This window comes from Pelodiscus sinensis, chromosome 13 (genome assembly GCF_052426305.1).
Source record: "Pelodiscus sinensis isolate ZL-2025 chromosome 13, ASM5242630v1, whole genome shotgun sequence".
NCBI classification, from domain to species: domain Eukaryota; kingdom Metazoa; phylum Chordata; order Testudines; family Trionychidae; genus Pelodiscus; species Pelodiscus sinensis.
In genome coordinates this window covers 48183318-48251454 of record NC_143064.1, presented here as the reverse complement: position 1 = coordinate 48251454, position 68137 = coordinate 48183318, and the positions used below count along the sequence as shown (strand labels likewise).

At 68.2% G+C, this 68137-nt stretch overlaps 1 protein-coding gene and 1 long non-coding RNA gene across 3 annotated transcripts; one reads left to right on the top strand and one right to left on the bottom strand.

Annotated features, from left to right (window-relative positions):
• Positions 1-36166: 36166 nt before the first annotated feature.
• On the bottom strand, positions 36167-59860 carry TSC22D3 (TSC22 domain family member 3). 2 transcript variants are annotated; one of them, XM_075896583.2, is made up of 3 exons: positions 59389-59860; positions 37792-37843; positions 36167-37285 (listed from the first exon to the last, which is right to left on the bottom strand). In XM_075896583.2, exons 1-3 carry the CDS (start codon positions 59700-59702, stop codon positions 37040-37042), a joined length of 612 nt encoding a protein of 203 aa, XP_075752698.2. In that variant the 5' UTR covers positions 59703-59860; the 3' UTR covers positions 36167-37039. The 2 variants fall into 2 exon arrangements, with proteins under 2 accessions (XP_075752698.2, XP_075752699.1); XM_075896584.2 differs by lacking the exon at positions 59389-59860 and adding an exon at positions 38011-38572.
• Positions 59861-60043: 183 nt separating this feature from the next.
• On the top strand, positions 60044-61926 carry LOC142818247 (uncharacterized). The gene is made up of 2 exons (XR_012895623.2): positions 60044-60364; positions 60900-61926. It is a non-coding gene; the product is annotated as an uncharacterized LOC142818247 (long non-coding RNA).
• Positions 61927-68137: the final 6211 nt, after the last annotated feature.

Here is a 68137-nt window from a genome sequence, read left to right as displayed (position 1 = left end):
GCCGCCGACAGACCCCCCCCGGCCGACAGACCCCCCCCGGCCGACAGACACCCCCCCAGGCTGCCCGCTACCCCAGCTGCTGCACGGTGCCCCCCGCATCCCAGAGGGAAGAGCCTCCGCTCCCACACCCAGCGGCTGCCGCCCCAGCACCTGCCTCCCGTTTGCTTTCCCTGTAGCCAGCAGGAGCCTGGCCCGAAGAACAAACTCCCGCCTGGCCCAGCACTTCTAAGCCCGATGCCGTCAGCCGGCGTGGGGCCGTGGCCAGGCCTCTGAATGGCCTCCCGGGGGAAGCGGGCGCATCATGGCCTGCTCAGGGGGCTGGGCTAAGCACTCCTGGCATCTGTTTTCAGCTGGGGCGGGGCAGAGGCTGGGGAGGTGCACCAGGCCCCGTGGGGCACTCGCCCGTGAACTGTGGATAGGCCCTGGGGTCCCCATTCACCACTTGTACCACTGGCGAGAGTGCTGGGTGCACCAGGCCCCGTGGGGCTCTCGCCCGTGCACTGTGGATAGGCCCTGGGGTCCCCGTTCACCACTTGTACCACTGGTGAGAGTGCTGGGTGCACTAGGCCCCGTGGGGCTCTCGCCCGTGCACTGTGGATAGGCCCTGGGGTCCCCGTTCACCACTTGTACCACTGGCGAGAGTGCCGGGTGCACCAGGCCCTGTGGGGCACTCGCCCGTGCACTGTGGATAGGCCCTGGGGTCCCCGTTCACCACTTGTACCACTGGCGAGAGTGCCGGGTGCACCAGGCCCTGTGGGGCACTCGCCCGTGCACTGTGGATAGGCCCTGGGGTCCCCGTTCACCACTTGTACCACTGGCGAGAGTGCCGGGTGCACCAGGCCCCGTGGGGCACTCGCTCGTGCACTGTGGATAGGCCCTGGGGTCCCCGTTCACCACTTGTAAGGCCAGCGGTCTCTGCACCTGGCTGCTGGTGCTGTTAGACGGGGTGCTCCTGTGCGGGGCTGTCTGGGCCCATGAGCCTCGGCTGGGACCTTGGCGTCGGAGAGGCCCAGAGGACACCAGGGGCTGGGCCATCGATGGGGGACTTGGGATGCGCCAGGTGGGATGGGCCCGTTGCCATGGTGCCTCCTCCCATGGGCTGCGCTGAGCTCAGTGCCCGGCTGTAGGTGTCTCTGCTCATGGGCTGTGCCCGGTGGTTGCTCGTGGGGCCGATCCAGCTGTTTGAGCTGGGCAAGGAGGCGGCTAGTGGCATCCACGCAGCCCCCCTCGATCCCCCCTCCCTTCCGCTGCTGCGTGGATGCCACTAGCCGCCTCCTTACCCCAACCCTCCCTGCCCCCTGTCCCGGCGTCTCCTCCCGAAAGGACACTCAGGGGCCCTGGCAGGGCCCCGGCTCCACTGGAGAGAGCCCGGCGCATGCACAATCCCCAGGAAGGGCCTGCGGCCAGGACAGGCAAAGAGCCGTGGCCCCGGCCCGCCTCTCAGCTGTGGCGGATTCGGGGAGCTCCCAGTTGCTGCAGGCGCTGGCCTCGGGCGGGGGAGGGTGGTCGGGTGCTGCTGCTCTGCTGGGCCCCCAGGAGACTTGCTCCGCAGGGTGCTGAGCCAGCTGGGTTCTCTCCACCCGCAGGCGGGAACGGTTTGCAGTCGCAGGCCCCGGGAGGCCCAGGCCATGGCCCCAGGCTGCCAACAGCCCGCTCCCCCCATGGCCGAGCGGCTGCAGCGAGGCCGGGCCGAATGGCGCGCTCTGCACAGCCGGGGGCGAGGGGGGCTCCGAAAGCGCCAGGCCGGGGATCCAGGGCCAGAGGAGATGGGGGGGAGAGAGGGCTGATGCTCAGACCCAGCTGGGGCTGCAAGCAGCGATGGCCCTGCTGGGCTGGCCCCATGCTCAGGGTGTTAGCTTAGGCCTGGCTTCGGGTCTAGAGCAGCCCTTAAGCCGGCAGGAGCAGCCTCCCTGGTGCGTGGGCTCTCTCACGTCAGCCCGTGAGCTTTGCTGGGGGCACTGCTCCCTGCTGTGCCCACGTGGCGCGTGGCTCTGCTCTCTCCTGGGGCGACGGAGCTGGGGCACAGCCCTGCCTCGGGGAGCTACCGAGGCTGCAGTCTCCTGGGCATGGCCCACGGAAGCCAGCCTGGTGGGAGCAGCATGCTGGCTGGCAGGGCCGTGGCATGCCCACCGGACTCACGTGTGACGGCGCGTCGGGGAGCCCCTGGCCTTGCACCCCACCCGCAGCCAGAGGGGACTCTCCGCCGGCTAGTAGAGTAGGAGGTTTCATTGGTCCTCAGGGACACGGCGCAGCGCGGGAGGGATGTCAGAGGCAGGACGGGGGGAAGGGCTGAACCCCCTTCCCTGCTCGAAAATATCCTTCCTCCTCCCTGCCCAGCCATTCCCGCAACTGGTCACTGTGGCCCCAGGCAGCCCCGCCCCCTGCCTTGTCCTGCTCCCAGACCCAAGGGGCATCTCTTGTCCCCTGGTCCCCAAGAGACGAGACACTGACATGCTTCCACAGTGGGTCATGCCGGGCCTCTCCCCCATCTTGCAGAGAGAGCTGGGGGGGGGGGGGGGACGGAGGCACACACACGCACCCCAGCAGTGACTGTCACACACACACACACACACACACACACACACACACACACACACACACACCAGCAGTGACTATCGCACACCCACACACCCACACACCCACACCCCAGCAGTGACTGTCACACACACACACACTGCAGCAGTGACTGTCACACACACGCACACACACACACACACACCCCAGCAGTGACTATCGCACACACACACACACACACACACACACACACACACCCCAGCAGTGACTGTCACACATACACACACCCCAGCAGTGACTATCACACACACACACACACACACACCAGCAGTGACTGTCACACACACACACACGCGCACACACACACCCCAGCAGTGACTGTCACACACACACACACTGCAGCAGTGACTGTCACACCCCCCCAGCAGTGACTGTCACACACACACACACACACACACACACACACACACACACCCCAGCAGTGACTATCACGCACACGCACACACACACACACACTGCAGCAGTGACTGTCACACACACACACACACACACACACTGGAGCAGTGACTGTCACACACACGCACACGCACACCCTAGCAGTGACTGTCACACACACACACACACACACACACCCCAGCAGTGACCATCGCGCACACACACACACTGCAGCAGTGATTGTCACACACACACACCTGCAGTGACTATCACGCACACGCACACTGCAGCAGTGACTGTCACGCACACGCACACACACACGCACACACACACACACCTGCAGTGACTATCACACACACACACACACACACCTGCAGTGACTATCACGCATACGCACACACACACTGCAGCAGTGACTGTCTCACACACACACACACACCAGCAGTAACTGTCACACACGCACACACACACACACACCAGCAGTGACTGTCACACACACACACACACACCCCCCAGCAGTGACTGTCACACACACACACACACCCCAGCAGTGACTGTCACACACACGCACACGCACCCCAGCAGTGACTGTCACACACACACACACACCCCAGCAGTGACTGTCACACACACGCACACGCACCCCAGCAGTGACTGTCACACACGCACACACACACACACCCCAGCAGTGACTGTACCAGTCACCTCTCTCTGTCACACCATGCTCTGGGTGGGTGGCACTGCAGGGGATGACAGCGAACGACAGCACCCCCCAGGCCGCAGCAAGGGGGCTGTGCCCAGAGCTCTGGGAGCAGCTGGGGCCAGAGAAGGCTGAGGCCAGGGAGCAGTGCACAGGGGCTGAATGGAGGGAGGGGGCGAGCCTGCGTTCGTAGGAGGGGCGGGCGGGACCAATAGCGCCCCCGCGCCGCCTCTCCAGGGCCCGAGAGCTGCCTGGGAAGGCTCCCGGGGCGCAGAGCGGGGCTGAGCCCCACGGCAGCGAGGCGTCCTCCGTCTGTTCCACGTACCCCCTCCATTCCCGGCCACTGTGATCACGGCTCTATGTTAACCTGCCCCTCGGGGGAGGCGCATTCTTGGCAGGCCGGCTGCTGTGGCGGGTGCGTCCGCTGCCAGCTAAGGCTCTGGACTTGCAGCACGTCGGCGGGGAGCGGACAGGCCGAGGGCCCCAGAGCACCCCCTGCTGTCCCCCGTTGGCCCTCGCAGCGCCAGTGCCCGCGGCAGAGGTGGGAGCGGGGCCCAGGAGTGTGCGTGGGTACGAGTGGCTGGCTCAGCAAGCTGGTGTGGGGCTGGGGCCGCGGGGAGGAGGACGTGCAGCAGCGGAAATGGGCCCAGCAGGGACGCTCAGGAGGGGACAGGCCCAGACCACACCAGCCCCTAGCCCAGCCCGGGCTAGCTGGGCACCGGGGCCCCTTGCCGACTTATTACGGCTCCACCTACTCCCGGTCGCTGGCTTTCCCCAGCCCCTCTTCTCCCGCCCGCCGTATCCAGCCCTTCCCTGTGGGTCCTCAGCTGCTCTCCTGCCCCACAGGGTGGCTGCCCGGGGGGTCTGCTGGCACAAGGGGGGGCCTCCCCCATCGCTGTTCCACGGCTGCAGAGATGGCCCCTGCCTCCCCTGTGCAGGGCAGGAGCGCCCGGCTGTCCCCAGCCACGCCTGAGAGCTGCAGGCCTGTCCTGTCTCCAGGCCCAGCCACGCCGTCTCCCGGCGCGCTCCACGGGCCCTGGGCTGCAGCTGGGGGAGGCCACGTGGGGCAGCCGCATCATGCACGACACGAGCCGCGTCCCAGCGCGGCGTGATTGGGGTGCCAGGTGTCCGGTTTTGAACCAGACCGTCCAGTATTGGAGATTTTTTTCGGGAAACACTTTGAGACAAAAGAAAGGAGACAATAGAGCGGCCGGGTGTTTTCTAGCTCCGCTGGAATGCGGATTGTGATGTCATGAAGCGTGTCCGGTGTTTTTGTTGAAACCAGCTGGCAGCCCTAGGCACGGTGGTGGAACGCTCCGCCCCGGGGCGCAGCTCTTCTCCCCGCAGGGCACGGCGAGGCGTCACCTCCGGAGGGCAAGGGGTGCCCTGGGGGCTGAGGGACGACATGGGACCTGCCTTCCCGGGAGACACTGTAAGCAGTGAGCCCCTCGCCGTGCTCACAGGGCACGTACAGGCGCAGGGCGGGGGTAGTCCCATTATAACAGCCCATTCCTCCGGCCGGGGCCCAGACTTGGCTGGCCCGTGACGCCTGTGTTCTGCCCGGCTAGGGAGAGGTCAGGCAGTGCTGGGAGCAGGGTGGAGGCAGTTCTCCCCAGCCCTGCCCCCGCCCGGTGCAGAGGCGTGATGTGCTCGCCACGAGAGCCGCTGCCCGGGGGATGTTCTGTGCTGCCCGAGGAGCCGGTGTCTGGCTGCATTAGCATCCACAGCCAGGCTATTCTGAGCCATCTCCAATGTCCTGCTGCCTAATCGAGTCTGGCTTCTGCCCAGGAGCGCCACGTGGCCTGCGATGCCCGCTCTGCACCCAGTGCCAGTGCGGGCCGGGCACGTTCCCCGCAGCTTGGCGACGGGCGCGGAGCTGGGCTGGAACTGGCTTCTTGCGACGGCAGCTCCAGCACAGAAGCCGGGGCTGGTGGGATGGGGCATTTGGAGTCAGTGTTGGCCTGTTTAAAAGGTGGCTTTAAACGTTAACGCCAGGGCAGCGCCGGGCAGGTCGGCGTCAGGCATTTCCAGGGCAAAGTCCAGGAGCCGTGTTGAATTGACACGATTCGGTGAATTCAGCAAGAACGTTTCGGTCCTATAATCCCTCCCGCTCCCCTCCCCCAGGTCCCTCGCGCCCCCGCCCAGCCAGCCAGTGTGTGCAGACGGCTGGAACAGAGCTGGGGCCGCAGAATCGGACAAGGGCCGGTCTGGGAGGAGCGGCGCCGGCCTCTGCCCCAGGGTGCCGGGGAGCAGGGGGCGTGCGCACTGTGCCGGGGAGCAGGGGGCGTGCGCACTGTGCCGCGGAGCAGGGGGCGTACGCACTGTGCCGGGGAGCAGGGGGCTTGCGCACTGTGCCGGGGAGCTGGGGGCGTGCGCACTGTGCCGAGGAGCAGGGGGCTTGCGCACTGTGCCGGGGAGCAGGGGGCTTGCGCATTGTGCCGGGGAGCTGGGGGCGTGCGCACTGTGCCGGGGAGCAGGGGGCGTGCGCACTGTGCCGGGGAGCTGGGGGCGTGCGCATTGTGCCGGGGAGCAGGGGGCTTGCGCACTGTGCCGGGGAGCAGGGGGCGTGCGCACTGTGCCGGGGAGCTGGGGGCTTGCGCACTGTGCCGGGGAGCAGGGGGCGTGCGCACTGTGCCGGGGAGCTGGGGGCGTGCGCATTGTGCCGGGGAGCAGGGGGCTTGCGCACTGTGCCGGGGAGCAGGGGGCGTGCGCACTGTGCTGGGGAGCTGGGGGCTTGCGCACTGTGCCGGGGAGCTGGGGGCTTGCGCACTGTGCCGGGGAGCAGGGGGCTTGCGCACTGTGCCGGGGAGCTGGGGGCGTGCGCACTGTGCCGGGGAGCAGGGGGCGTGCGCACTGTGCCGGGGAGCTGGGGGCGTGCGCATTGTGCCGGGGAGCAGGGGGCTTGCGCACTGTGCCGGGGAGCAGGGGGCGTGCGCACTGTGCCGGGGAGCTGGGGGCTTGCGCACTGTGCCGGGGAGCAGGGGGCGTGCGCACTGTGCCGGGGAGCTGGGGGCGTGCGCATTGTGCCGGGGAGCAGGGGGCTTGCGCACTGTGCCGGGGAGCAGGGGGCGTGCGCACTGTGCCGGGGAGCTGGGGGCGTGCGCATTGTGCCGGGGAGCAGGGGGCGTGCGCACTGTGCCGGGGAGCAGGGGGCGTGCGCATTGTGCCGGGGAGCAGGGGGCTTGCGCACTGTGCCGGGGAGCTGGGGGCGTGCGCACTGTGCTGGGGAGCTGGGGGCGTACGCACTGTGCCGGGGAGCTGGGGGCTTGCGCACTGTGCCGGGGGCGGGCGGGAAGCGTCTAGGCCGGTGGAGAAAGCGGTCAGGGCAGTGGGGGAGCAGGAAGAACTTGTGGGGTTTGCCCGGAGCTGTGCCCCAGGGGCCGTTCGAGCGAAGCGGCGATTAGCTGCAGCCGGGTGCTGCCCTCGCTCCCGGGGGCTGGTCGTAACCTCCGGGCTGCTCCTGCTGGCTCTTGAGAGCCGAGTCTCGCTGCAGGTGGGCGGTTAGTGGTGGGTGATTGGCACTGAGATGTGCCCCCCCCCCCCCCCCCGGCCTCTCCTCCGGCTCCGGGAGAGCCCAGGAATCCTGTCAGGCCCGTCCCTGCACTTCCCTGAGCCACGGCGCTGGAGGCCAAAGCAGGCGAGGGGGTCACGCGGGGGCCAGGCACAAGCAGGTCAGACCAGGAGTGGCCCCACACCCCAGGCCTGGCCTGCACTGCGAGCTGTGCCCCCCAGGCTCCCAGCGTGCCCGGCCCTCACTCCCCAGGGCTAGGCCGGCTCCAGCAGCTCCAGAACCCTGGATCCCGGGCAGGGTGGGGCCACTGGCCCTGCTGCTCAGAACCCCACGCCTGACCGGGCCGGGCTGAGAACCCCACGCCTGACCGGGCCGGGCTGAGAACCCCACGCCTGACCGGGCCGGGCTGAGAACCCCACGCCTGACCGGGCCGGGCTGAGAACCCCACGCCTGACCGGGCCGAGCTGCCAGAGCTATGGGAAATACCCCTCCCCCTGCATGGGGGAGCCACAACGGGCGCCGCACGCCTTGCACGCGCACATCCACCTGCCAGCCAGCCACAACGGGCACCGCACACCTTGCACGTGCCCGTCCACCTGCCAGCCAGCCACAACGGGCACCACACGCCTCGCACGTGCCCGTCCACCTGCCAGCCAGCCACAACGGGCACCGCACACCTTGCACGTGCCCGTCCACCTGCCAGCCAGCCACAACGGGCACCGCACACCTTGCACGTGCCCGTCCACCTGCCAGCCAGCCACAACGGGCACCGCACACCTTGCACGTGCCCGTCCACCTGCCAGCCAGCCACAACGGGCACCGCACGCCTCGCACGCGCACATCCACCTGCCAGCCAGCCACAACTGGCACCGCACACCTTGCACGTGCCCGTCCACCTGCCAGCCAGCCACAACGGGCACCGCACACCTTGCACGTGCCCGTCCACCTGCCAGCCAGCCACAACGGGCACCACACGCCTCGCACGCGCACGTCCACCTGCCAGCCAGCCACAACTGGCACCGCACGCCTTGCACGCGCACATCCACCTGCCAGCCAGCCACAACCGACATTCCACCCTGGCGGGCCCAATGGCCCACAGGTGGCTGAGGGCAGCGCGTTCCCTAGGGCTGGCAGGAAGGGCAAGTCAGCAGACCCCCTGAGAGGCTCGACCCGTTCCCGTGTGGAGTGCGCACGCCCGGTCCCTGGGGGCCTGGGGCAGGTCGGGGCTAGTGCCGGGGGCCCAGGGACGCCGACAGAGGCAAGCTGACCTGGGAGGAAAGGTCACAGACCCGGGCACGTGCAGCCTGGAGACGAGCCTGGGGCAGCAGCACGGTGTGACGGCGCGTTGGGGGTTCCCCGTCTCCTGCACCCCGAAATGGCACAAACAGACTGCACCAGCCAGTGGAATTGAGGGTGGTTTATTGCTCCTCCAGCACAGCGCAGCACAGATGTAATCTGGTTACAGGAACTGGGCTAGGATGCCTCAGGCCCCCTTGAGATGGAGGAGACTGGGCCCCTAAACTCCAGCCCCTTCCCCTAGGCTCTCCTCCATGCCCTCCGACAGCCAGCAACCAACTCACTAACTTCCAGCCCTGCCCCCCAGCCAAGGCAGCATTCCACCTTCCTTTGTTCCTCTCCATGGGGGGTGTCTGGCCACTGGTTTGCATAGTGACTCATCCTGTTTTGCTGGGTCGTGGTCCCCACGACAGCCAGTGGGGGTTACCCCAGAGCCAGCAGCATAGAAACCAGCCAGGTACCCCCACTACGTCACAGTTCTCCCCCCTCCGAGAGCGAACTGAGCAGGGTCACTCCGCTCGTGACCTAGGGAAGTTCGGGTCCTCTGCGTGGGAACCCGCCCTGGGGACATGGGTGCTCCCCTTGACTCGGGCCGGCTGTGGCGAGGCCCCACATGAATTGGCTTCCCTCTGTCCACTCGCCGCCCCGCTCCAGGGCGACTGGCACAGGCCTGTCCTCGGGGGTCACACCCACCCTTCCGCTGGCCTTGATCTCTGGCCAGGGTCTCTCGGGCCGGGGCCATGAGCCCAGCGAGCCTTCTCTGGACAGCCAGGGCGGCTTCCACCCCCGATGCTCCATTCAGGGAGGACTTCCCCTCCCATAACTCTCTCAGCAAGCCCAGAGGCTCCTCTATATGGGGTAGGGGCCCCCAAGCCGCTTTCCTCCTGTCTTGGGCCTTCCCGCCCCTCTGGCAGGAGTCACAGGACCGGCAGTACCGCTGCACGGCTGTAAAGATTCCCGGCCAATAGAAGTGCTGGAGCAGCCTCAGCCGGGTGCTCCGGATCCCCCGGTGGCCCCCAACGGGGACATCGTGGGCCAAATACAGCAGCTTGAGGCGATACTTTCGGGGGACGACCAGCTGCCGCTCTACCCTCCATGCCCTCACCTTCCTGGGGGGGAGCCACTCACGGAACAGGAGCCCACGCTCCCGCAGGAATCTCTCCTGGCCACCTCTCCCCCGGGGCTGAGCTGCACGGAGGCCAGCCTGGTCCCTCAGCCTCTGCAAGGAGGGGTCTGCCTGCACCTCAGCCTGGAATTCAGCTGCTGAGGCAGGGATCGGGACCTGTCCCCCACCTCTGCCTAGGTCCGGAGTCCCAGCCTGGCTGGACCCCGTGTCCACTGGGATGGGACCCTGAGGATGCTGCCAGGAGTCCTTCCCTGGACCCACGTTGTCAGCCCCCCGCTGGCTCTGGCTCCGGGTAGTGACTAGAGCCCGCTGGGATTCATGGGGCCACTCCTCTAGGTCATTCCCCATCAGCACCTCGGTGGGCAAGTGCGGGTGCACCCCCACTTCCTTGAGGCCTTCCTTCGCCCCCCATTTCAGATGCACCCGGGCTACAGGCACCTTAAACGGGGACCCATCTATGCCCTTCAGGGTCAGCTGTGCGTGGGGTAGTATCCGCTCCTGGGCCACTATGTCGGATCGGGCCAGAGTCACCTCCGCCCCCGTGTCCCAGAAGCCCGTCACCTTCCTACCATCCACCTCCAGGGGTATGAGGCACTCGCTCCGCAGGGGCCGTCCTGCCCCCACCCGGTACACGGAGAAATCCGTCTCCTGAGAATCAGACCTCTCAGGGGAGGTGCACTGAGCATCCTTCCCCTCTCTCTGAGCTGAGGTTTGCCTGCCAGCCCCTGCCTCTGGGGCAGCCTGCCCTTCCTCCCGCCCCAGCCAGTTAACCCTGGAAAGTCCCCGGTCCTGGGACCTGGTGCACTGAGCCCTCTTGTGGCCTTTTTGCCCACAGCGATGGCAAGTTAGGCTTTGGGCTGTCTCTGTCCCGGCCCTGGCTGGTTCTCTGGGGCACAGATGACCTGTTCCTTGGTCTCGCCCCGTAGTTGACTCCCTCCGTCGCTCAGCCAAGATCCGGTCTCTGCGCGGTTCCCTCTCTCTCCGGGACTCCCGTTCACACCCGGACCGGCTCTCCGTGAACTCATCCGCCAGTCTCCCGGCCTCCTGGGGGTTCTCTGGTCTCCGGTCCTTGAGCCACAGCCTCAGTTTGGGTGGGCACGCTTCATAGAACTGCTCCATCATGACCAGCTTGAGCAGCTCCTCTGCGGTCTGGGCTCCGACTCCAGACACCCACTTGCGGCAGTATTGCGCCAGGCGGGAGGCCAGGTCCACATAGGTCTCCCGTGGCCCTTTCTGTACCCCCCGGAACTTCTTCCTGTACATCTCGGGGGTCAGCCCGAACTTGTGCAGCAGGGCCTCCTTGACTCGGTTGTAATCCCCTGGCTGTAGGTCCTCCAGCTGACTGAGCACTCCGGCCGCCTCCTGGTTCAGTGCGGGGATGAGCTCCTGCAGCCAGTCAGCTGGGGGGACCCGTTGCAGTCCACAGGCCCTCTCAAAGGCACTGAGGAACCCGTCTATGTCACCCATGTCCTTCAATTGGGCCACCACGGGCCTCTCCAAGCATCTGGCAGTCCTGGGACCCTGGGGCCCCTCCGCACTTGGCGCAGCCGGTGCCCCGCCGGTTCTCCGCTCTGCCATGGCCAGCTCATGCTGCCGCTGCCTCTCTCGATCTTGGCGCTCCTTCTCTCGATCTTGGCGCTCCCTCTCTCGGTCCTGGCGGTCCCTCTCTCGGTCCTCTACTTCCAATTCCCTGATCCGCAGCTGGATCTCCAGGCGCCGCAGCTCCGCTGGGCTGGCCCCTGCCCTAGATGGGCTACGGCTTGCAGGCCTCCTGGGAGACGCTGTCTCATCTCTCCGGTGGGTTCCAGCGCTCCTCCCCCTCTCTGAGCCTGACACACTCTCAGGGGGGGTCTGGCTGCTTCCCATGGGGACAAGATCCTGGCCCTGTGGCTGGTCATTCTCTTCCAGCTGGGCAATCAGCTGGGCCTTGGTTGCTTTCTGCACAGGCAAGCCCCTCTCTCTGCACAGCCCCACCAGCTCTGCCTTCAAGAGTCGGGCGTAGGCCATCTGCCCGCTGGGCCCCTCGGTGCAGACTCACCAGTCTAGTGCTGCAGCGCCCCACGATTCCCAGGAACCGCTTCGCTCTGTCTCCAGCACGCCTGGCTCCAGGGCTCTTGCTTCTACAGCGCCTTGTTGCTCACCGCTGGAAGCTCCATCCACGGGGTGCAGTGCATCCCACCCCTGACACCAGTGTGACGGCGCGTTGGGGGTTCCCCGTCTCCTGCACCCCGAAATGGCACAAACAGACTGCACCAGCCAGTGGAATTGAGGGTGGTTTATTGCTCCTCCAGCACAGCGCAGCACAGATGTAATCTGGTTACAGGAACTGGGCTAGGATGCCTCAGGCCCCCTTGAGATGGAGGAGACTGGGCCCCTAAACTCCAGCCCCTTCCCCTAGGCTCTCCTCCATGCCCTCCGACAGCCAGCAACCAACTCACTAACTTCCAGCCCTGCCCCCCAGCCAAGGCAGCATTCCACCTTCCTTTGTTCCTCTCCATGGGGGGTGTCTGGCCACTGGTTTGCATAGTGACTCATCCTGTTTTGCTGGGTCGTGGTCCCCACGACAGCCAGTGGGGGTTACCCCAGAGCCAGCAGCATAGAAACCAGCCAGGTACCCCCACTACGTCACACACGGTCTGGTGTGGGCTGTCCTGGGGAGGCTGGGCGCAGCGGCACGGTCTGGTGTGGGCTGTCCTGGGGAGGCGGGGCGCAGCGGCACGGTCTGGTGTGGGCTGTCCTGGGGAGGCTGGGCGCAGCGGCCCAGCCTGAGGGGGTGCGGCGAACCGGCAGCAATGGGCTGGCTCTGCAGCCGGGGCAGCGGGGTTGGCTGATGGGAAAGGTGCCCTCTGCCCGGGTAGACAGGCTCGGGAGGAGGCTTCCCGGGGGCTGAGGGACCCCCCCTCACTCCATGTTCTGCCCTGCCAGGCACGGCCTAGCTTCCCGGCCCTGCAGTGAGCTGGCCCCGATCTATCGCAGGCCACTGGTACCCCAGCACCCGCCCACTGCAGCCCGCAGGAGAGACAGCTGTTCCCAGGCCAGGGAACCGCGGCAAAGACCCCTCCGCCCCGTGGCAGCACGCTCCCCAGGCGTAGCCGGGCCAATGCGGGAGCGGATCTCTCCGGCTTGGCCCCAGCGGGCCTCTCTGCACCTCCCCAGCTCCAGCCCCTCGGTCTGGCTGGCAGGGGGTGGCGGGATGCTGCTGTCAGAGGCCTTTGATATGCCACTTGGTGCTGCTGCCGCAGCCCTGGGCACAGCAGTCTGGCACCGGCCGGCCGCCTGCCTAGTGCCTTCAAAGGCGCCTCCGGCTCCGCTCCCAGCTGGGCGCCAGCTTGTTGTGGTCTCACGGGGCGGGGGAGTCCGCGGCACTCCGGCCCCTGCTGGCATCTGTCCGGAGCAGGCTGCCCCGGGTCGGCAGGGCTGCCGTGTGCGGGGGGGTCCCGACGCGCCCTGCTCCTTCCGGCACAGAGCACAGCAAGGCGGCATGAGCTGAGCTGTCCCGCATGGCTGGAGCCGTCCAAGAAATTGGTTTAATTGGAGCTGCCGAGGGAGGCAGCCGGGTCCGGCCGGAGCTGTCGGCTGCTGGGCGTTCCTCCTGGGGCAGAAGGGAGGCCCGGGCACAGCGACTCCCCCGGGGGGGGCTCTGCTCACCGCTCCCGTCCCAGGTGGACCAGATGCAGGGATCCCGGCCCAGTGCCAGCCGGGGGTAGGCGCAGGCCTTTGCTCCCTCTGTGGCCCCGGGCGCAGGCTCCGAGGCCACCCCCGCAGGGAGCCTGGCACTGAGCCCCTTGGCACGGCTCGGGGTGCGGCACCCGCGGGAGTCACCCGCAGCGCGTCTGGGCCGGCTCTGGGCAGGACAGCAGCACCTGGGTCAATGGGGACACAGCGGCCAGCACGGGGCGGGGGGGTCTGGCTCTGTGCATGGGCGGGGGGGGGGTCTGGCTCTGTGCACGGGGGGAGGTGTCCCTGGTCAGCACGGGGGGGGGGGAGGTATGGCTCTGTGCACGGGAAGGGTGGTGTCCCTGGTCAGCACGGGGGGGGAGGTCTGGCTCTGTGCACGGGGGGGGGGTGTCCCTGGTCAGCATGGGGGGGAGATCTGGCTCTGTGCACGGGAAGGGTGGTGTCCCTGGTCAGCACGGGGGGGGGAGGTCTGGCTCTGTGCACGGGGGGGGGTGTCCCTGGTCAGCACGGGGGGGGAGGTCTGGCTCTGTGCACGGGGGGGGGTGTCCCTGGTCAGCATGGGGGGGGAGGTCTGGCTCTGTGCACGGGGGGTGTGTCCCTGGTCAGCACGGGGGGGGAGGTCTGGCTCTGTGCACGGGGGGGGGTGTCCCTGGTCAGCACGGGGGGGGAGGTCTGGCTCTGTGCACGGGGGGGGGTGTCCCTGGTCAGCACGGGGGGGGGGAGGTATGGCTCTGTGCACGGGGGGGGTGTCCCTGGTCAGCACGGGGGGGGAGGTCTGGCTCTGTGCACGGGGGGGGGGGGTGTCCCTGGTCAGCACGGGGGGGGGAGGTCTGGCTCTGTGCACGGGGGGGGGTGTCCCTGGTCAGCACGGGGGGGGGGGTCTGGCTCTGTGCACGGGGGGGGTGTCCCTGGTCAGCACGGGGGGGGAGGTCTGGCTCTGTGCACGGGGGGGGGGGTGTCCCTGGTCAGCACGGGGGGGGAGGTCTGGCTCTGTGCACGGGGGGGGGTGTCCCTGGTCAGCACGGGGGGGGGGTCTGGCTCTGTGCATGGGGGGGTGTCCCTGGTCAGCACGGGGGGGGGGGAGGTATGGCTCTGTGCACGGGGGGGGGGGTGTTCCTGGTCAGCACGGGGGGGGGGGGGGAGGTCTGGCTCTGTGCATGGGGGGGAGGGTGACCTTTCACCTGTAGAGATGCAGGACAGGGATCCACCCTGGCAATGGAGGAGGCGACAGGAGAGCCCCAATCACTTCCCCCGCGCCAGCTCCTGGCACTGCTGGTGCCCCTGGCACATCCCCGCTGGTCAGGGCCAGGGCTGGGCCATGCCGGGAGCTCGGCCACCTCTGGGAGTCGTCACTGCATGACCCCGGGGTGCAGGGGCTGGTCTGACGATCCGGCCCCGGCTCCAGGCAGGGCACTGCCCAGCTCTGTGCCAAGCGAGCCTCAGCGCCACGCGTGCCCAGTGCCCGGCGGTGTCCAGCCCCGGGCGGAAAGGCCACTGGAGAGCAAACAAACGGGCTGGCCAAGGGCCACAAACTCCCCCTCTGCTGTCCTGATTGATGGATCCCGCCCCACCCGCCACGCCGCCCCCCGGCTGGCAGGGACCTTCCCAGCACTGGCGGGGAAACAGCTGCGTCACGCCCGAGATAACCCCTGCTGCGGAACATTCCTCGGGGACCTGCTGATGGCCGGGGCCGGGGTAGGCCCCCAGCATGAGGCGGCGCTCTCCTCAGCCCGTCCCGCTCGCCCCCCGGGGCTGCTGGACGGGTGTGTTCAGCCCGCCCCACGCCGGGATCCCGCCCGGCTTTGCACAAGCAGGGGCCAGGGGCCAGCGACACGCGAGCCAGGGGTCCGCAGCCCCGGCGGCTGGGCCAGGCTGCCCTTCCTAAGGAGCAGCCCCCCGCCCCCAGGGCCGTCAGGACCCCCAGCCACAGAGCCCGGGGCCCACACAGGCCAGCGGAGGCGGCCGCCTCGGGTGCCGGACTGTGGGGGGCGCCACGAGGCCCCAGAGTGCAGGACATGGCGCCTGTGCAGGGAGCGGAGCAGAACAGGGCGGAGGCAGAACTGAACCTTCCGCGGTTCTGGCCCAAGCAGGGGGCAGGGCCGTCATTCGAGCTCCCCGCCTCAGCGGCCAAAATGCTGTGGGCTGGCCCTGGGCCCACCGGACCACGGCTCTGCTCTGCACCGGCCTGGCTCCTGCAGCTGCCTCCTTCCACAGCGGGGCCCTGGGACATGAGGCCGAACAAGCAAGGGGAGCGGTGCGACCGCAGGAGACGGACCTTCCCCAGCGGCTGGGCCTGCGCCTGGCATGGCCCCCGCTAAGGGCAGAACCCTTCGCTGGCTCCCCACTGCCCCAAACACACCGGCAAGGCCCCCCGCACTCCTCTCTCTGGCACGGCTCCCCCACTGCCCCAAACACACCGGCAAGGCCCCCCGCACCCCTCTCTCTGGCACGGCTCCCCCACTGCCCAAAACACACCGGCAAGGCCCCCCGCACCCCTCTCTCTGGCGCGGCTCCCCCACTGCCCCAAACACACCGGCAATGGCCCCCTCGCACCCCTCTCTCTGGCACGGCTCCCCCACTGCCCCAAACACACCGGCAATGGCCCCCTCGCACCCCTCTCTCTGGCACGGCTCCCCCACTGCCCCAAACACACCGGCAATGGCCCCCTCGCACCCCTCTCTCTGGCACGGCTCCCCCATTGCCCCAAACACACCGGCAAGGCCCCCCCGCACCCCTCTCTCTGGCACGGCTCCCCCACTGCCCCAAACACACCGGCAACGCCCCCCCGCACTCCTCTCTCTGGCGCGGCTCCCCCACTGCCCCAAACACACCGGCAATGGCCCCCTCGCACCCCTCTCTCTGGCACGGCTCCCCCATTGCCCCAAACACACCGGCAATGCCCCCCCGCACTCCTCTCTCTGGCGCGGCTCCCCCACTGCCCCAAACACACCGGCAAGGCCCCCCCCGCACCCCTCTCTCTGGCACGGCTCCCCCACTGCCCCAAACACACCGGCAAGGCCCCCCGCACCCCTCTCTCTGGCACGGCTCCCCCACTGCCCCAAACACACCGGCAAGGCCCCCCCCACCCTCTCTCTGGCGCGGCTCCCCCACTGCCCCAAACACACCGGCAATGGCCCCCTCGCACCCCTCTCTCTGGCACGGCTCCCCCATTGCCCCAAACACACCGGCAAGGCCCCCCCGCACTCCTCTCTCTGGCGCGGCTCCCCCACTGCCCCAAACACACCGGCAACGCCCCCCCCCCCCGCACCCCTCTCTCTGGCACGGCTCCCCCACTTCCCCAAACACACCGGCAATGGCCCCCTCGCACCCCTCTCTCTGGCACAGCTTCCCCAGTGCCCCAAACACACCGGCAAGGCCCCCCCGCACTCCTCTCTCTGGCACGGCTCCCCCACTGCCCCAAACACACCGGCAACGCCCCCCCCGCACCCCTCTCTCTGGCACGGCTCCCCCACTGCCCCAAACACACCGGCAATGGCCCCCCCCGCACCCCTCTCTCTGGCACAGCTCCCCCAGTGCCCCAAACACACCGGCAAGGCCCCCCCGCACTCCTCTCTCTGGCACGGCTCCCCCACTGCCCCAAACACACCGGCAAGGCCCCCCGCACCCCTCTCTCTGGCACGGCTCCCCCACTGCCCCAAACACACCGGCAACGCCCCCCCCGCACCCCTCTCTCTGGCACGGCTCCCCCACTGCCCCAAACACACCGGCAAGGCCCCCCGCACCCCTCTCTCTGGCACGGCTCCCCCACTGCCCCAAACACACCGGCAAGGCCCCCCGCACCCCTCTCTCTGGCGCGGCTCCCCCACTGCCCCAAACACACCGGCAAGCCCCCCGCACCCCTCTCTCTGGCACGGCTCCCCCACTGCCCCAAACACACCGGCAACACCCCCCCGCACCCCTCTCTCTGGCGCGGCTCCCCCACTGCCCCAAACACACCGGCAAGGCCCCCCGCACCCCTCTCTCTGGCACGGCTCCCCCACTGCCCCAAACACACTGGCAAGGCCCCCTCGCACCCCTCTCTCTGGCACGGCTCCCCCACTGCCCCAAACACACCGGCAACGCCCCCCGCACCCCTCTCTCTGGCACGGCTCCCCCACTGCCCCAAACACACCGGCAAGGCCCCCCCGCACCCCTCTCTCTGGCACGGCTCCCCCACTGCCCCAAACACACCGGCAAGGCCCCCCCGCACCCCTCTCTCTGGCGTGGCTCCCCCACTGCCCCAAACACACCGGCAAGGCCCCCCGCACCCTTCTCTCTGGCGCGGCTCCCCCACTGCCCCAAACACACCGGCAATGGCCCCCCCCGCACCCCTCTCTCTGGCACAGCTCCCCCAGTGCCCCAAACACACCGGCAAGGCCCCCCCGCACTCCTCTCTCTGGCGCGGCTCCCCCACTGCCCCAAACACACCGGCAGTGGCCCCCCCCCGCACCTCTCTCTCTGGCACGGCTCCCCCAGTGCCCCAAACACACCGGCAAGGCCCCCCCGCACCCCTCTCTCTGGCACGGCTCCCCCACTGCCCCAAACACACCGGCAATGGCCCCCCCCGCACTCCTCTCTCTGGCACGGCTCCCCCACTGCCCCAAACACACCGGCAATGGCCCCCCCCCGCACCCCTCTCTCTGGCACGGCTCCCCCACTGCCCCAAACACACCGGCAACGCCCCCCCGCACCCCTCTCTCTGGCACGGCTCCCCCACTGCCCCAAACACACCGGCAAGGCCCCCTCGCACCCCTCTCTCTGGCACGGCTCCCCCATTGCCCCAAACACACCGGCAATGGCCCCCTCGCACCCCTCTCTCTGGCACAGCTCCCCCAGTGCCCCAAACACACCGGCAAGGCCCCCTCGCACCCCTCTCTCTGGCACGGCTCCCCCATTGCCCCAAACACACCGGCAATGGCCCCCTCGCACCCCTCTCTCTGGCACAGCTCCCCCAGTGCCCCAAACACACCGGCAAGGCCCCCCCGCACTCCTCTCTCTGGCGTGGCTCCCCCACTGCCCCAAACACACCGGCAACGCCCCCCCCCGCACCCCTCTCTCTGGCACGGCTCCCCCACTGCCCCAAACACACCGGCAATGGCCCCCTCGCACCCCTCTCTCTGGCACAGCTTCCCCAGTGCCCCAAACACACCGGCAAGGCCCCCCCGCACTCCTCTCTCTGGCGCGGCTCCCCCACTGCCCCAAACACACCGGCAACGCCCCCCCCCCCCGCACCCCTCTCTCTGGCACGGCTCCCCCACTGCCCCAAACACACCGGCAATGGCCCCCCCCGCTCCCCTCTCTCTGGCACAGCTCCCCCAGTGCCCCAAAAACACCGGCAAGGCCCCCCCGCACCCCTCTCTCTGGCGCGGCTCCCCCACTGCCCCAAACACACCGGCAAGGCCCCCCCGCACTCCTCTCTCTGGCACGGCTCCCCCACTGCCCCAAACACACCGGCAAGGCCCCCCGCACCCCTCTCTCTGGCACGGCTCCCCCACTGCCCCAAACACACCGGCAAGGCCCCGCCCCCGCACCCCTCTCTCTGGCACGGCTCCCCCACTGCCCCAAACACACCGGCAAGGCCCCCCCGCACCCCTCTCTCTGGCACGGCTCCCCCACTGCCCCAAACACACCGGCAAGGCCCCCCGCACCCCTCTCTCTGGCACGGCTCCCCCACTGCCCCAAACACACCGGCAACGCCCCCCCCCGCACCCCTCTCTCTGGCACGGCTCCCCCACTGCCCCAAACACACCGGCAAGGCCCCCCGCACCCTTCTCTCTGGCGCGGCTCCCCCACTGCCCCAAACACACCGGCAATGGCCCCCCCGCACCCCTCTCTCTGGCACGGCTCCCCCACTGCCCCAAACACACCGGCAAGGCCCCCCGCACCCCTCTCTCTGGCACGGCTCCCCCACTGCCCCAAACACACCGGCAACGCCCCCCCCCGCACCCCTCTCTCTGGCACGGCTCCCCCACTGCCCCAAACACACCGGCAAGGCCCCCCGCACCCTTCTCTCTGGCGCGGCTCCCCCACTGCCCCAAACACACCGGCAATGGCCCCCCCCGCACCCCTCTCTCTGGCACAGCTCCCCCAGTGCCCCAAACACACCGGCAAGGCCCCCCCGCACTCCTCTCTCTGGCGCGGCTCCCCCACTGCCCCAAACGCACCGGCAATGGCCCCCCCCGCACCCCTCTCTCTGGCACGGCTCCCCCACTGCCCCAAACACACCGGCAAGGCCCCCCCGCACCCCTCTCTCTGGCACGGCTCCCCCACTGCCCCAAACACACCGGCAAGGCCCCCCCGCACCCCTCTCTCTGGCACGGCTCCCCCACTGCCTCAAACACACCGGCAATGGCCCCCCCCGCACCCCTCTCTCTGGCACGGCTCCCCCACTGCCCCAAACACACCGGCAATGGCCCCCCCCGCACTCCTCTCTCTGGCACGGCTCCCCCACTGCCCCAAACACACCGGCAAGGCCCCCTCGCACCCGTCTCTCTGGCACAGCTCCCCCATTGCCCCAAACACACCGGCAAGGCCCCCTCGCACCCCTCTCTCTGGCACGGCTCCCCCATTGCCCCAAACACACCGGCAATGGCCCCCTCGCACCCCTCTCTCTGGCACAGCTCCCCCAGTGCCCCAAACACACCGGCAAGGCCCCCCGCACCCCTCTCTCTGGCACGGCTCCCCCACTGCCCCAAACACACCGGCAACACCCCCCCGCACCCCTCTCTCTGGCGCCGCTCCCCCACTGCCCCAAACACACCGGCAAGGCCCCCCCGCACCCCTCTCTCTGGCACGGCTCCCCCACTGCCCCAAACACACTGGCAAGGCCCCCCGCACCCCTCTCTCTGGCACGGCTCCCCCACTGCCCCAAACACACCGGCAATGCCCCCCCCCCCCCGCACCCCTCTCTCTGGCACGGCTCCCCCACTGCCCCAAACACACCGGCAAGGCCCCCCCGCACCCCTCTCTCTGGCACGGCTCCCCCACTGCCCCAAACACACCGGCAAGGCCCCCCCGCACCCCTCTCTCTGGCGCGGCTCCCCCACTGCCCCAAACACACCGGCAAGGCCCCCCGCACCCTTCTCTCTGGCGCGGCTCCCCCACTGCCCCAAACACACCGGCAATGGCCCCCCCCGCACTCCTCTCTCTGGCACGGCTCCCCCACTGCCCCAAACACACCGGCAATGGCCCCCCCCGCACCCCTCTCTCTGGCACGGCTCCCCCACTGCCCCAAACACACCGGCAACGCCCTCCCGCACCCCTCTCTCTGGCACGGCTCCCCCACTGCCCCAAACACACCGGCAAGGCCCCCTCGCACTCCTCTCTCTGGCACGGCTCCCCCATTGCCCCAAACACACCGGCAATGGCCCCCTCGCACCCCTCTCTCTGGCACAGCTCCCCCAGTGCCCCAAACACACCGGCAAGGCCCCCTCGCACCCCTCTCTCTGGCACGGCTCCCCCATTGCCCCAAACACACCGGCAATGGCCCCCTCGCACGCCTCTCTCTGGCACAGCTCCCCCAGTGCCCCAAACACACCGGCAAGGCCCCCCCGCACTCCTCTCTCTGGCGCGGCTCCCCCACTGCCCCAAACACACCGGCAACGCTCCCCCCCGCATCCCTCTCTCTGGCACGGCTCCCCCACTGCCCCAAACACACCGGCAATGGCCCCCCCCGCACCCCTCTCTCTGGCACGGCTCCCCCACTGCCCCAAACACACCGGCAAGGCCCCCCCGCACTCCTCTCTCTGGCACGGCTCCCCCACTGCCCCAAACACACCGGCAAGGCCCCCTCGCACCCCTCTCTCTGGCACGGCTCCCCCACTGCCCCAAACACACCGGCAAGGCCCCCCCCGCACCCCTCTCTCTGGCACGGCTCCCCCACTGCCCCAAACACACCGGCAACGCCCCCCCCGCACCCCTCTCTCTGGCACAGCTCCCCCAGTGCCCCAAACACACCGGCAAGGCCCCCCCGCACCCCTCTCTCTGGCACGGCTCCCCCACTGCCCCAAACACACCGGCAATGCCCCCCCGCACCCCTCTCTCTGGCACAGCTCCCCCACTGCCCCAAACACACCGGCAAGGCCCCCCCCGCATCCCTCTCTCTGGCACGGCTCCCCCACTGCCCCAAACACACCGGCAACGCCCCCCCCCGCACCCCTCTCTCTGGCGCTGCTCCCCCACTGCCCCAAACACACCGGCAAGGCCCCCCCGCACCCCTCTCTCTGGCACGGCTCCCCCACTGCCCCAAACACACCGGCAATGCCCCCCCGCACCCCTCTCTCTGGCACAGCTCCCCCACTGCCCCAAACACACCGGCAAGGCCCCCCCCGCACCCCTCTCTCTGGCACGGCTCCCCCACTGCCCCAAACACACCGGCAACGCTCCCCCCCGCATCCCTCTCTCTGGCACGGCTCCCCCACTGCCCCAAACACACCGGCAAGGCCCCCCCACACTCCTCTCTCTGGCACGGCTCCCCCACTGCCCCAAACACACCGGCAAGGCCCCCCCACACTCCTCTCTCTGGCACGGCTCCCCCACTGCCCCAAACACACCGGCAAGGCCCCCCCCGCACCCCTCTCTCTGGCACGGCTCCCCCACTGCCCCAAACACACCGGCAAGGCCCCCCCACACTCCTCTCTCTGGCACGGCTCCCCCACTGCCCCAAACACACCGGCAAGGCCCCCCCCGCACCCCTCTCTCTGGCACGGCTCCCCCACTGCCCCAAACACACCGGCAAGGCCCCCCCGCACTCCTCTCTCTGGCACGGCTCCCCCAGTGCCCCAAACACACCAGCAAGGCCCCCCCCGCATCCCTCTCTCTGGCACGGCTCCCCCACTGCCCCAAACACACCGGCAACGCCCCCCCCCCCCGCACCCCTCTCTCTGGCACGGCTCCCCCACTGCCCCAAACACACCGGCAAGGCCCCCCCGCACTCCTCTCTCTGGCACGGCTCCCCCAGTGCCCCAAACACACCAGCAAGGCCCCCCCCGCATCCCTCTCTCTGGCACGGCTCCCCCACTGCCCCAAACACACCGGCAAGGCCCCCCCCGCACCCCTCTCTCTGGCACGGCTCCCCCAGTGCCCCAAACACACCGGCAAGGCCCCCCCGCACTCCTCTCTCTGGCACGGCTCCCCCAGTGCCCCAAACACACCGGCAAGGCCCCCCCGCACTCCTCTCTCTGGCACGGCTCCCCCACTGCCCCAAACACACCGGCAACGCCCCCCGCACCCCTCTCTCTGGCACAGCTCCCCCAGTGCCCCAAACACACCGGCAAGGCCCCCCCGCACCCCTCTCTCTGGCACGGCTCCCCCACTGCCCCAAACACACCGGCAATGCCCCCCCGCACCCCTCTCTCTGGCACAGCTCCCCCACTGCCCCAAACACACCGGCAAGGCCCCCCCCGCATCCCTCTCTCTGGCACGGCTCCCCCACTGCCCCAAACACACCGGCAACGCCCCCCCCCGCACCCCTCTCTCTGGCGCTGCTCCCCCACTGCCCCAAACACACCGGCAAGGCCCCCCCGCACCCCTCTCTCTGGCACGGCTCCCCCACTGCCCCAAACACACCGGCAATGCCCCCCCGCACCCCTCTCTCTGGCACAGCTCCCCCACTGCCCCAAACACACCGGCAAGGCCCCCCCCGCACCCCTCTCTCTGGCACGGCTCCCCCACTGCCCCAAACACACCGGCAACGCTCCCCCCCGCATCCCTCTCTCTGGCACGGCTCCCCCACTGCCCCAAACACACCGGCAAGGCCCCCCCACACTCCTCTCTCTGGCACGGCTCCCCCACTGCCCCAAACACACCGGCAAGGCCCCCCCACACTCCTCTCTCTGGCACGGCTCCCCCACTGCCCCAAACACACCGGCAAGGCCCCCCCCGCACCCCTCTCTCTGGCACGGCTCCCCCACTGCCCCAAACACACCGGCAAGGCCCCCCACACTCCTCTCTCTGGCACGGCTCCCCCACTGCCCCAAACACACCGGCAAGGCCCCCCCCGCACCCCTCTCTCTGGCACGGCTCCCCCACTGCCCCAAACACACCGGCAAGGCCCCCCCGCACTCCTCTCTCTGGCACGGCTCCCCCAGTGCCCCAAACACACCAGCAAGGCCCCCCCCGCATCCCTCTCTCTGGCACGGCTCCCCCACTGCCCCAAACACACCGGCAACGCCCCCCCCCCCCGCACCCCTCTCTCTGGCACGGCTCCCCCACTGCCCCAAACACACCGGCAAGGCCCCCCCGCACTCCTCTCTCTGGCACGGCTCCCCCAGTGCCCCAAACACACCAGCAAGGCCCCCCCCGCATCCCTCTCTCTGGCACGGCTCCCCCACTGCCCCAAACACACCGGCAAGGCCCCCCCCGCACCCCTCTCTCTGGCACGGCTCCCCCAGTGCCCCAAACACACCGGCAAGGCCCCCCCGCACTCCTCTCTCTGGCACGGCTCCCCCAGTGCCCCAAACACACCGGCAAGGCCCCCCCGCACTCCTCTCTCTGGCACGGCTCCCCCACTGCCCCAAACACACCGGCAAGGCCCCCCCCGCACCCCTCTCTCTGGCACGGCTCCCCCAGTGCCCCAAACACACCAGCAAGGCCCCCCCCGCATCCCTCTCTCTGGCACGGCTCCCCCACTGCCCCAAACACACCGGCAGTGCCCCGCCCTCTGCTCAGCCCAGGTGTGCAGGGCGGGGGGGGGGGGGGGGGGGCAGGGTGCGTGTTTTCCATGGAAGCCACTCTGACCCCGTGGGCAGAGCAGGCCGGGCGTGTCCCCGTGGTGCCCGGCTTTCGCTCCTTGTATGGCAGTCAGTCTGCACTGAAGTGTGGCCCTGAGCCTCACGCAGCCCTGGCCACGCCCAGCTAAACAATGGGTGCAGCGCAGGAATGCAGCGCCCGTCTCGCCGGCTCCCCGCACCGCGCCAGGCCGGCCCGTGGTGGCACCGTGGCGCTCGGGCTCACCGGGGGCGGGGCGCCCGACAGCCACCAGCGTGGGGTGGGATTTGGGGGAAGGCCGGCAAGGCCCCCTTGCCATGGCTCGGCCCATCGCGCTAGGAGCCTGGAGGTGCAGAACGAGCCCCGGCAATCGGCATGGGGAGCTGCCGCCTCGCCAGGGCTGTGCCCACGCCCCTCGCGCGCCTGGCGCCTGCCGCGACACGGAGCAGCCGGAGCTTTCTCTGGGGCCGCTTTGCCCATCACCCGCCTGCCCTCTGCCATGCCCGAAGCAAGGCGGGTCCTCACCAGCATTCTCTGGCGCCCGCCCCCCTGGCCGTGGCTCTAAGGGCAGGGCGTCAGGCCCCACTTCCCTGCAGGGGCCCTGGTGCCAAGTGATGCCAATACACAGGCCCGGCACAGGCGCTCCACCCCCTCGGGCCAGGCCGGAGGGTTTGCCAACTGGCGGGTGTTGCTATTCAACGTTCGGACAGGCCCTGGGCTGTTTCCTAGGGGCCCACATCCGGCACATCCAAGTGTCAGGGTATAATGCCCCAGTCACAGTCCCCCCTGGCACAGTCACGCCAGCGCCCTCGCCCCTGGGGCTGGGTGCTGCTTTCTACGGCGTGCAGGCAGACTCATCTGCATTGGTGCCCTTCTGCTGGGGACAGCCGGCACGGCCTGGCGGGCACGGCGTAACCTGCCCTCCTCCCCGCTCAGACTCTCCCCGAGTCCCAGAGAGTCTCAAAGGCCATCTGGGCTGCTGGGCGGGGGTGGCTGCTGTGTTTGCACAAAGGAAAGTTTCTTTCGGCTTTGCCGTGCTGAGCGATTGCCGGCTAGGCAGCCTGCCCTCTGTTAATCATCCACCGCTTCCCGGAAAGGCTGCGGCGCCTGCCTGGCACGGCCAGACGCGGGGCGTGAGTTGTGGCGCTGAGCCCGGGAGATGGGTCTGGCGCAGGGCAGCTGGCGGTGAGGTCAGCCCGTCACTCCACAGACGAGGGAGGCCGGGCCGGGAGTCCCGGAGCATTCCCTAGGCAAAGGCCGGGGCAGAGGCTCTCCGGAGTAAGGCCCTGGAGCGAGCCGGGGGCTGGAAGGGCAGCTCTCACCTGGGCCCGTGCTGTGTTGGAGCACCCCTGCCACGGGGCACGTCTGCCTCCCCTGGGGGGCTCCTGGGCAGGAGGTGGGAATGATTCCTGGGGCAGCCAGCTCCCCGCAGGCTGGATAAAGCCTGGGTCCTGCCAGCCCAGCCCCGCCTCGGCCAGGGCCCAGCCCCCCGTGCTGCAGAGGAACCCTGCGTTAGCATCCCCACCCCGGCAGATCCCTAACAGGCTGAGCCTGGCTGGAGCCCTTCAGCCCCGGGGTCACTCCCCCCTTGCCACCAGGATGGGGATTTCCGGGTGTTCTCGTCGCCCCCCGCCGAGTGTCCGACGGCAGAGCTGCAGCCCTGGGAACGCGCTTCCTTCCGCAGCCGAACGGCTCCTTGGGCGAGTCGCGGTGGGGGAACAGCCGCCGCTCCCCTGCCCTCTGCCCACTCGGGCTCATCGGGCCGCCTCCGGCCGCCTCCATCGTCCTTCCCAGGAGCATTGCCAGCCCCTCAGTCGCCCTCGCCCCCCCAGTTCTGCTCTCTGCTCGCCCGGCACCGCTGTCAGACGTTTCCCGTCTTCGCCGCCCCCTTGCGCCTGCGCCCTGCTGCAAGGCTGCCAGGTGTGCGGTTTGGGACCGGACAGTCCGGGGCTTGAGCTGTCTGTCTGGGAAACACATTGAGACGATAGAACTGTCGGGTGCTTGCTAGCTCAGATGGGATGTCGACTGTCATGTCACGTCAAGTGTGTCCGATGTGTTTGCTGAAAGCATCCGGCAACCCCACCTACCGCTGGGCTGCCTTCTCCCTGGGCGGGGCAGGGGGCTCCCGGCTCCTGAGCTGGTCACGGTGACGGGGGAGGCGTGATCGTGGCCGTGGCCGGGGGTACAGGCAATGGAGAATCCAGGGCGCGCGGTTTATTTCTCCCCTCCAAGGTGCACTGCTTTGCGGTGGTCGGCACTAGGCACCGTGTGCAGCGCCTAGTGCCGACCCAGAAGCTCTTCCCACCTCCAGTTCCGAGGACCCCACCGCACTTTATCCCGTCAGCAGAGGAGTTAGCTCCTTACGAGCGAGTCCCGTGCTGGGTCTCCTTTGGGCTGCCTGCGAACCAGAGCTCCCCGGAAGCACCCACGGCCCGTAGCCTGAATGTGCTGCTCTCCCCATGGTCCCTTGGATCAGTTTGTGTGTGGGGACTCCAAGTCCCCCAGCTTTCCCAACCCGAACCAGTAACCCTCGGCCCCATGGCAAGGGGGTGTTACTGGACCTAGAGGGTCACGCCAGGGCACAATGCTCCCATTTGTTACCCGCCATTTTCTAGTGGGGTATTACAGCGAGGGAGCCAGGACTCCTGGGTTCTATTCCTGGCTCTGGCAGGCAGTGTGGACTAGTGGTTAGAATAGGAGGCTGGGCTGCTACAGACCTGTGACTTTGGGCCCCCTTTCCACCATGTACATATGAGGGACAGCAGCTGTGTGTAGAGCTGACTTAAAAACATCCCAGAGGAGAGGTGTCCCATGGAAAACACTGATGCAAAGAGCCTAGTCCAGTTGGGTGGGGATGCAGCCGGTTAGTCAAGGCCCCAGTGGGAAGCTGGGAACCAAAACCGTTCCAGGAAGTCTCAGCAAATATTTGATTTTGCAAATACTCCTGAGATTTCCTCTTTTCACCCTGACTCAGGAGAAAACCCGATTCCCAAAGCTCATGGCCAGGCCAGAAACCCCCTCTCCTGCCCCGCTCGCACGACCCAGCTCAATTCCACCCCCCTCTCCTGCCCCGCTCGCACGGCCCAGCTCAATTCCACCCCCCTCTCCTGCCCCGCTCGCACGACCCAGCTCAATTCCACCCCCTGTCCTGCCCCGCTCGCACGGCCCAGCTCAATTCCACCCCCCTCTTCTGCCCCGCTCGCACGGCCCAGCTCAATTCCACCCCCCTCTCCTGCCCCGCTCGCACGGCCCAAATCAATTCCACCCCCCTGTCCTGCCCCGCTCGCAAGGCCCGAATCAATTCCACCCCCCTGTCCTGCCCCGCTCGCACGGCCCAGCTCAATTCCACCCCCTTGTCCTGCCCCGCTCGCACGGCCCGAATCAATTCCACCCCCCTGTCCTGCCCCGCTCGCACGACCCAGCTCAATTCCACCCCCCTCTCCTGCCCCGCTCGCACGGCCCGAATCAATTCCACCCCCCTGTCCTCCCCGCTCGCACGGCCCGAATCAATTCCACCCCCCTGTCCTGCCCCGCTCGCACGGCCCGAATCAATTCCACCCCCCTCTCCTGCCCCGCTCGCACGGCCCGGCTCAGGTACTTTATGTCCTGGAGTGGAAGCAGCCCCAGAGGCGCAGTGCCAGCAGCGATATTGCGCAGTGAGGGTGAGGAAGCAGTGCGTGGCCCTGTGGCACCTTAGGGTATGTCTACACTACCACCCTTGTTCGAACTAGGGTGGTTAATGTAGGCAACCGAAGTTGCAAATGAAGCCCGGGATTTAAATATCCCGGGATTCATTTGCATCTTCCCGGGCGCCGCCATTTTTAAAGCCCCAGGCAGCGGAGAGGGGAGGGCCCAGCCTGGTGCAGGGCAGCGGAGAGGGGAGGGCCCGGCCTGGCGCAGGGCAGCGGAGAGGGGAGGGCCCGGCCTGGCACAGAGCAGCGGAGAGGGGAGGGCCCAGCCTGGTGCAGGGCAGCGGAGAGGGGAGGGCCCGGCCTGGCACAGGGCAGCAGAGACGGGAGGGCCCAGCCTGGCGCAGGACAGCGGAGAGGGGAGGGCCCGGCCTGGTGCAGGGCAGCGGAGAGGGGAGGGCCCGGCCTGGCGCAGGGCAGCGGAGAGGGGAGGGCCCGGCCTGGCGCAGGGCAGCGGAGAGGGGAGGGCCCGGCCTGGCGCAGGGCAGCGGAGAGGGGAGGGCCCGGCCTGGCGCAGGGCAGGGGAGAGCGGAGGGCCTGGCCTGGCGCAGGGCAGCGGACAGGGGAGGGCCCGGCCTGGCGCAGGACAGCGGAGGGGGGAGGGCCCGGCCTGGCGCAGGGCAGCGGAGAGGGGAGGGCCCGGCCTGGCACAGGGCAGCAGAGAGGGGAGGGCCCGGCCTGGCGCAGGGCAGCGGCGAAGGGAGGGCCCGGCCTGGCGCAGGGCAGCGGAGAGGGGAGGGCCCGGCCTGGCGCAGGGCAGCAGAGAGGGGAGGGCCCAGCCTGGCACAGGGCAGCAGAGAGGGGAGGGCCCGGCCTGGCGCAGGGCAGCGGCGAAGGGAGGGCCCGGCCTGGCGCAGGGCAGCGGAGAGGGGAGGGCCCGGCCTGGCGCAGGGCAGCGGAGAGGGGAGGGCCCAGCCTGGCACAGGGCAGCAGAGAGGGGAGGGCCCGGCCTGGCGCAGGGCAGCGGAGAGGGGAGGGCCCGGCCTGGCGCAGGGCAGCGGAGAGGGGAGGGCCCGGCCTGGCGCAGGGCAGCGGAGAGCGGAGGGCCCGGCCTGGCGCAGGGCAGCGGAGAGCGGAGGGCCCGGCCTGGCGCAGGGCAGCGGAGAGGGGAGGGCCCGGCCTGGCGCAGGGCAGCGGAGAGCGGAGGGCCCGGCCTGGCGCAGGGCAGCGGAGAGCGGAGGGCCCGGCCTGGCGCAGGGCAGCGGAGAGCGGAGGGCCCGGCCTGGCGCAGGGCAGCGGAGAGCGGAGGGCCCGGCCTGGCGCAGGGCAGCGGAGAGCGGAGGGCCCGGCCTGGCGCAGGGCAGCGGAGAGCGGAGGGCCCGGCCTGGCGCAGGGCAGCGGAGAGGGGAGGGCCCGGCCTGGCGCAGGGCAGCAGAGAGCGGAGGGCCCGGCCTGGCGCAGGGCAGCGGAGAGCGGAGGGTCCGGCCTGGCGCAGGGCAGCGGAGAGGGGAGGGCCCGGCCTGGCGCAGGGCAGCGGAGAGCGGAGTGCCCGGCCTGGCGCAGGGCAGCGGAGAGCGGAGGGTCCGGCCTGGCGCAGGGCAGCGGAGAGGGGAGGGCCCGGCCTGGCGCAGGGCAGCGGAGAGGGGAGGGCCCAGCCTGGCGCAGGGCAGCGGAGAGGGGAGGGCCCGGCCTGGCGCAGGGCAGCGGAGAGCGGAGGGCCCGGCCTGGCGCAGGGCAGCGGAGAGCGGAGGGCCCGGCCTGGCGCAGGGCAGCGGAGAGGGGAGGGCCCAGCCTGGCGCAGGGCAGCGGCGAAGGGAGGGCCCGGCCTGGCGCAGGGCAGCGGAGAGGGGAGGGCCCGGCCTGGCGCAGGGCAGCGGAGAGGGGAGGGCCCAGCCTGGCACAGGGCAGCAGAGAGGGGAGGGCCCGGCCTGGCGCAGGGCAGCGGCGAAGGGAGGGCCCGGCCTGGCGCAGGGCAGCGGAGAGGGGAGGGCCCGGCCTGGAGCAGGGCAGCGGAGAGGGGAGGGCCCAGCCTGGCACAGGGCAGCAGAGAGGGGAGGGCCCGGCCTGGCGCAGGGCAGCGGAGAGGGGAGGGCCCGGCCTGGCGCAGGGCAGCGGAGAGGGGAGGGCCCGGCCTGGCGCAGGGCAGCGGAGAGCGGAGGGCCCGGCCTGGCGCAGGGCAGCGGAGAGGGGAGGGCCCGGCCTGGCGCAGGGCAGCAGAGAGCGGAGGGCCCGGCCTGGCGCAGGGCAGCGGAGAGCGGAGGGCCCGGCCTGGCGCAGGGCAGCGGAAAGGGGAGGGCCCGGCCTGGCGCAGGGCAGCAGAGAGCGGAGGGCCCGGCCTGGCGCAGGGCAGCGGAGAGCGGAGGGTCCGGCCTGGCGCAGGGCAGCGGAGAGGGGAGGGCCCGGCCTGGCGCAGGGCAGCGGAGAGCGGAGGGCCCGGCCTGGCGCAGGGCAGCGGAGAGGGGAGGGCCCGGCCTGGCGCAGGGCAGCGGAGAGGGGAGGGCCCGGCCTGGCGCAGGGCAGCGGAGAGCGGAGGGTCCGGCCTGGCGCAGGGCAGCGGAGAGGGGAGGGCCCGGCCTGGCGCAGGGCAGCGGAGAGGGGAGGGCCCAGCCTGGCGCAGGGCAGCGGAGAGGGGAGGGCCCGGCCTGGCGCAGGGCAGCGGAGAGCGGAGGGCCCGGCCTGGCGCAGGGCAGCGGAGAGGGGAGGGCCCGGCCTGGCGCAGGGCAGCGGAGAGCGGAGGGTCCGGCCTGGCGCAGGGCAGCGGAGAGGGGAGGGCCCGGCCTGGCGCAGGGCAGCGGAGAGGGGAGGGCCCAGCCTGGCGCAGGGCAGCGGAGAGGGGAGGGCCCGGCCTGGCGCAGGGCAGCGGAGAGCGGAGGGCCCGGCCTGGCGCAGGGCAGCGGAGAGGGGAGGGCCCGGCCTGGCGCAGGGCAGCGGAGAGGGGAGGGCCCGGCCTGGCGCAGGGCAGCGGAGAGCGGAGGGTCCGGCCTGGCGCAGGGCAGCGGAGAGGGGAGGGCCCGGCCTGGCGCAGGGCAGCGGAGAGGGGAGGGCCCGGCCTGGCGCAGGGCAGCGGAGAGGGGAGGGCCCAGCCTGGCGCAGGGCAGCGGAGAGCGGAGGGCCCGGCCTGGCGCAGGGCAGCGGAGAGCGGAGGGCCAGGTCTGCCTGCTGAACACAGACGGCAGGGCAGCCCAGGGCCTGGGGGGGCCAGGCTGGGGTCACTTGTTGAGGGCCAATGACGCAGGCACCAGCCTTCATCTGTTTGTTCCTCGCTAGGCAAAACAACGTCCTGCCAGAGCTGCAGGAAAACACACAGCTCTGGCCAGCCCGAGGCCCCGCCGGCCTGGACTCACCCCCCTCCCCTCCAGCCTGGACTCTGCCCTCTCCCCTCTCCTCTGGCCTGGACTCACCCCACCCCCATCCCCTCCCCTCCGGCCTGGAGCTGAGACGTGGGGGGCATGGAGACAGAGGGCAATGAGCTCGCTGCCCCCCAGCACTGGTGGGCGGCTGCCCCTCATGGCTTGTGCCAGTCTCCCAGCCAGTCACGGCAGGGCTCCAGGCATCCTACCCAGGCCTCCGGGCACTGCAGGCCCCAGAAGTCCGGCCAGAGCTCAATTTGCAAGCATAGAGGGCTGGGCTCAAGCAAGGTTTGTGCTTTCGAAAGCGACGTGCAGGCCGGGGCGCCGGGTGCTCAGCCTGCGCCCTGTGCTGCGTCGGAGAGCGAAGCCGCCCTGGGCCGCGGGCCGCGCGCTCGGGGCCCTACAGGGAGCCAGGCTCTGCTTGCGGGCGCGCTGCGTAGCAACCCGGTGTTTGTTTCACTTCCTGAGGGAGGCAGACTCTGGACTGGGTGCGAGGCCCCACAGGGGCCTCCCACTGCTGAGCCAGCCGCACGCAACGTCCCCGAGAAGGGCTGGGACAGCTCACCCCGCCCTCCGCAGCGTCAGCGCTGGCCTTCGCCACACACCGCTGCAGCAGCCTGGAGCCAGCGCCCGCCGCACACCTGCCAGGCCAGATAACAGGAACCCCGGGACAACACGTGGCTACGGCCCAGACCCACAAAGGGGATTAGGCTCCTAAGGAGGAGCCTAAATAGCACAGGGGAGCGGTGCTGAGGGACTTGCCCAGGCTCGCGCAGTCAGGTGCGGGGTGGCCAGTGCACACGCTGGGCCGGCTCCCAGCCCTTATAGACCAGAGACACAACACTTGGTACGAAAGCACCTCACTGCACATACCCGGCACAGCGCAGCCAGGGGCAACTGTGTGACAGCCCCTGAGCTGTGCAGGGAGCGGGGGTAACACCCCTGTGTGTAGTGATCCTGGGTCTTTCTGTGCAGGTGTAACTGCCCCAGGCTCTGTGTGAGCGTGTGTGTGCATGCGCGTGTGTGTGCATGTGCCAGGTGTAACTGCCCCAGGCTCCGTGTGTGTGTGTGTGTGCGTGCGTGTGCCAGGTGTAACTGCCCCAGGCTCCGTGTGTGTGTGTGTGTGTGCGTGTGTGTGTGCATGTGCCAGGTGTAACTGCCCCAGGCTCTGTGTGTGTGCGTGTGTGTGCGTGCGTGTGCCAGGTGTAACTGCCCCAGGCTCCGTGTGTGTGTGTGTGTGTGCACGCCAGGTGTAACTGCCCCAGGCTCCGTGTGTGTGTGTGTGTGTGCCTGCCAGGTGTAACTGCCCCAGGCTCTGTGTGTGTGTGTGCGCCAGGTGTAACTGCCCCAGGCTCTGTGTGTGTGTGTGTGTGTGTGTGTGTGTGTGTGTGTGTGTGCCAGGTGTAACTGCCCCAGGCTCCGTGTGTGTGTGTGTGTGTGTGTGTGCGCGCGTGCGTGTGCCAGGTGTAACTGCCCCAGGCTCCGTGTGTGTATGTGTGTGTGTGTGTGTGTGTGCGTGTGCCAGGTGTAACTGCCCCAGGCTCTGTGTGTGTGTGTGTGTGTGTGTGTGCCAGGTGTAACTGCCCCAGGCTCTGTGTGTGTGTGCGTGTGCGTGTGCCAGGTGTAACTGCCCCAGGCTCTGTGTGTGTGTGTGCACGTGTGCCAGGTGTAACTGCCCCAGGCTGTGTGTGTGTGTGTGTGTGCGTGTGCCAGGTGTAACTGCCCCAGGCTCTGTGTGTGTGTGTGTGTGTGTGTGTGCCAGGTGTAACTGCCCCAGGCTCTGTGTGTGTGTGCGTGTGCGTGTGCCAGGTGTAACTGCCCCAGGCTCTGTGTGTGTGTGTGCACGTGTGCCAGGTGTAACTGCCCCAGGCTGTGTGTGTGTGTGTGTGTGCGTGTGCCAGGTGTAACTGCCCCAGGCTCTGTGTGTGTGTGTGTGTGTGTGTGTGTGCCAGGTGTAACTGCCCCAGGCTCTGTGTGTGTGTGTGTGTGTGTGTGTGTGTGTGTGTGTGTGTGTGTGTGTGTGTGCCAGGTGTAACTGCCCCAGGCTCTGTGTGTGTGTGTGTGTGTGTGCGTGCACGCGCCAGGTGTACCTGCCCCAGCCCTGCCCTCACTCCTGCCCCTCAGCCCCCGTGTGCCAGGCCTGCCTCTACTCCCCCTTGCACTAGCACCTGCCCTCCGAAAGCCCCCCTGCTTGGCCCAGGGGCTGGCCCTGGCTCTGGTGGGGGGCAGAGTTTGGCTGCAGCCCGGAAAGAGCTCTCGGGGTGCTGGCGTGTCCCTGGAGCCCTCCCCCTGCACGGCATCCCCAGAGCCAGGCTTGGCTGGCAGAACGAGCCGCGGGGACCGCGCCAGGGAAGCTGCCTGGAGAGCGGGCGTGGAGCTTGGCCCAGCATCCCGCCCGAGTGGCTGGCGGCAGAGGAGATGCCCTGCGCAGCAGGTGCCCTGTGCTTGGCAGCCATGCACACGCGAGGGGGTGGCAGGCTGCCCGGGGGTGAGCGGGCAGTACCCGCGGGGGGTGGTCCAGTGGCCAGAGGGAGACAGGCGGGCAGGGGGACACGAGCAGGGGCTGGCAGAGGGACAGGAGAGGGCTGCCCAGCTAACAACCCAGCCTCGCCCTGTCCCTCTGCCCTGTGCCAGGCCCATAGCTGGCAGCTGGGAGCACTCAGCGGTCCGGCCCTGGGGCTGCGCCGGGCGGCCCCCGCGTGGGGGACACGTGCAGCCAGCAGGAGGGGGGTGGTGTGCCTGGCACCCTGGCACGTCATGCCCGGAAAGTCTCATGCTGATGCTGGGCGAACTTCTCCTTTCCCAAAGCGGCCACATCCTCCAGCTGCAGCCGATTAACCCCTGGCAGCCAGGCCCGGAGCCCCGGCGTGCTGAGCCCAGAGCAGCGGGGCACGGGGCGAGGCAGCTGACCTAGTTTCCTTTGGCTGTCGCTGAGCTCGCTTGTTTCCTGCTCCGGGCGCTGAGCTCCCAATGGGCGGCACCCGCGTGGGGAGACATGTGCAGCCAGCAGGGGAGTCACGGGACCCGCGGCGCCACGGCCCATTGGCTGGCACCGAGTCACGCCACGCCTGGAAAATAGCAACAAAGCTGCGGGTACATGTGTTCTCACAAACAAGCCGTTTCTGAGAAGCCAGACACGGCAGATTAACCCTTGGGGGCCTGGGCGCTGCCTGGGCACGGCCTTAACCCCACCTGGTGCCACGGCCCCTGGCAACGGGGCAGAGGCAGATCCGTCCCGTGGGTCTGTGCATGGGTCCCTGACCCACCTCGGCAGGCGCAGGCTGGCTGGGAACTGGGCAGTGCTGCCTGGGGAGAGGGTGCTGCCCACAGCATGGGGGGGCCACTCCTCGCCGGGTTAGGTCCCCTGGCCCCTGCGCTTTGCCCATGGCTCACCTCTGACAAACCAGCCCTGCTGGGGGAGCCCGAGCCGGCTGCCAGCGCTCAGCCGCATGGGGGCCCACGTGCGGCCGTGGGAGGGCCGTGTGCTCCGTAGCTCTGCGCCAGTGGTGGGCACCACGTCACACCCGGCTGGAGAACGGTGCCCAGGCGCTGGGGATGGTGCCGCTTCTAAACTGAGCCACTTCTGAGCCATCCCCGAGCAGGCAGGAGGACCCTTCGCAGCACTACCGGAGCTCTGGGTCTCCCAGCACTGGTGCTGGCGAGAGGGCAGGGAGGGGGCTGAGCTGGCACAGGCGGGAGGGAGGAACCTGGCCGTGCTGCAAAGCCTCCCTTGGAGCCATCCCCGGGGGAGAGCAGACCCCCCCCCGCTCATGGGACCACTCAAAGACAGGTGTGATTTGGGCAGGCCTCGTGGGGACCAGCTTGCAGCTTCCCAGGCCTGGAGGGCAGGAGGAACCCCCCGGCGGGTGCCTGTGGAGAGCGGGGCCCTGCCTGGGGCTGGCGGCTGTGCTGGGGGCAGCACTGCCCAGCTGGATGCGCTGGTGATACCCAAGGAACAGGCTCCGAGTGGCTTTGCTGCATCCCCTCAGAGCCGGAGTTAGCAGCCTGGCTCCATTGGCAGCCCTGAATCCCTGGGCCCCCAGGTGAGCCAGGCAGCCAGGCCTGTGAGGCGGGCTCCAGCTGGTCCAGGAAGATGGAGAGTGGAGATGTGTGGACAGATGGACAGTGTGTGTGTGTGGGGGGGGGGCCAGGCAGATGGAGAATAGAGTTGTTTGGCTGGACAGAGGGACAGCTAGGGTGTGTGTGGCTGTACTGATGGAAAGCAGGGGTGTGGGGCTGGACAGACGGACAGTGTGTGCGGGCGTATGGCCGGAAGATGGACAATGGAGGTGAGTGGCTAGACAGACAAACAGCTGGGGCACGTGTGGCTGGATGGACGGACAGCAGGAGACTGTGTGTGTGGCTGGACATATAGATAGCTGAGTTGAGCATGTCTCTGGACCGATGGACAGCAGGGGTTTGTGGCTGTAGAGACACTGAGGAAGCAGGGGTGGACAGATAGCTAGGGTGAGTGTCTGGGAACACCAGCGGCCAGGCTCCTCCCCTGGCAAGGCAGCAGCATCCAGGGACTTTCCAGAGTAACTTCCTCAAGGTGCTGCCTTCTGCACTGTGTCCCTGCCTGGCCGGCCGCATCCCTACACTGAATCCATGCACGGCCTGCTGCATCCCTGCACACTGTCCCTGCACGGCCTGCTGCATCCCTGCACACTGTCCCTGCACGGCCTGCTGCATCCCTGCACGCTCTGTCCCTGCACGGCCTGCTGCATCCCTGCACTGCACACAGCATCCCTGCACGTCTGTGCGGCCGGATGCATCCCTGCACGCTCTGTCCCTGCACAGCCTGCTGCATCCCTGCACTGCACACAGCATCCCTGCACGTCTGTGCGGCCGGATGCATCCCTGCACGCTCTGTCCCTGCACGGCCTGCTGCATCCCTGCACTGCACACAGCATCCCTGCACGTCTGTGCGGCCGGATGCATCCCTGCACTGCCTGCTGCGTCCCTGCCCACTATGTCCCTGCATGGGCTGCTGTGTCCTTGTGCAGTGAAGCTCAGGAGTGCGCGGGTGTGGGCAGGGGTGAGCTCCCGGGCAGACCCCCACTGCAGTCACTGCACACAGGGGCTGGGGAGCCCCACTACAGCCTGACTCTCAGGCCACATCCCACCAAAGCGTTTGGAGTTGCCCCACCCCCGCCCCTCTGGGGCACTGCTCCTCTCCCAGCCACACCCTCCCCCCACAAAGCCAGGCCTCTCCGCGGCTATATCCAAAGTAGAGTTTATTGCCATTTGTAGCTGGAGTCACAGTCCCGTCAATGCTCCGACCCGGCACGAGGCCCCGCCCTCGGCGAGAGCTGTGGGGGCGCTCACGGAGCACATAACCTCGGCTCTCGCCCTGCTGCGCGGCCGCCAAACGGGGCTCCTTGGCACGGTCCATGATCCAGTCTCTGCGGGGGGAGTCCCCTGGCCCTGCGCTGGGCAGGCCAGAGGGGAGAGTCTCCCCCCGAGCGGGGCTCTGTGCACAGACAGTTGCGTATAAAAATCCATCCCACAGCGAGGCAGCTCCAGTCACCCCTTTCAAACAGCATCCAAGCGTCCCGGCCGCGCAGCAGCATCCACAGAGCCTCCCCATGCACCCCTGGCTTCCGCAGCCAGCCTGGGTGCGGGCTGCATGCGCCCTGCAGGGGGCTAAGGATGCAAAGATCCCTGCACTACCAACCCAAAGCTTTCCTTGTAGTGCCCAGCCACGGCTAGGTCAGTGTCTGGTTCCTGCCCCAGGCCCATTCCAGGCAGCAGCAGGGGCAGGCGTGTCTCTTCTCTGCAACAACCGGCTTCCTCCAAAGCTCAGGCTGTGTCAAGCGAGCAGGGGCCCTGCTGAAGCGTGCAGCGAGGGCCCGTCTCCGACCGTGCAGCTTTCGTCCCCTGGCCGGGGTGCGAGGAGGCCCCCGACGGGTTGTCCGGCTGTGCAGTGTCCCACCACGACACTTCGCTCCTTCAGAGCCAGTGTCCGGGCAGCGCGCCGCGGCGCTCACGCTAGCTTGGAAAGGTCTCCACGAGAGAAGGGAGGAAACAACTTTGCAGGAGATTAAGTAGAAAGAGTTCAGTGGCTCTGCCCACTCCGAGGACAGAGCCACCTTACACCGCAGAGCCCCTGGCAAGCTGAGCCGGGGCAGCCGCCCCGCCCGTCTGCTCCTCTGCCGACAGCACCTCTGCCGGCAGCCGGGACTGGAACTTCTGCAGCTGCTCGGGGCTGGCCAGGGTTTTCAGGAGGCTGTTCTCTCTCTCCAGCTGGGAGTTCTTCTCCACCAGGTCTTTGATCTGCTCTTTGAGGACCTCCACCTCCTCCCGCACGGCGTACATCAGGTGGTTCTTCACCAGGTCCTGGAGAGGAACCAGAGACAGGCTGTTACCAAACCACTCGGGCTGCCGGCCAGGACCACCTGCGCTCCGGGCTGGGCTAGCCTGACTTCCCCCTGCAAGCCAGCTGAGCCCAGCTGCCTGACCGGAGCAGGGGCAGTGGGCACGGGGCTCCCCAGCTGGAAGCAGGGTGCTATGATGGGTTTAGATGGGGCACTGCCCGCCTGGCGCCATGCAGAGCCCCCACCACGCAGCAGATCTGGACTGTTGGCGCTTGCTGGTGCGGCTCTGCCCCGCCCAGCAGTGCTCCGTGGCCGTGCACGCTCAGCCGCCCCCCAGCTCACGGCGAGGGGGACCCCGGGGCCCACTCTGCTTAAAGCCATTGTGCAGTTAGAAGGGCCGGGCCCTAGGCTGGCTGGAGCGATGCCAGCGGGCGCCCCGGGGTCAGGGGGGCCCTGCGCTGCCTCTCTGGCTGCAGGGCGCCAGGCCCCGCCTGCGCTTTGGGGTCCCCGGCCCCGCCCCGCGCTCACCATCGCCTGCTCGATCTTGTTGTCGATCGCCACCACGCTGGCTCCGGAGGCGCTGGAAGACACAAGCAGGCGGCGGCCGGTTAGCAGCGAGCCCCGCTCCGCAGCGCGCCCCCCCGGCGCCCCCTGCCCGGCCCCCCCCGGTACCCCCCCGGCGCCCCCTGCCCGGCCCCCCCCCCGGCACCCCCTGCCCGGCGCCCCCCCGCGCGGCCCCCTCGCTACCTGTTGTCTAGCTTGACGGACACCACGTCCCCGCCCAGCAGCGAGGAGAAGAAGGAGATGGAGAAGTTGTGCAGCTGGTACACGGCCACCTCCATGGCGGACTGGTAGAGCCCGGTGCTCATGGCGGGGCCGGGGGCGCAGGGCTCGGGGCGCAGGGCGCGGTCAGGCGGGCGCACGGCGCAGGGCTGGGGCAGGGCTCTAGCCGCACTGGGGCTATTTCCAGGCGCCGCCGCCTTATGTAGGAGGCTCCGGCTGGCGTCACATGGTGTCAGGCTGCGGCGGGGCGGGGCGGGGCTCGCCTCCCGCCGGGGCCCGCCCCGCACCCGGGCAGCGCAGGGCTGGAGCGCGGTGCGCGCGGGGAGAGGCGCTGCTCGGAGCCCCGCGCTGCTCACCCGCCGCTGCAGCGGGGCCGTGCTACACCGCCCCGGCCCCCGTGCCCGGCTCGGCAGCGCGGCCCGGGCCGTGCCACCGCCCTGCGCCCCGAGACGCGGCCCCCGGGGTCCCTGCAGCGCGCAGAGCAACCGGCCCCGGCCCGCACGGAAGCAGCTTGGAGGCCGGCGCGGACCCCGGTCCCGCAGCGCCCCAGCCGGCAGCAGGCACCCGCCCCTGGGCCTTACATAACAACCCCCCCCCCCGTGAATGTGCGCGTCGCGGCCCAGCGGCTCCAGCGCGGGCACAGGGCGCCCCCCGGCGGCTGACCGCGGCACGGGTCAGGAGGAGGCGCCTTGGCGGGAGGCTGCTCCCCTAAGGCTGCACCAAGTGGTCCTGCGGCCAGTAGCAGCCCCCTTCAGCATCACACAGGCAGAGCTGTGCAGGCAGACAGGCACATGCCCACTGCACATACCCCTATCACGCGCATGCACACCTATCACAGGCGTGTGCACACATGTGCACGCACATATCACACCCCTGCACTTCCCTGTGACAGTGGGACTGGTGTTCCCCTGGGCTGTTTTGCATCCCTGGGGCTGCAGGCCTCCGTGTCCCCACCGGTACAGAGAGCAGCAGCAGAAGCCTCCTTTTCATTGCCTGCAGCCCCTGGGCCTCCTCCTGCCCTAGGGGGACCCCCTGGGGCTCAGCAGGGTGCTCAGGCCTGGGCCTCTCTGCTGGGGTGGCCCACAGGGCAGCCAGCTGCAGGGGGTGTCTGCGGTGGGGTCACAGTTCCTCGTGCGCCCGGTGCTGGGCATGGGGCAGGATCCGGGACGGCTGTCGGCTACTCCCAGCCAGGTGCTGCCCGGCCAGCCCGGGAGTCAGGGCCGGCCCTCTCCTCATAAACTGAGCCCTCATTGCTTAGGGTCCTGCCCCACAGCCGCCCTGGCAGGTCACTTGGAGGGGAAAGGCAGCAGGGCCTGGGCCCATCACACTGGGCTCAGCAAGCGCGGCACCCACCCGCAGCCCAGCTCCCCAGCCCAGCTGGGGGCTGCTGCTGGCTCCCTGGGAGATAAGCGTCCCCGTGGGCTGTGCACGGGGACCCCGGGCACTATCTCCCTCGAATGGAGGGGCAGCCTTGCACCTCCGGGACACAGGACGCCTTATCTGGCTGGCTCAGCTGGCGCACAGCCTGTGGGGCCCGGGGGCTGGATTCCAGCGCCTGGGGCGTTATCGGGGACAGGCAGCGGGGCGCTGATCTCAGGCCCTGCTTGGAGTGGGCCAGGGAGACCGGGTTGTGATTGGGGGCCCAGCGCGCTCAGCACTGGGTGTGGCTGGGCAGCCGCCCTCTTCGGAGCTGGGGCAAAACCTGCCGGCTCCAGCGAAGCCCAGAGCCCTCCTCTGCTGCCCTCCCTGCTCCCCCATACACCAGAGAGCAGGCTCCAGGATGCCCCTCGGCGCACTCGACCCCCCCCCCCCCGCAGCCCAGAGAGCCACCCCAGCACCGCCCCCCGCGGACGCACAGCCGCAGCAGCAGCCGTTGGGGTCCTCCCAGGGCCCTTGACTCTGCTCTCTGCAGCCAGCCCCCAGAGCAGGGCCTGTGTAAGCCGGGGAGACGCCCACGGCCGGCTGAGCCCAGGCTGGGGCTGTGGGAGGGAGCCCAGGCCCGGCACAGGGCTCTGCCGTGGGCAGGGGTAAGGCTCTGGCAGGCAGCTGGCTGCTTTGCCCCAGCCTAATCCCCTCAGAGCAGCCCTGCTGACCGGATTCCCAGGCCGGGCTCTGAGGAGCTGGGCACTCACCCACTGCAATCCCCAGGACTGCTGCCTAGCCAGTGGGTCCCCGGCCTGTCACAGGGCTTGGGATCCTCCGGCCCCAGGGCAGCGCTCTGCACTCGTCAGGTTTCTTTGGGCCCAACCCTGCAGTTTGCCCAGGTGCCTGTGGGTGCCGGGCCCCCCGAGGCAGTTCGCTGTGCATCCCTCGGACACACCCTCAAGGAAATGCAGCGACCAGCCGGACTCGGCACTGCCAGCTCCACAGGCTTGCAAACCTGGGCTTTGTTCCCAACCCGGACTCTGTGCCTCGGTTTCCCCACCAATACCCGGGGGCAATGAGAGCTGCCTCTGTTGAGCACTCGGACCTGCGTTGAGGGCGTCGCTCCCTTTCTAAGCCCCTTTGTCCAACCACGACAAGGAAAACCGGGATCCTGATCACTAAACTCCACCAGCCCCAGCAGGCCCCGGGGACGGAGGCCAGGGTGGGGACATGGGCAGGGGCAGGGCTACTGCCCAAAGCGACGGGTTCTGAGCTGGGGGGGGGGGCTGACACCCCCCTCTGCTGCACGGTTTCCTGCTTTGCTGTGCAGTTTGACTTGTTTCCGGCAAACTCCACGGGACCCCAGAGAGCACAGCAGCTGGGGCCCGAGACAGGCCACCCGTGTTAGCTCTGCCCTGAGCGCCCCGTCCTGCTGGGCACGGTGCTCTGCCCACGCGGAGACACCTGCTGGGCTCACGAGCGACGTGGCCGCAACAGGCCCAAACACAGTAACAAGCAAGACGCACAGCGAGACGGACGCACGGACGGACGGACGGCACCGTTTGGCCACAGCGAGAACGGACCGAACCTCTGCTGCCTGATGGTGCACCAGGGGCCTCTGGGCACTCAGACACCCGGGTTCTGTTCCCACCTCCCACACCGACCTGAGCCAAGTCCTCCCTCCGGGCCTCTCCAGCCCCACCTGAGACACGGGGCAGCGCCCCCGAGCTGCCTTCCGAAGCAGGCGGGACTCGGGGAGCTGCAGAAGGGAGCTAGCCCCCGCTGTGAGATTCGGGCCACGCCGCAGGGCTGGTGGCCTATTTGCAAATGTCACTAGCGCCCGTTTTCATTTAAAACAAGCTGTCTTGGGCCTCTGGCTGGGGCAGGCTAGTGGCGTGATCCTCCGCTCAACTCCAATCCAGCTGTGGCTCTCCCCAGCGGGCATACAGGGCATGCGCCATCACCCCCGGGTGCTCTAGCCCACGCCTGCCCTGCCCCCCAGCCTGCCAGGCTCCTGCGCACACAGCAGTGTGGTGCTCTAACGGACACCCCTCCTCCCCTGGGTTCGGCCCATCCTTCGCTGCTCCCAGAAAGACTCCCTCTCCTAGGCCTCTCTCCTCTTTCCAACTGCCGGGTCCTTGGCTAACTCCACACGCTGCCTGGCCCCTGGCTGCCGTCTCTCTGCTTGGGGCCAGCCGAGCAGTCAGAGCTACTACTGCCGGCTCCAGGACTCACCCACGGATGTCCCAGATGTACCGACCCTCCTGAGAAAAGTCCCATCTCCCTGCATGGCTGGCTCAGGTTAGGGTGCCCAGATGCCAAAAATTCCCCCAAAGGCAAACACCTGAGACAGAGACAGCGCTGGGATGTGCCACTGATCTCAGTCAGAGGGATGGTTTGAGTGTGTGTCATAGCATCTATATTGCCCACTGCTAATGGCGATTTTCTTTAAGCTCCAGAGCAAGCAGGCCAGGCTGTGGGAGCAGCAGCCCCTGAGTTGTGCGCAGGCTGCAGCTGCGACGCTTTGGGCGGGGAGCCATGCCATTCCTACTCAGTCCCTGCTTTGTTAGGACAAGTCCCAGGGACCTGTAGGTGCACACACTCCGGCGTACGGCGAGTGATGTGCCGTGCCGGTGGCTCCGTGAAAAACACCCTGTGCAAAGCCCCTGCCTTGAGGCACAGAAGTCTCCTTCTTGCCACAGACAACCCGGCCGGTGCATCTCCCCAAGCAAGGTGCCGTGGCGACAGGCTAGAGGCGGCAGGACAGACAGACGTGCTTGGGAGTCACTTTGCCATCGCTTCGTGAAGCTCACACAAATTCACGCCCACGGCTGCAGTGTCAAACCTGCCTGGATTTGTCAGCCGAGGCGGCTTTGTGCTCAGTCGGGGCGCTCTGCTGTTATTCTGGGAACAAGCGCGCCAGCTGAGATGGAAAGGAACGCAAGCCTGACGCGGGTTGTCGATCTCGCCAGAAAGAAAAGGCCTCCCTAAGGAGCCAGATCTGAGAGGCGGCTGCAGAGACCGCACGCTTCGCTCGGGAGAGCACATACGACCGAGAAAGCCCAAACCTCGGGCCGGAGCGCGCTACCTAACGCACGCACACGCACACCAATGTTCCCTCGAATATTTTCAATGCTTGTGTGGAATAAATTGTGTTACATGCACCGAGGCATGTGCAGTGTGCACCACCTATAGAAACACATGCTGCCAGCTGCGGGCAGCTGGGAGCACTCTGTCCATCAGCAGGGTGGCACCTGATTCGTTCCTGGGTGGCTGCCCAAGTGCTCAGCTTACAGGGAGTGCTGGATCTCTCAGGGGATCATTGGGACAGGGTAACTTTCCACCCGGCAGAGGCTCCCTCCTTTCCAAGCGCTTCATGGCAGCAGCTCTGGCTTGTTCCCCTCCGAGGGCCCGATTCAATGGCAGGAAAGTCTCCGGAGGGCCCAAGGCGTGGGAAATGGTTATTGCATTTCCTCCGAGCCGCTGGAGAGCAATAAAGGAAAGAATTGAAGCCAAGCAAATGCTGGCAGCTCCACGAGCCAGTCTCCAGCTTGAGAGGGTCATGGAGGAGGGGAGTGGAGAAGCCACCAAAGAAAAATTCCCCTTTAAGGGCCTGGAGCCCGGCTGGCGAGCGCCCAGGGCAGGCAGAGAGCTGGAAAGGGCAGGTGCCAGGGAAGCTGGTGGAGCTGGGCGCTGGGGTGGAGCCCACGAGAGCTGGGTTCCGCCAGGGCCCTGGCGCAGGTTTCCTTTGTGGCCCTGGCCTGGTGCTTACACTGGGTGCTCTCTGGGCAGCGCCCAGCACGATGCCCTGGGGGCTCTGGGCCACCCTAACACCCCCCAAGTGGGCCTGCGGAGCCAGCTGCGAATCCCCGGGGGTCCCAGAGGCACAAGGCGGTGTTAGCGCGAGCACTGGCTGAGCATCGCAGCAGCAGCCAGAACACGCCGGCCACGTGCCAGGCCGAGGCGGCCACAGCCCCACGTGCCGGAGGGCAGCGCCGCAGGCAAGCAGCAAGCCAGCGGGGGATGGAATTCACGGGGCAGGGCCACTCTGCCGGGGTGGGAGCTGTGGGTGGAGCCGGAGCCAAGGGGCGCGGCTGTGGAACCCTAGAGAGCGTGTGGGAGCGGCTGGCATGGCTGAGCCTGTGGCCTGGCATCTCTGGCCCTGGCACGGGCTGTCCTGGCTGCTGGAGCAGGTGAGAATCACCACAAATGCAAGTGGAATCTTACCCAGCCGTGGGCAGCCCACGCCCCACAGTGGCCCTGAAACACCTGCCTGGCCAGGCCTTGGTACTAGCCCCCAGGCAGCTAGGGGAACTCGGCCCTTGTGGGGCAGGGCCCCGGGGATGCACCGCAGGGACGGGTCCCCATGCGACACGTCTCTAGGCCTGTGCGGGTGCACCTCCCTGCTCTGTGCAGACCAGCACAGGTGGGGGGGGGGATTTCAGCCTGCCATCAGTGCCCCCCTGGGGACCCTCACGGGAGTCGGGCTGGGCGGGGCTGCCTGGGCCCCCGGGGGAGGATACTGCCAAGGGGCAGGCAGGAGGGAGCAGTGAAGTACAGGAGGCTGCAGAAAGCAGCTCACCCCTTCTGCCCGCTGCTTTGTGCCCCCCGTGGCGTCCCAGGATGGCACTGCTGGGCCGGGCTGAATCCGTGGCTTGTCCCGGCAGCGCTGAGCCGCTGCAGGGCCCCAAACGGAACCCAGGAGTCCTGCCCCCCAGCCCCCCTCTTCCCACCTCCCCCCTCCGAGCGAGCTGCCCAGGGCGTGGGCTGAGCAGGGCCAAGCCGCAGGCTGGGCAGAGCTGCCCCAGGGCGCATGACCAGGAGGGCAGCGATTCCCAGTGCTGGACCTGCTCACTGCTCCGGGGCTCCCCCCAGATCCAAGCCCCTGTCCCAGAGCTCCCAGAGCCCTGACCGTCATGGGCCAGACCGCACGGGGTGCCCGGGGCCGTCCCAGCCCTGCTGCACCTTGTGCCCAGCCAGGCAGCCAGCAAGACCGGCCCGGTGCGGGGCCAGCGTGAAGGGCATCCAGGTGCCAAGCCCCCGCCAGTGGCACAGCAGCCTGCGGCACAGCGTGGGCTGTGTGCTCAGTGCCTGGGCCGGGCATGCCGGGAGAGCACCCCGAGGCCGCTGCGAGCCAGCTGCCGGGCCCTGACCCCGCCGGCGGGGACCCCACCCGGGGCAGCTCCCGCGACAGCCCGGTGCCGGGCATCAGGCGCCTTCCTCCGTCCAGTGGGAGACGGGCGCGTGGGAGCTCGTCTCCCTCCAGACGGGACAGCGGCTGCAGCCCCCCCGACGGCAGACGGCCCCCCAGCGGCGGTACCCGGAGGGAGTGCTCCGTTGCCCAGGGCTACGCACGGGGGGGGGGGGAACAGCCCGTTGCTCAGCGCCTGGATTCTTGCCTCCCACAGCCCTGGCCTCACTGATGTAAATTCCTACTGTAAACTGGAGCCCGATCCCCCCCCCCCGAGCTGAATTCCAGAGCCACCCCCAGCCCCTGCCCCAGGGGATTCCAGCCCCCGGCTCCGCCAGCCGCCCCGAGGCTCTGGGCCAATGTCCGACGTGAGCACGAGCCGGGCCCGGATGGGGGAGGGGTGTCCCCGTGGGGCCACGCTGGTCAGGGCTCCAGGCCGACGGGGATCTGCAAACCCGCCTCCAGCGACAGGTGTCCAGCAGCCCCTGGCGGCGAGCCCGGGGTCCGTGGCACTGGGGTGAGCCGCGCGGGGGCGCTTTGCATTGGCCCCGGTGACTGGGACGCTGCGGGCTGGGCCACGGGCCAGCTGTGTCCAAATCAACCGCTCGCCAGTCCTGGCAACTCTGCTCCTGGCCCCTGCAGATCCCAGCCCCATAGCGGGGGCTCAGTGTGAATAGAGGCCAAGGGGCAGGGCGGGGGGGCTCTGAGCCCCCAGCACTCCTGGCGAGACCTGCAGTGGGGCCAGGAGACCCTGCAACCCAGAGCACCCCAAATCCGGGCTCCGATGCTCCTGTCCGCCAGACATTCCCCAACAAACTGAAATTCATTCACTAATTACCCGCCGCCTCCTACAGCTGCGGCCCAGCAAAGGGGCTCAGGAGCTCCTAGCAGGGGCCTACGGGAGGAGCAGCCCCCCCCCCCCCCGCGCTGGCTGACGCAACAGGCACCGTGCAGGCCGGGGTCTCCTGGGAGAGACGCCGGTGCCTCGGGGCCTGCCCGCCCAGCACACAGAGGCAGCTCTGTCTCGGGCGGGTGCGGGTCGGCCAGGGGCTTCTCCAACCTGCTGCGCTTGCAAGGCTGCGGGGGGGGGGGGAGAGCGGGACAGCTGGCAGGCTCCCCCCTCCAGCTGCTGGGCAGGCTGCTTCCTTTGATAAAGCCCTTGGCAGAACTCCCAGTTCTGTGTTTTCTGGCATGTGCGCACAGAACAGCCCTGCACAGAGCTGCGCCTTTGCTCTCGCCACTTTCCCAGCGGCCCCTGCCCGTGCACGCGCCGCCGGGGGCCCTGCTGCCCATGGGGCGGGGGGGCCGTGCCAGCCGAGCCCTGCAGCGCCCCTCCCCCCAGCCCCTTTCCCCGTGTTTGGGGCTGCGCCCCACGTCCTCCCTCCGCCACCCTGCACTGCCTGGCATGGCAATGGCCCTGCTAGCACACAGCCCTTTCACGCTGCCCGCATCTGCTGGGCTCTCACGGCAGCAGGCCCTGACCTGCCACGCCAGAGCCGGGCCCCACACGGGGAGAGGCTGCCGGGCCCCATGGCGCAGGGTCTGGTCTCTCGGCCCTTCGATATCTAGATTCCTGCAGACCCCTGGGGAGGCCCCTGCGCCAGGACGCTGGACCCCGGCCCAGCCCCCAGATGCAAACCACAACTAAGTACCAGAGTCTCTGCCGTGGGCCAGGCCAGGAGGCGGCGAACCCCCAGCTCCCAGGGGCTCCCAGGGCCAGGACGAGTCAAGTCCCGCCTACCCTGGCCCCTCGCTGCCCGCCGCACTGCCCAGCTGCCCGTCCGAGCACGGCCCTGCCCCCAGCCCTGCTCCCGAGGCACCGTCCCGGCGAGCAGGCCCCGGGCCATCGGGGACGAGTAACGAGACCAGGGAAGGTGCCGGCTCCACCACACAAGTGGGTCAGGCCCTGAGATGGGGCCTCGCCCCAGCCCTGCCCCTCTGCCTCCGGCCGGCAGCCCCAGGAGTGGCACCAGCCCCTGCCTACCGGGGCAGGGTGCTCTGCCCCTAACAGCTGGGCAGCAATGGGAGTGGGGGGGTCACATCACGCTCCGAGTGGGTTAACGTGGGGGGCGCTTCGCCCCAAAGAGGCCTCAGGCCGGAGCCCGCTGCAGCCCACGGGAAGCCGCTTTCCGAGGGGTCACTGGGGGCTGGGCACAGACCGAGGCCGATGCTAGCGAGCGACTCGCCCGCGTGGCCAGGGTGGCGTTCCCGGCGGGCGGGGGGCAGCGGCAGGTTAGCAGGGGGCTGGATGGTGCCCAAGTTCCAGCGCCCGGCTGTGCTGCTCAGACCCAGGGATTCGCAGGCAGGCCCCTGCCCCGCCAGTGACGGGGTCGCAGCCCACGGCCCTGGGCCGCCTGGTTTGCCGCGGAGGAAGCCGGGCCAGGCAGGAGCGGGCGACAGGCCCCAGGAGCCGGGCTCAGCGCTCTGAGCGTGGGGAGCGGCGCCGCTAAGCGACGGGGGGCCTGTTATCTAACCAGGGGAGCGGGGCCAGGAAGCTGCCAGCGCAGGGAGAGAACAAGGAAGTGAAATCCGCCCGCAGGCCCAGGTGGCTGCGTCGCCAGCCCTGCATCCCGGCGCTTTCCTTTCCGCAAAGCCTGTGGCCAAGCGCCGAGCCCCAGCAGCAGCTCGGTGCCTGGGGGACGGGGAGCAGTGCCAGGCTGTGCGGGGAAAGCAACAGCTCCCTGCCCCCCCTCCGTGCGGCAGCCCTGGGGTCCCCCTGCTCTGCTGACACCTCGCCGCCCCCTCCCGTACTGCTCAGTGCCCCCCCCCCACAGATCTGTCCCTGCTCCTTACCCCACCCACAGCCCCCCCTTCTCCCCACACCCTGCATCCCAGCCCGGGCCTCCGGTTTGGCAGCTCCCCCGGCACCAGGAGCAGGCTCCCCAGGCGCGTTTCACTTCCCTCCATGCAGCAAGCGCGGGTCGGGCACCCGGGAATGCCCTCGCGATCGCTGGCACAGCCTGCAAGAAGAGCCCCTTTCCGGGCGGCAGGGCACACCCAGCCCGGAGGCGCCAGTGGTCGGGAAGGGACGAGGGCAGGTGCGAGGCAGAGCGTGCCGCCTCCCTGGGGTGTATGTCCAGGGGGGTGTTAGCGAGGGCGCCGGTTGCATAACGTCTGGCTGGCGGCTCCCTGGGCCGCTGCCAGCCCTGGCTGAGTCACCCGGCAGGGCCCGCAATCCCCTCTGTGCAGGGAGAGCCGAGGAGAGGGGCAGATCAGGACAGAGGCAGGCAAGAGGCCTGGCCCAGGCAGCCCCCACTGGCCAGAGGCTGGCGGCTGCCATATTGAGCGTCGCAGCCTCGCTGGTCGCCGACGGCAGCCTGTCCCGGCAGCTGCCCTGCGCAGGCTGGGCCAGGCTCACACGCTCCTAGCGCCCGCGGGCTCCACCGGCCGAGCCTTCAGGCCAGAAATGGAGGCAGCTCTACGGTCAGTCAGCAGGGCCCCGGCCGCTGCCCAGGCCGCTCGGCTGAGTCTGCTGCATGAGGTCAGCCAAGGACACGCACCCACTTCCCCTTTGCGTGCACCACAGCGGAGCGGGTTATTAATACCCAGCCGGCCTTTGCAAGGAATCCTGGGGATGCTGGAGCCGGGACGTGGTGCTAAAGCCCTTCCCTCGCTGACATTTCACAACAGCAGCACCGCCGCGACACGGGGCCGCCGGCTGCGCCTGCACCCCCAGCCGCGCAGTGTCGCCGGAAAGCCCCGGGCTGGGCAGAGAGCCACGGGCCACCCCCGCCAGCGCCCTGGGAGGGCCACCGTGGCCAGCCCGGCCATCTGTGCCCATAAACGGTCAACCGCCTCGCACAAGGGAGCCTGGGAAGGGCCCCCGGGGCGGCACGCTAGGCACACCAGTCAGGGGGCTTGGCTCCAGCTCCTGGAGAGCTCTGACCCGGGCACGGTCCTGCACAGCTCCGGGCAGGGCTGGAGGGCGGCTGGGTTCTGACCCCAGGGACCCGGCGAAGCCTCCTGCCAAGTGAGCCCCGGGTGTCCCCACGGCACAGCCGCCCCTCCGCTCCCAGGGCCGCCGGGCACCGACGCCGGCTGACGCCCTCTCCCGCCAGCGCCAGCGGAGGAGGAGCTGGCCCCCTGGCTCCCCGGCTGGCAGCACAGACCCTGGGCCTGCTACCTGGGCTGGGCCTCTGGAAAGGCCTCGGCGAGACAAGTGGCCGCCCCAGGGAGTCTGAAAGGCTGGAGCCCCCGACCAAGGCAAACGCTGGATCCTTGCTCAGGTTCAGCGCTCCCTGGGCTCTGGGACAATCCACCTGCCTGAGGGGCTGAGTGTCTGGCCCCGGCCCCGGACCTTTGCCAGCTGCCAGAGAGGCCTTCCCCTCATCTGCCCGCCCCGGGTCCTCCACCCCCAGCAGCACAACCGGCTCTCCCCCCCCCGCCCCCACACGGACCAGCCGCGGGGACGCCCTGCACCCAGCCTCTCCCAGGTGTGCGCTCTCGCCCCGCCGGGTCCCGCCAGCGCCGGCCCAGGGATGCACCTTGCTGGGCCACCCTGGGGCCCCAGGCCGGGTGCTGACCAAGACAGAGCACAGGCTGGACCCAGCCCGGATTAACGGGTGATCCCACCGCAAGAGGACGGGCAGCCGGGCCCCGCTGCTCCCCGGAGAGGCGCTCAGAGGGCCCGCAGCAGCGTAAGCTGGAGGCGCCCAGGACACGGCTTCTCTTCTAGCCGGGCGGCCCCTCGGCGCCGGGCGTGGGAAGCAGGGAAGTTGCCAGCTTTGCAGTTTGCCGGGCGCCTGCTCCAACACGGAGCAAACGTCGGTGGGGCTCCAGGACAAGGCCTGTTCCCCTGGGCCCTCTACTGCCTGCTGCGCCCCGAGGGAGAACACTGCTGCAGGGCCCCACACACGCGCCCTGCGCACCCCCCCCCCGTGTGCACACCGCACCATTTCCACGGCACGCACATCAGCACCCGCAGCAACTGCCACGCACGCCCAGGCACCCGCCGCACGGGGATCGCCACACGAGAGGGGCCGAGCAGGCAGCACAGAACAGCCCAGCTGCAGGGTGAGGGACCCTGGCCCCCAGCTCTGCCCTCCGCAGACCCCCGTGCGAGCACTAATGGGTGTGCATGCACCAGTGAGGCAGCCCCTGAAGGGCTCGCACGGCTGCACACAGAGCCTGAGCAGGGACGCTGGCTCCCAAATACTGTCACGGTCACAGCAGGGGCCGGCACTTTGACCCGAGTGCCTGGGCGTGAGCCGCTCAGAGGTGGCACCGCAGTGACTAGCGGCCGCGCTGCCCACTCGTCGGGGGCCCCAGCAAACATGGAGGGGCTTCTTAGGGCCCCAGCTTTGCCGCAGCGTTCAGCTCTCTGGGGAGTCCTGCCAGAGCAGCCCCCCATGACCCGCTGTGCCGGCCCTGTCCTGGGAGCAGGCCCCCAGCCCCCGGGTGTGCACGTGCGACAGTGCCCGGGGAGAACACGTCTGCACACGCCCTGCCCCCATGATCCTTGGGAATGGGGACGGGAGCGCCGCTCCCAGCCAGACGCCCGGGGAGAGCGAGTCCTGCGCCCCCCAGAAGGGCCAAGCAGGGCCAGGGCTCAAGCTGGGGGAGGACACGAGGTTCTCGAGATGGTCCCCGGGGCCTGGTAACGGGCTCCGGATCCCACAGGGAGTCTGGGGCGCAGCCAGGAATCAGCCCCCGCACCCCTGGCCGAGGTCTCCCCGAGCCTGGCAGGGTTCGTGCGCCCACCCCGCCGCCTGGCCAGGCCCTGACGTTTACCAGCCTGTCTCGGCTTCGGTCTCCCTCCCGCACCGCTCTCCGGCCTGCCCTGCTCCATCGGCCCTCTGGCGCTCAGCAGGGAGCGCGCCCGCTCTCCTCCAGGGCACCCGGGGGGCACGTGCGGGACTGGGGCCGCGGCTGCCAGCGGTGCCGAGCGGCGGGACGCACGGCCAAGGCTCTCCGCCGGTCATGCTTCCAGCCCAGGCGGGGTGGGGCACCCACGGGATCCAGGCACAGCCACCGCCCCACCCGCCGGCTGCTGGCACCAGCCTCCATTCAGGGCAACTCCTCACCCTGGCCTGCCCTGGGGGCTGCTGCTGACGGCCCAGCTGCGCGGGGGGACTGGCTGCGGTTTCCAAGCGGCACCGTAGGAGCAGGAGGGGGGCTCTTGCAGCATCCCAAGAAACGCTCCCCAGGCAGAGTGTGGCCGTAGCACACAGGGCTGGCCGTCGGCACTCCCAAGCTCCGCTCTGGCCCCGCCACTGAGCTGCAGTGCAACCTTGCACACGTCCCTTCGCCCACCCGCCTCAGTTTCCCCGGGGACGAAGCAAGGCAGGGGGGCCTCTGGCAGGGGAGGGAGGCGCCTCAGCCTGCCTGGAGCTCAGGGGGCCAGTCGCTCGCACCTCTGACAGGTGTGTGTGGGGCGGGGGGCGGGGAGTTGAGCCTAGCCTGGAGCAGCGACCTGGCACTCGGGGGGCCGGCAGCTTAGCTGGGAGGGATCGGGTTAGGGGGGCCAGTGGCTCGGCCTGCGCTTGGCGGGAGTGAGGGGGGACTCTGCCCAGTGCTGCGGCCAGGCCAGCGGCTCAGCCAGGTGTATCTGGGATGGGCAGGTGACACCGGCTGGGGCTCCTCCGGCTAAGGGGCTGGGGCCGCGGGTGGAAGGAGCGGGGCTGGTGGCCTCACCTCCCCAAAAGGGCCTTCACCCTGCACCCGGGGGCTAACAGCCTCTGCAAAGAGCCTCCCCTTCGTCCCAGTTACACCTGCCTGTGCACAGGCCGGGGCAGGGCCTGCATCCTCTGCTGAGGGCCAGTGTGAGCCGGGGGGCTGGGACCAAGGGCAGCAGGAGTCTGCAGGGGGCCCAGCATGAGCAGCAGCAGGCCGGGACTGGGGGTGGCCAGCCAAGCTGGCTGGGGGGCGTCAGGGCTGGAACTGCGGGGGCTGCGGGGCAGGATTTAGGGGCATCAGCAGAGCTCTGGGAGCGGGCTGGGGCAGAACAGAAGAACATAAGAATGGCCGTACTGGGTCAGACCAAAGGTCCATCTAGCCCAGTATCCTGTCTGCCAACAGTGGCCAGCACCAGGTGCCCCAGAGAGGGTGGACCGAAGACAATGATCAAGCGATTTGTCTCCTGCCATCCCTCTCCAGCCTCTGACAAACAGAGGCCAACGACACCATTTTATCCCCTGGCTAATAGCCTTTTATGGACCTAACCTCCATGAAATTATCTAGCTTCTCTTTAAACTCTGTTATAGTCCTAGCCTTCACAGCCTCCTCTGGCAAGGAGTTCCACAGGTTGACTACACGCTGTGTGAAGAAGAACTTTCTTTTATTAGTTTTAAACCTGCTCCCCATTAATTTCATTTGGTGACCTCTAGTTCTTCTATTATGGGAACTAATAAATAACTTTTCTTTATCCGCCCTCTCCATACCACTCATGATTTTATAGACCTCTATCATATCCCCCCTCGGTCTCCTCTTTTCTAAACTGAAAAGTCCCAGTCGCTTTAACCTCTCTTCATATGGGACCCGTTCCAAACCCCTAATCATTTTAGTTGCCCTTTTCTGGACCCTTTCCAAGGCCAAAATATGTTTTTTGAGGTGAGGAGACCACATCTGTACACAGTATTCAAGATGTGGGTGTACCATAGTTTTATACAGGGGCAGTAAGATATTCTGGGTCTTATTTTCTATCCCTTTCTTAATAATTCCTAGCATCCTATTTGCCTTTTTGACCGCTGCTGCACACTGTGTGGAAGTTTTCAGAGAACTGTCCACGATAACTCCAAGATCTCTTTCCTGGTTTGTCGTAGCCAAATTAGCCCCCATCATACTGTACGTATAGTTGGGGTTATTTTTCCCGATGTGCATTACTTTACACTTATCCACATTAAATTTCATTTGCCATTTTGTTTCCCAATCACTCAGTTTGGTGAGATCTTCTTGGAGTCCCTCACAGTCTGCTTCTGTCTTGACTATCCTAAACAGTTTGGTATCATCTGCAAACTTTACCACCTCACTGCTTAGCCCTTTCTCCAGATCATTTATGAATAAGTTGAAAAGGATTGGTCCCAGGACTGACCCTTGGGGGACACCACTAGTTACCCCTCTCCAATCTGAAAATTTACCATTTATTCCTACCCTTTGTTTCCTGTCTTTTAACCAGTTCTCAATCCAAGAAAGGACCTTCCCTCTTCTCCCATGGCCATGGAATTTACACAAGAGCCTTTGGTGAGGGACCTTGTCAAAGGCTTTCTGAAAATCCAAGTATACTATATCTACTGGATCCCCCTTGTCCGCATGCTTGTTAACCCCTTCAAAGAACTCTACTAGATTAGTAAGACAGGATTTCCCTTTACAGAAACCATGGTGACTTTTGTCCAACAAATTCTGTTCTTCTACATGCTTCACAATTTTATTCTTTACTATTGTTTCGACTCATTTGCCCAGTACCGAAGTGTCCGGCCCCCGCTCTGCAGGGTAGCAAGGATGCTGTGGGTGCCGCTCTAGCCCCCCCCCCACGACTGGCCAAGGAGGGTTCAGAGCTAGGGGGTCCAAACGCCCGGTCCCTGCTGGGTGCTGCCGGGAGGGCTGGGCAGCTCCGCTTCCTCCAGGAAACTATCCCTGGCGCTAAAGCGAGCTGGCCCGGGCTTGGTGACACCCACCAGGCCGGCAGCACCGAACCTGGGACCCGTGGAGCTTAGCGCAGGAGCTGGCAGCCAAGGCTGGCGAGCAGGCTCATCCCGCGCTCTGGTGGGTGGGACAGCACAATGCCCCCAGCGGGCACGCGGGTCGCACTTGACTGATACAAATGTCCCACCCCTGGTCACTTGGCTTGTCCTAGGGCTGCCCCACCCATGCAAGGCTGGGGGAGGGGCAAAGCGCAGCTGGAGGAGGCATCCCAGAGCCGTTTCCTTCCAGCCCTGGGAGCCAGACAGGCCAAGGGACCCAGGGCCAGGGTGGGAATTCCTCTGCGCTGCTTTCCGGGGGCCCGCGCCCACGTCTGGGCCAGCGCTGCCTGGGCCTTTGCACCCCCGAGAGGGGCCGTGGCAAAGTGAAACCCTAGCTCCCGAGGGGGGGCACCGGGGCCTCGGTGCGGGGGCAGGCTCGGCGGCGCCCGGCACCGTCGTACAGGGGCCCTGAAGCCCTGCGGCGCACCGGGCCCCACTGGCACGGCAGGATCAGCAAATGCAGCAGCACATGGGCTCTTCCCCCGGGCCTGCGCTGGGTGTGGGGCAGGAGAGAAGGGGACCTCTCTCTGCCCGGGGGGGACACATGCTCTCTCCAGCTCCCCAGCATGCTGCTGTCTTGGGCTCAAGCCCTGGTCCCCTCGTCCCAGGAGCCCTTGCGGCCGTGGGGGACGCTCACAGACACCCAGCAGGACAGCGGCGTGGCTTGGCCAGGGGATTTCCTCTGCCGCTGCCAACGAAACCCGAGTGTCCGGCCCCCGCTCTGCAGTCCAAGCCTCCATCCCCTCCTCTGCCATCTGCATGGAGGCCCTGTCCCTGCACACGCACCCAGGGCCCCGCCCAGCACTTCCAGCCTGGGTGCCCTCCGCGCAGGGGCTGTCCCAAGCCGCCCAGCGAGGAAGTGAGCGACAGCGACAGCCCGGGGCCTCTGGACCTTGAGCTCTGCCACGGTCGCCACCCTGGCGAGACAGGCTCATTAGTGCGGGCAAAGTACCCAGAGACGAGGCGCCCAGAATCGACAGCACGCCCATCCCCCACCCACGCCTCAGTTCCCGGTAACTAGCGCCTCGCCCGGAGCAGCCCCAGGCTCTCTGCAGACGTCACAGCCTGCCCCAGATCCCCACAGCAGGGGAGCAGCTCCTTGTCATGGCTGACATAGGGGGAGCTCAGCACAGAGCGGGAAAGTGACTTGCCCAAGGTCACTAGGGAAGTCCGTGGCAGAGCCAGGAATTGCAACCCATAGCCAGCCTTCCAGCTGCAGGGCCTGGGCACAGCAGGGCCCAGCTGAGCTGCCAGGTGTAGTTGGGTGCCACTGTGGCCGAGGGAGGGGTAATTCATGTAGTCCATTGTATTTCCTCCAGGTGCAGCACCCACACCCCGCCGCGCCGCCCCTCCCAGACCCAGGAAACGGCACGCAAGGAACCCATCGCAGGTGGCCACCCCAGAGCAAGGCTGCCCCGGGGCGAGGTGCCGGCACAGGCGGGAGGGGGCCATTCCTAGCTGCTACGTGTCCTCAGTCTCCACGGGGGGTACAAGCTGGGGGGCTTTTCCAGCAGGGCTTGCTCACAGCTCCCCCAGGTGAACAGGGCCCAGAAAAGCCTGATAGCACCCCCCCTCCCATGGGGTACAAAGGTCATTTATTGGCTCAGGTGCAAAGGGGCACGGTGGTACCCCGCCCCGCAGGCGGCTGTGCCCCGCTCTGTGGATACAGCCCGAAGGCCCCGCAGGTGTCGGGGGGTTCCCTGGGGGAGCTGCTGGCCGGTGGGTGGGGTGCGCGGGGGGGAGGGCGGCTCCAGCCAGCTGAGGCCTGGCAGAGGAGGCCTGGCGACCAATGGCCTTTGTAGGGCCCCCACGCTGCTCCCCTCCTGCGGGGGTGAAGTCAGGTTATTCCGGGGAGCCACTCGCGGCACAATGAGCTCAGCGCCCAGGAGGCCTCAGGGACCCCAGGGGCGGGGGCAAGGGGCTGCATTTGCCCCAGTAGCACAGCGGGGGCGAATCCCGTCATGCCCAGCACCACAGCACCCCGGCCCAGCCCGCATCTCCCCAGCCCGCGGGCCACACACGTGCCGCCTCCGGCTGGCAGCCCCGCCCGCCAATCAGTGCCCAGCTCCGCCCTGTTGAATGCGTGGTCCTGCGCCTGGCGCCCCACGTGCCGAGAGCCCCGTCCAGGCCACGCTGCTGCCAATGGCCAATGGTCAGCTCCCAGCCACCCCATGCCGGACCCTGCTGCCCCACGACACGTCCCGGGGCGCCAGGCTACGTGCGTGGCCTGGGGAGGCAGAATGCATCTCCCACCCGCACATCTGACTCTGCTAGCCCTGTCACTACACGGGCAACACCAGCGCAGAGCCACGAGCCGGCACCTGCCAGGCTGGGGCCCCCAGGGAGCTTGCCCACTGGGGCCCTAACTCCCACGCAAAGCCACGCTGCCTTGGGGGATCCGGGCCAAGGGCCCTGCCCGGAGCCATCCTGGACCAGGGGCTCTGCCAAGCATGGGTGGGACACACATTAGCAGGGGACTGCCCCACTCCAGGCATGTGGCAGGGGCTCTCCCCACCCCAGGCTGCCCCCCCACTCTGCTGCGGGGCCCCTCCACTCCTCATCTGACTCCCGAGCCTGCGGCGCGCCGCCCGCACCCCTGCTCCCCTGCCCAAGGGCCTCGTGTGTCCATAGCCCCGTACTGACGATCCTCTGCTGCCGACAGGCCTTCCCGTGCTCTGCTGGGATGGGAACCCGTCCAGGGCCTGGGGATGGCAGCCAAAGGGCCCAGGGAGGCTGGCCCTCAGCTGGGCGGTTTCTCAGCCGCCCTGTGCCCATTCGCCGGAGGAGAAAGTTCTGGCTGAACAGCCGCAAACAGGCGCTGGCCCCAGCGCAGGGCCAGACGCCCCAGGGCGAAGCACCGGGCACGGCGCCTCAGCTCCACGTGGGCACGTCTCCCGGGCAAGCGCAGGCAGGCGCCGGCGGAACCACGGGCCGGCATGCAGCAGGGAGCCCTCTGGGCTCGGGGGGGGGGGGGGGGACCGGTCTGCGTGGCCTCGCTTTCTCCTGCCACCCGCTTGCTACACACAGGAACCAGCTGAGCCTCACAGCCCCCCGAGGAGTCCAGATCACTGTCCCCTGCTAGAGACCAGGAAGGGGGAGAGATGGGGCCAAGGCTGCCCAGGAAGCGAGCGGGAATGGGACCCAGGAGACCTGCTCCCGGGCGTGTCCTGCAGCCGCCAGCCAGACACCGTCCCGCCCAGTGCACGGCAGTGAGCAGAAGCAATATTCAGGGCGAGGGGGGTGCTGCTGGAGCCAGGAGCTGCTGGCACTGCCCAGACCACGAGGGGAGCTATCCTCAGCCCTGCCAGCATCGGGGCCCTGGCAGCGCTTGCTGGATGTGCCGCAGATTGACGGGTGGCAGCGTCCCTAGGAGAGGGAACTCACTTTCACTTCTGCTTTCCCCTGGACTGGCTTTGAGGCAGCTTCTCCCTCCCGCAGGCAGGGGGGCGCGGGCAGGAATGCCTTGGCTTGGCTCCCAGCCCAGCGCCAGCCTTTGCCACCTGAGCCAGCCCCAGGAGGAGGGACTCCACCGCTCTGAACAAGCAGCCTGCCTGCCAACCCGCCCGGCGGCAGCGAGGCGCTGGGCCTGCACCGGCACACTCATGGAGAGCCACGTGCGTGCTGGGCTTGGGGCGGAGGCAGGGGGCTGTTCATGCAAATGTGCACACGGCTGCTTGCACGCGTCGGGCAGGTGTGCGCCTCAGTGCGCTCAGGTGTGCATTGACATGTGCACCCGCATCACCTGAAGGACACCTTTGCACACAGGTTTGTGCACGCAGGGTTCCGCGATTACACACGTGTGTGTGCTGTAAGTGTGCATGTGGGAATGCATGTGCAGACAGACGTAAGCAGGCGTGTGGGGGAGAGGTTGCCGCAGCGCAGGGAGAAGTGGTACCCACATGCCAGCGTGCAGGAGCACCCCTGTGCATTCAGCCTGCACTGACTTACCCACACCAGGTCGCTGTGGGAGCAGCCCCCCCCCAACCCCAGAGTGGACACAAAGCAGGCCTGTAGGTCGGGAGGGAGGGCTGTAATGCTCCCCCCCCACAACAGCTTTCCTGTAGGTCGGGAGGGAGGGCTGTAATGTCCCCCCCCCACAACAGCTTTCCTGTAGGTCGGGAGGGAGGGCTGTAATGCTCCCCCCCCCCACAACACCTTTCCTGTAGGTCGGGAGGGAGGGCTGTAATGCTCCCCCCCCCCCACAACAGCTTTCCTGTAGGTCGGGAGGGAGGGCTGTAATGCTCCCCCCCCCACAACACCTTTCCTGTAGGTCGGGAGGGAGGGCTGTAATGCTCCCCCCCCCCCACAACAGCTTTCCTGTAGGTCGGGAGGGAGGGCTGTAATGCTCCCCCCCCACAACAGCTTTCCTGTAGGTCGGGAGGGAGGGCTGTAATGCTCCCCCCCCCACAACAGCTTTCCTGTAGGTCGGGAGGGAGGGCTGTAATGTCCCCCCCCCACAACACCTTTCCTGTAGGTCGGGAGGGAGGGCTGTAATGCTCCCCCCCCACAACACCTTTCCTGTAGGTCGGGAGGGAGGGCTGTAATGTCCCCCCCCCCCCCACAACAGCTTTCCTGTAGGTCGGGAGGGAGGGCTGTAATGTCCCCCCCCCACAACAGCTTTCCTGTAGGTCGGGAGGGAGGGCTGTAATGCTCCCCCCCCCACAACAGCTTTCCTGTAGGTCGGGAGGGAGGGCTGTAATGTCCCCCCCCCCCACAACAGCTTTCCTGTAGGTCGGGAGGGAGGGCTGTAATGCTCCCCCCCCCACAACAGCTTTCCTGTAGGTCGGGAGGGAGGGCTGTAATGTCCCCCCCCCCCCACAACAGCTTTCCTGTAGGTCGGGAGGGAGGGCTGTAATGTCCCCCCCCCCCCACAACAGCTTTCAAGTACCTGAAAGGACTTTACACGGAAGGGGGGGGGGGACGTTCCCTTGGCCTCTGAGCACCGGACAAGCAGCGAGGGGCTTAAACTGCAGCCAGGGAGGTTGAGGTCGGACACTAGGAAACGCTTCCTGGCCGGCAGGGTGGTCAAGTGCCGGAATGAGTTGCCCAGGGCGCTGTGGGATCCCCATCCCTGGAGACACTGAAGAGCAGGTTGGACGCGCACCTGCCGGGGATGGGCTCACTGGTCCTGGGTCCTGCCGGGACCGGACCCGATGACCTCCCGAGGTCCCCTCCAGCTCTGGGATTCTAGGTCACCCGCTGTGGGCCGTCTAGCGCCCACCATGCCCTCCGGGAGCCCCCGGGGCCGCAGGCGCCCTGGCCATACAGACCAGCCCAGGACCGCTGCAGCAGCCTGGCTAATGGAGCCAGCCCAGCTCTGGCTCCAGCTGGCACCTGCCCTACCTGTGCTCGGCGCCGCCGGCAAAGGGACCTGCCTCCCTCCGGGGCCCCCGCGCTAGGGCGCTGCCAGGACGCGCTGAGTCAGGCCCAGGGCTGGGTGGGCAGCTCCCCCGCCCCGGCAGAGGCAGATAGCGGGGCGGAACCCCCGCCCCCATCACCCTCCCTGGGCTCCAGGCGCAGCGCTGGGGCTCTCCCTGGATCGCACCCCCAGCCCGTGTCCGGGAGCAGAGAAAGCGCCGGGTTCCGAGCCCCGGGGCAGCGGCGCAGGGGGCGAGCGCTGTAAGCCCGGGCCCACGCCCGCCTGGGAACCGGCCTTTCGGAGCCCGGGGGCGCTTTGCGCAGGGGCCAAGCAGCAACGCTGGGAGGCGGCAGGCGGGGCTCGCTCCGGCCCCCCCCCCCCCCACGAACCCCGCGCGCCTCTCGCCTGCCCTCGGGACCCGAGAACCGAGCCCCGCGCGGCGGGGGCTGGAGGCGGCGCTCGCTGCCGGCCGGGAATCACACAGGTGGCCAGTGCGTGGGAGGGCGCAGGACACAGCGCCGCCCCAGGGCTTCCCCGGCCCCGATCCGGCCCCGATCCGCCCTCCCGGCTCGCCGCCAGAGGGGATTTCCTCGGCGCTAGTCCCGGGCCCGGGCCGGATCAGCGACCAGCCTGGGGGGCACCGGCCCCGCTCCCGGCCGGCCCAGCGGACACAGCCCCGGCAGGTGCCGGGCAGGGCACCCCCATCTCCGCGGGCCGGGGCTCCCTTGGGCGGCAGCCCCCGCGCCTACCTGTGGAAGAGCAGCAGGATGGCCAGCAGGGTCTGGTCGATGTTGCGGTTGCAGATGCCCTGGTTGAGCAGGTAGCAGGGGTCCCGCACCACCGGCTCCAGCGAGTCCTGCCGCATGATGCGGCTCAGCTTGTCCTGGTTCAGGTTCCCGCAGGCCAGCTGCGCCCGGAGCTGCCGGAAGTGGGTCCCGGGGGGGCTGCCCGGGTTGTTGTTCGGGCCCCCGGCCCCCTCCTCCAGGCCGCTGCGGTTGGCCAGGTCCAGGCAGCAGCTGCAGCAGTCCAGCCCCACGGGCGAGCGGCACTCCTCCGCGGCCATGGCTCCGCTCCTGCCCCGAGCGCCGCGGAGTGCAGGGGAATAGCAGCGGCTGCCGCCCGGCCCCGGCTCCGGCTCAGCCCCGTGCCCACGCCCAGCCCCGCCGCGGGAGCGGCTCCTCCGCCCGGGCCGCTGATTGGCGAAGGCGCCTGGAGCCCGAGAGCCCTCCCCCCGCACCCAGCCGGGAGCCCCGCTGGCCCCGCGCCCGGGCGCTGCGGGCGGGGCACAGGGCGAGCCCGGCCCCGCCGCCGGAGCGGGTCCGGGCTTCCCCGCGCACGGCCGGGCTGGACATTCCTGCTGCTGCGGGGGGTGGGCCCGGGGGCGGGAGGGGGGGACTCTGGGACCCCCGCCCGCCCGCCCGGCACCAGCAGGCTCCTGGGCTAGCGGCCGCCGCCCTGCCCCGGTGCAGGGAAGTGACGGTGCCAGGCGGCGCGCAGCGGGGAAGGGAGCCGCCTCCCAGGGGCGCAGTTGGGGGCTCGCACACAGGCAGAGCCGGCCGCCGCCGGGGAGCGCCCGCAGGTCCCGGCCCCCGTGGCCACAGCGCGCGGGGGCGGACGGAGAGAGACGCCAGCGAGAGGCACAAGGGAGCAGGTTGGAGCAAGGGGGCCTGCAAGCGGGAGATGCCCCGGGAACCAGCAACGGGGCATCGGCACAGAGCGACCTGGGTGAGTCCGCGGGGGGCGTTCAACTTGGGTGGGGGCAAATGTGAGCAAGTGGGGCGGGAAGGGGACTGGGAACTCCCCGAACCTCGGGAGCAGAGATGAGGCGCTGGCTTAGTGCTGGGGTCTAGACCCCCTCGAGTCCCGAGCCTTGGCCATGCCAGGGCGAAATGGCTAAAACTGGCACTGGTGGAAAGCCGAGCTCAGCCAGCCCCCCCCCCCCCCCCAGGAGCAAAGGAAACCCCCGAACTGGTAGTTACCAGACTGCTCTGGGGAAATGGGTAATAGTAAGACAATGAGTCAAACTGATCTGGCCAAACTGGAGAATGGTCGGAGGTAAACAGGGTGAAGTTTGATAAGGACAAATGCAAAGTGCTCCCCTTAGGAAGGAACAATCCGTGTCACACACACAATGGGAAGCGACTGTCTAGGAGTCCTGCAGAAAGGGATCGAGGGGTCAGAGTGGACCACACGCTGAACATGAGTCAACAGTGTGATGCTGTTGCAAAAAAAGGAAACGTGATTCCGGCTGCATTCACAGGTGTGTTGTGAGCAAGATGCACGAAGTCATTCCGCTCCGCTCCGCTCTGCGCTGGTCAGGCCTCAGTCGGAGTCTTGGGTCCAGTTCCGGGCACCGCATTTCAAGAAAGATGTGGAGAAATTGGAGAGGGTCCAGAGAAGAGCCTCTGAGGACAGGACAAGCAGCAATGGGCTTGAACTGCAGCCAGGGAGGTTTGGGTTGGACATGAGGAAAAACTTCCTGCCTGTCAGGGGGGTTAAACACTGGAATCAATTGCCCAGGGGGGTTGTGGGATCTCTGTCACTGGAGATAGTTAAGAGCAGGTCAGATAAATGTCTATTGGGGATGGTCTCACTGGTGCTGGGTCCTGCCATGGGGGCAGGGGACTGGACTCGATGGCCTCGCGAGGTCCCTTCCAGTCCTAGTGTTCTATGATTCTATGATGATTATTTATGTGTATGTCCAGCGTGCCGAGGCTCCGTGCCTGTGGGTGCTAGGCCCTGTACGAATGATGCGGAAAAGGCAGCAGGGCCCAGTACACAGTTCTGCTCTGCATTTGGCAAGGAGGACGAGGTACTCGTGTGACACGAGGGTGGTGATGCACTTTCCAGGGTGTTAGTCTCTGCTACGGAGCAGCCTGCGCACGGGGTTGTCTGAGACCTCCGGATCCCTAATGTTAATTTTTAATAAAACTTGGAATCCAGGGGAAATTCCGGACGACTGGGAAAGTGCTTACGTCCTGTCAGTACTCAGAGGAGCAGGCAGGAGAACCCAGGTGCCTCCAGGACAGCCAGCCCCAGGAAAAACAATGGGCGAGCAAATCTGGGATCCAAACAGTAAAGAATTCCAGGCCAGGACTAGACTGTCACTCGGCGTGGTTCCATGTCAGACAAACCGGGTTTCTCTCTGATGGGATGACGAGGCTGGGCGCTAGAGGGAACTCCGTAGGGTACCCAGCTAAGTCCAGTGCCTTCCAAACGGCATTTGATCGAGCTGCCTGACGTTTGGATTGAAACGTTTGCAATAAAACCCACGGCAGGTTCATTAAGCGCTGGCCAGTGAACAGATCTCAAAGCGGTTACCCAGGAGGAGGGATGGGGGTGCTTGGAGGGGGCTTGCAGGTAGGTATCGGGCCAGGCCAGTCTGGGCGCACAGGCAGTCCTCCAGCTCATGCACAATTGGGTCCTGAAAATCGCCTCTTAAGTTGAAACGTCCTAACTCAGCCCCCGTGGACTGAGAAGTGGAAGCCGGCTTTGGGAGCTGAGCGGTCCATTTCTAAACGCCGCACGGGCCATTCGTCAGAACTGGAGCCTCATAAAGTCCAGGGCAGCCGGGCGTGTAAAATCGTGGCCAAGAATGGTTGTGGCTGATCGGGATTGGCGGAGCCATGGACAGCCATGGGCATGTGGCAGTGGCAGGGCCTATTCAAACCCCATGTCTCAATGCAGCCAGATGCAAGGCCAAACCTCCCGGCCCAGAGCATGGGAACCGTCCCGACAGGGCGGGGCGCTGCAGAGCGGGGACTCTGCACAGGGGGTCGGGGTGACGTGGGGGAAGAGCTGAGCCCGAGCTCCCTGCGCGATGCTGTGGCAGAGGTGTAGAGTGCTCTTGGGATGCACGCAGGGGGGAACGGGCGGGAGGGGATTACACCTCTGGGCGCGGCACTTGTGAGACGGATCCCGGGAGGCGGAGTCCAGCTCTGGTCCGCAGAGAAGAGCCACGGCCGCGATTCCAGGCTTGCGGAAGAGGCTGGGCGGGCGAGGCTTGGCGGCTCCATCGGTCAGTGCCCTAGACGGTGGCGAGCGCTCGGCTGAGGCGGGCCAGCGCGCTGGGTGCGAAGGGCCTTTCAGCGAGGGGGGAAAGGCAGAGCAGGAGTCAGGTTAAAGCCGGACACACTCACGTTAGAAACAAGCCACTGCCGCCCCCCTTCCGCTGCCGTCAGCAGGACAGGGTGCTCTTTGCCGCGGGCTCTGCTGTGGCCACGCACACGGTCGGGGATCCTTGCCGGAGCGGCTGGGTTCAGTTCCCCGGCCTGCGTGAGGCCAGGCGGTCGCACTAGATGAACTCGTGCGTTTCGAGGGCCGTTACCCTACGCACGCAGCCGGCCAGGCGCTCTATACGGCCGTTCACGCCCCGGGCACCCCGTGACCATGCAGACCCACTTGAACCCCAGCCCTGTGCCTGCCCATTCGCCCCCTGAGCTCCCCCAAAACCCTTCTGCTTCAGTAGCAGCCACACCGTGCACAAACTCCCATTCAGCGGGGCGCTTACAGAGCCTTTCCTACCTCTGGGGGGGCCCAGGACAGCAAGCCCCCCCTGCTTGTGGTGTCTGCCTGAAGGTCCCTGGGGGGGGGCAGCCCGCGAGGAAGGCCCCAGGAAATGGAAATGCCCCGGGACAAGCGTAGGCCGACGTTTAAAGCAGGCGGGGGCGGGGGGGCGGGAACAGGTGTTCTCAGCCCCGGACGGACGGGGTGGGAGAGGCCTGGCACGCACGAGCTCAGCTGTCCGCCCCACAGTGCATGCCAGAGACGTTTCAGACCCCCAGACACGCACAGGGCCACGCGCCGAGGGATGCGCACCCGCCCCACGGGGCAGTCGCGTCTGGGTCCGCGTCCGAGCGGCTCACCCCCCGCTGGGCTGTTGAGACGCGCTGGAGCTCAGGGACTCACCAGGGGAGGCTGGACCCTCAGGGCTCTGCAAGAAATCAAGGCCAGTAGCCCACTGCCCCGCACGGCCGCTCCAGGAGAGGCAACGTGGTGTTATCTCAGCGTGGGCCCACGGTGGCCGTCTGCAGCAGGCCACCGCCCCGAGCTCTCCGAGCTGGGCCTGTCCTGCGTGTGGGGCCGGGCGCGGGTGCGCTGGGAACACGCTGGCCAGCCAGCTGCTGAGAGACCGGGGCCCCTGCAAGCAGAACTAGCAGCCCAGTGGCTTGATTGTAATTCCCCTCATTAGTTCCTGTGAGCAGGGAAACGGCCTGAGTCATGCAGGGGGCGCAGGGAGAGGGGGGCTGATCTACTGCCCTGCTTGGGCTCACGCCGGGCTGCCTGATGGCTGCAGCCTGGCACGGTGCCCTAGTCCTGGGCGGCTGCTGCCACCTTGGGGAGAGAGCTGATCCGACGCCGGCCCGGGTCCCGTGGGCTGGGGCGGGCTCTCAGACGGAGGGGCATTCGGGGGGGGGGGCAGGCTCCTCTCCCCCTAAGAAATAGCTCGACCCCCCTCGCCTCCTGGTGCTGCCCCACAGCCCAGGGATCCTGACTGTGATGGGCTGACCCTGCAGCCTGCAGGCCATGGCAAGCAGCCGGGAATCTCTGCAGGGCAGGAGCGATGCAGCCAGGGCCCCCGGGGCTGGGCGGAGCAGGAACAGTCAGCGCCTCCGGGACGGGGGCCTGGGGCCTTCTGCTGCCCGGGCACCACGTCGCCACATCAGTGGGAGGGTCCGCAGGCCGGGGGGGCTGTGACTCGAGGCTCTCCCTAGGCCACGTCTGACGGGCCAGCAGGATCCCTGGCTGGGGGCCGGGGTCTCAGAGGCCAATAAGAACCGAGGCTGGAGGCTCTGCAAACCTGATAAGCACCGAGGGCTGGGACCATCTCCGCTGCCTCAGGGCACCTGCAGCTCCTGGGCGCGTTCCCGAGCCCGCGCTCCCCGCTAGCGCCAAGCAGAGGCGTGAACCCTGGGCATGGGGTGTCCCAGCCCTCTGGGGCCCTGGCTGGGCCCTCGGGTGATGCCCGTGCTCCCGGGACATCCCTGCCAGCGTTCTGGGTGCTGCCTGGAGCAGAGCCAGCGTGGGCCTAGTACCACGGGTCGCCAGGGCTCTGACCGCAGCGCAGACCGACTCGGGCAGGGGACAAGGGCTGGGGGCACCCGTGCCTGCCCTGGCACCCAGGCTGCAGCTGCAGGCAGATGGGCACGATGCAGCCCGCCCGGACGGCCGAGCATGTGGCCAGCAACGTCTGCAGCCGCCGCCACTCCCGCACCACCTCCCACCCTGCAACCCTGCCTCCTGGGGGTGGGCTGGAGACACCCAGCCATTGCACCGCACAGCACGGATCCAGGGGGACCACGGTGAGCACCCGCTCGGCCTCTCGCCAGGCCTCCGGCGTTCAGCCCAGAGCAGCTCGGCCAGGCTGGCCATGTCACCCGTGGTGTGCTCCGTGGCGATGCCAGGGCCAGTCAGAGCCCCCTGTCTGGTGCCCAGCTCGGTCCTGCCCCCTCCCCGTGGTGAGCACAACCCGGCGCTCAGCTCTGTCCGCGGCGAGCCCTGTCTGGGGCGGCAGGGCCAGGCTCTGCAAGGACGTGGGGTGTGTTCAAGGCGTCCCCTGGCCCCACGTCTGCAGTGGGTGCACGGGGGCCTGTGAGCCCGAGAGAGCTGCGTTTCCGGCCCATCCCTGCCTGGCTCGCCTCGCCGTGGGCGCCTCCTGTGTGGCTTGTGTGATGGTGCCATCTGCGCGGCGGGCGCCCGGCCTAGCGATGCTGCCGGCAGGCCAGCCCCCTCTTTGCCCGCACTGGCTGCTAATATTAACCGGATCTGTCAGCAGCCGTGATATTTAAAGGCACCTGCCTCTGCCACCTACTCCCCCAGCCTGCTGGGCTCAGAGGCATCATGCAGCGGCCCCATCGGAGCAGGGGGTGGTGGCCAGGCCCAGAAGTGGCAGAATGGGAGCAGGCTCTCCCCTGTGCCGGCGTTACCCCGGGCCTGGCCTGTCCTGGGTGCCCGCCACCCCCAGGGCCTGTCACCGCCCCTGCACCCGCCACGACTCTGCTGGCCTTCCGGCAGCCCCGTGGGCCCTGGCAGTGGGGCCCTACTGGGGGCCTGGCCACAGGGAGACTGGAACCCGCAGGGCTGGAGAAGTTCCGGGCCAGGGGCAGGCAGGATGGGCTCTGGTGCCACGAGAGACTGGGGGGGACCCAGTGCTTCCTGCCACGGAACAGGCCACGGCGCAGGCCACTGCCCTCCCCAGCCGAGCTGCCTGCCCCTGCCCAAGCCAGCTCTGCCAGCCCGGACACAGGAGTACGGGGTGGGGCAGCGACAGGGTCTCTCTTGGGGCAAGTGCCCAGCCCACGACAGGCCCTTCGCCCAACAGTGGGTCCCCTCGCCCCCCTCAGCCTCCTGCCCCATTACGGTCCCCATTGCCGTGTGGCTCCTGGAAGCTTTTGGGGTGTGGCGGGCCCCAGGAGTGAGGGGGGGACACGGGCAGCCAGGGCCCAGGTCCTGGGCACTACCCCCACAAGCCCGACTCCTCTGGGATCAGAGCGTCCCAGTGCTGGGAAGTGTGGGTTCCCCGTCCCGGCACTGCACCACGGAGTCCACGACGCCGGAGCCGCACAGCCACGGCCTCCGCGTGGTGCCCACGGGCACGCACAGGGTCCCCTGCCCCAGCACACTGGGCCCGCCCCCAGAGAGCCGTCCCAGGGCAGGGGGTGGCTGCGCCGGTGGCCAGGGGAATGGGGCTGACGCACACAGGGTGGCAGCGGGAGGGATGGCCAGCAGGGCGAGGGGGGGTCAGCAGGCCTGTGCTTGGGGGGCAGGCCAGGCATGAGGAACATCAGCAGTGACTCTCCCACACCTCCCTTAGCGACAGGGAGCCTGTGTGAGCCTGCCCGGGGTCAGCGCCCTCCGCTCCAGGCCTCGCAGGCCCGCGCCCGCCCGAGCATCTCCCTGGAGTGTCCGGCCCCGGTCCCTGGGACGCCCCCAGGACTCGGAGTCGCTGCTCCTGAGTGACATGGGGGGATGCGGGTTCAGGTGCCCCCTAGATTTTAATTGAAGACCCGGGTGCCCTCCCTGTGCTTCCTCTCTGCCCCCTGCCCTCCCGCAGGCGCAGGCCACCCTGCACACACCCGAACTTAGCAGCCACCTCGGCTCCCCGCCCCGCCCGCTCTGCACTGGCCCCAGCAAGCGCCCGGCCTCGGGCAGCGCAGTTCAGCTTGGTGAGTGGCACGGAAAACAAACCCCGGAAACGCCTGCTCCAGCCTAGCCTCCCTCCCCAGTGGCCTCCTGTGAGCACGGCCCAGCGGGGGTGACCCCTGAGCTCCAGCAGGTAGACAATGGCCAGCAGGGCTTCTCACCTGAACAACGGGGTGGGAGAGACAGTCCTGGCTGGGAAAACATGGAGCGAAGAGACTGAGCGGAGTGCTGGGGCTTTGGGGGCCTGTGGACCCCACCCCAAGGGGCCTGAGGCTGCCTGGCCCTCACTTGGATGCCCACATAGAACCCGGGCTGGGCTGCACCTTGCAGAAGCAATAAACCCCCATTCGACTGGCTGGAGGAGTCTCATCTTGCTGTAGACCGGGTGCAGGATCAGGGGGTGCAGGATCAGGGGGTGCAGGATTGGGGGTGCAGGATTGGGGGTGCAGGATCAGGGGGTGCAGGATCAGGGGTGCAGGATTGGGGGTGCAGGATCGGAGGGTACCCGACATGCCGCCACACCCTGGCAGCCCCCAGTCCCGCTCCTTCCATGACACAAGCAGCTGCCCCCTATGCTAGTGCCCAGCCCCACCGGACCTGAGAGCCCGCCATGTAATGGGGCTGGCGTAAGGCGTAGCCCCTTTGCCAGAGGTGACCACGGGTCCATGCTCCCCAAGTCCACAAGGCCTGGAGATTTAACAAAGCAAAGCAGGAAACTGGAGCCGGTGGGGAAGGAGCCATGATGTCAGGGAGGTGCCGGTGCGGCGCGTGGGCACGTACTGGCTGTGTCCAAGCCCTGGCACCTGCTTTCTTTTTCCGGGACTCTTGCCCACGGGAGGGGCATGTGCCAGGCCCTTCCGACTGTGCGGTTCTTCCTTCTCCCCTTCCTAGGTGCCAATTAACCCCCAGCGCCTCCCCAGATCCCTGGCCCAGGACCTTGGTGCCTTCCAGCCCCAGGGATCCACAGCTGGAGCTGCGCTGTTTGGTGAGCCCGGCCAGCACCTGGGTTTGTTTTAGATGCTTCCCTTCGGGCCCTTTTCTAGTTGCTGGCTCTGCTCCCCTGCCAGCGCCGCGCCTGGGCTCCCAGGGCCAGGACTGACATGGCTGTTCAAAATGGGGGGAGCAACTTACCCATCTCCACCCCGCTCAGCGCCCAGCTCCCAGCTCCCGTCCCCCAGCTGAGCCCAGGACGCCCGCTGGACGGTAAATACCCTCGTCCCGGGAAACCAGCCCCAGGAACATCCTGGCCCTGCTGCCTTCTCTCTGGCCCAGGGGCGCGGCGGGTTAGTTAGCAGAGGGGTGCTGGGCGGGGGGGAGGGGGATCTGAGCGCCTTTGTCAGCCGCGTTAGCAGAAGG

Coding starts and splice junctions, on each gene's coding strand:
- TSC22D3 (XM_075896583.2), bottom strand. CDS start 59,702: ATGGCCGCGGAGGAGTGCCGCTCGCCCGTGGGGCTGGACTGCTGCAGC. Junction 37,844..59,388: donor ATCCTGCTGCTCTTCCACAG/GTAGGCGCGGGG, acceptor TGTGTCTTCCAG/CGCCTCCGGAGCCAGCGTGG. Junction 37,286..37,791: donor ACAAGATCGAGCAGGCGATG/GTGAGCGCGGGG, acceptor GTTCCTCTCCAG/GACCTGGTGAAGAACCACCT.